Source organism: Accipiter gentilis, chromosome 7, assembly GCF_929443795.1.
Source record: "Accipiter gentilis chromosome 7, bAccGen1.1, whole genome shotgun sequence".
NCBI lineage: Eukaryota > Metazoa > Chordata > Aves > Accipitriformes > Accipitridae > Astur > Astur gentilis.
In genome coordinates this window covers 41,328,301-41,397,951 of record NC_064886.1, presented here as the reverse complement: position 1 = coordinate 41,397,951, position 69,651 = coordinate 41,328,301, and the positions used below count along the sequence as shown (strand labels likewise).

At 49.2% G+C, this 69,651-nt stretch overlaps 4 protein-coding genes across 5 annotated transcripts; 3 read left to right on the top strand and 1 right to left on the bottom strand.

Annotated features, from left to right (window-relative positions):
* The first annotated feature begins 6,324 nt into the window (after positions 1-6,324).
* FOXF1 (forkhead box F1) lies at positions 6,325-9,794 on the top strand. Its single transcript, XM_049805624.1, has 2 exons — positions 6,325-7,405; positions 9,136-9,794. The coding sequence occupies exons 1-2, from the start codon at positions 6,334-6,336 to the stop codon at positions 9,294-9,296; spliced, it is 1,233 nt and encodes a 410-aa protein (XP_049661581.1). The 5' UTR covers positions 6,325-6,333; the 3' UTR covers positions 9,297-9,794.
* Positions 9,795-20,865: 11,071 nt separating this feature from the next.
* Positions 20,866-36,719, bottom strand: MTHFSD (methenyltetrahydrofolate synthetase domain containing). Of its 2 annotated transcripts, none has more exons than XM_049806317.1 (8): positions 36,657-36,719; positions 36,359-36,462; positions 34,869-34,982; positions 34,008-34,121; positions 31,810-31,900; positions 30,791-30,903; positions 30,450-30,575; positions 20,866-22,189 (listed from the first exon to the last, which is right to left on the bottom strand). In XM_049806317.1, the coding sequence occupies exons 1-8, from the start codon at positions 36,682-36,684 to the stop codon at positions 21,674-21,676; spliced, it is 1,206 nt and encodes a 401-aa protein (XP_049662274.1). In that variant the 5' UTR covers positions 36,685-36,719; the 3' UTR covers positions 20,866-21,673. The 2 variants fall into 2 exon arrangements, with proteins under 2 accessions (XP_049662274.1, XP_049662273.1); XM_049806316.1 differs by lacking the exon at positions 34,869-34,982 and adding an exon at positions 34,709-34,822.
* Positions 36,720-43,054: 6,335 nt separating this feature from the next.
* FOXC2 (forkhead box C2) lies at positions 43,055-44,965 on the top strand. The gene has a single exon (XM_049806631.1). It carries the CDS (start codon positions 43,393-43,395, stop codon positions 44,881-44,883), a length of 1,491 nt encoding a protein of 496 aa, XP_049662588.1. The 5' UTR covers positions 43,055-43,392; the 3' UTR covers positions 44,884-44,965.
* A 6,640-nt stretch (positions 44,966-51,605) lies between these two features.
* FOXL1 (forkhead box L1) lies at positions 51,606-52,724 on the top strand. Its single transcript, XM_049806632.1, has one exon. It carries the CDS (start codon positions 51,752-51,754, stop codon positions 52,709-52,711), a length of 960 nt encoding a protein of 319 aa, XP_049662589.1. The 5' UTR covers positions 51,606-51,751; the 3' UTR covers positions 52,712-52,724.
* Positions 52,725-69,651: the final 16,927 nt, after the last annotated feature.

The following is a 69,651-nucleotide window of genomic DNA, read 5'->3' as shown; positions in this document are numbered from 1 at the left end:
TACCTTCCCCCCACCCTGCCCCGGGGCAGGTACTTGAGCAGGTCTGTACCTCCCGGCAGGTCCCCGTCACTGCCCGGAGATGATGCCGGCCTTTCCCCGCTCTCCCGGGGAATCCTCGCACTCAGCATCCTTCCCCGGCACCTACTGCTCTTGCCGCATCCCTCCCCACGGGAGACCGCCGCGTCCTGCGTGGATGGCTTTGCCACCCACCGCAGCTCCCTCTCCCCTGCTTGGCAAGTGATAAGGCAGAAGGGGTGGTGGCTGCTGGGGACCCCGATGCTGAGGACCCCGGGGACACATGCTGGCACCCCCTCTTCCCCCGGGACAGGGTGATGCTCCTGCCTCGGTGATCCCGTGCTGCAAAAGATCCTTTCTCCTCCGCCACCCCGAGGAGCCCACCCGGACCCGCAGCACCGGGGCTCTGCACTGTCGAGGACACCGGGGGGGTCTCCCCACTCCCTAAATCTCCCCGTCCCCGGGGTTTTCCTCTTAGGGAACCCGCTGCCCGCACCCCCAGCCCAGGGGACCGGGGTACCCCGGGACTGAGCACCGAGGGGCAGCACAGGGAGGACGGATCCTTCCCAAAACCCCACCGGGTTTATTTTCTGCACGTCCCTCTATATTGAAGTGTAGAAGAAGTCGCCAACTTGGTTCTTGTTCAGCCCGACAATATCCCGTCCCCGCGGTTTTTAGTACCCGTGTAAGAAAATAACTCTTTTCTCCTTGATTTGGGCTATTCCGTTTTAACTTCTCTCCCTTCTCCGTGCAGACGGATTTTATGTGATAACCCAAAACGGGGAGCCGGTGCTCCTCGCCTGCCCGACGCTAAAAAATTCCCCCTCCGGTGGGATTTCCACGGGCTTTTGGTTTAAAGTTGGGAAGAAAACAACGAAAAAAAAAGTTCAGTAAGTCTGAAAATAAGGCTGAGCCCCTCTCCCTCCCCGTTCGGCGGGGATTAGCCGGCTCGGCTCGGCCCGGCCGGGCTTTTCCCTCCGGGAGATGTCGGGGGGCTGGAGGCGATTCCCGACCCCCAAAAAACTCAGCGGATCGAAATGTTTCTCCCGTACCGCTGCTCCCATTTTATCGCTAACCCCCCCGGAGTTTGGGGCTAGAAAAACTGGAAATGGCTACTTGTTTTGTCTGCCAAGGAGCTGGGGGGGGGGGGGGGAGGGGCATCCCTCCTAAGGGTCCCAGTTGGTTTGGGGGCATCCCCAGAATCGGGCCCCCATCACGAAAGGAGCCACCCCCCCCCAGGGAAGAAAACGTGTCCGAGAAAGCACGGATGGCCCAGCAGTGCCAGCCTGGATTTACACCTGGATTTACGCCTGGATTTACACCTGGATTTATAATTCGGGCCGCATTTAAGGGCGAATTTATTTGCTGAGGGATGCCCGGGAGCATCACTCGCCAGGTCCCAGCTCTGCTCCGGCTCAGCCCCGCTGGTTTCTTTCGGTACCCAGGTCCTCGGGTCTGAATCCCAGCCAGTCAAAAAGCATCCCTCCGGGAAAAATATTCTAGCTATCCCTCCCTGAGCAGGGATATAAATACCCGGAGATATTTTGAAGATCTCTGTGGGAAGCGATTGTGTCTAAGTGGTAGCGCTCGGAGCTTATTATCGCTGGAAGCGATTTGTATTGCAGGGACTGGGTCCTGCCAGAAAACTCCTAAAAAATCCTGCGCTGAAGACGCCTGTAAATTCCTGTGCTGCAATATTTCATCGAAGGACGTCATGGAAAATGTGGGCTGGGGGGGGAGGGGGGAGTCTCGGGACGGGCAGAGGGGGGAAAAGGGAGGCAAAGGGGGGGAAAAGTGTAAGATTTTCCTTTTTTTTTTTCCCCTGTTCTGACCAAAGCCTGAACTTCTGCCCGAGACACGGCGGCTGACAGCCAGCCCGCACCTCCCGGCAGCCGCGTTAGGCGCTTCGGCAGCTCTGCTTCGCACCGGCTCCCAATTTCTCCTTGGTTTTGGTTGGGGGTTTTTTTCCCCCAAAATCTCCTCCAGGTCCCGCTTGGTCCTGGAGGCTGGGCTGTGCCCGCTCGGAGCCCCGGGGATGCGGCAGAGGGGGGCTCTGGGAAAGGGCCCACCGAGCACACGCACACGCGTGGGGCAGAGTGTGATGGACTCGCAAAAATGGTTGGGGGGTGCGTGTGTCCCCCTAAATACCACCTCTCCCTCGATCCGTTCACCAACCCCCCCCTCCCAGCGCCCCTCTCCCCAGCCTTGAGCCCCTCGCTTCAACGCACCCCCTCGGCCTTAAATAAACATTTAGGGATCAATTCGCCGCGGATTTGGGGCTAGCGGCCACGGGGATGGCCGCGACTAAAAAAAAAATAAAATAAAATAATAAAAAAAAAAAAAACCAGCCGGGGGAAAAGGAGCAGGAGGGGTCCTGCGGGTGGTGTTAATGCAAAGCAGGGGCAGCAGGGAGGGGGACATACATGAGGCGGTCACTCCCCTCACCCTGGGTGGTCTGGGCTCGCAGGAACACCCCGGCCCCTCTCGGAGCAGCACCCAGCCCTCCTATAACAATACCACCTATATACATTTCCATACTCGGATTACACCCGGCCTGGTTGCAAAGTTGACTTCACTTAAGCAATTAGCTAGTAAAAATACCTTCGGCGCAGGAAAAGGAAGAAAGCTCGGATTTGTCTATTTTTACACAAAACACACTGCCGAGTTTCGGGGAGGGGGAGGGAAGGGGAGAGGGTTTGGGAAGGAGCCGCTTGGGAAGCGCAGCGGGGCCGGGGGTGGTGGCGGGGAATATGCGGGGCCGGGGTTAGCAGGGCTAATTGCTCTAGATGATCTTCTTCTTTTTCTTCTTCTTCTTTTTTTTTTTTTTTTTTTTTCCCTTCCCTGCATCTCTCCCCCGCCGGGGGGGAGGGAGCGGACCTGATTAAACCACCCCAAACCCACCAGCAAACAACCACCAAAGCCAGTCCCGTTCATCCGCGGGGGCCAACCCCCATCTTCAACCCCAAAACTTTCCGGTCCTCTCCCTTCCAAAACCCCATCCCAAGGCCCATCTTGAACCTGAAAGAGCTTCTGGGACCTGCGCGGAGGTTTTATAAGCAATCAAGTGAGACCACCAATCCCTCTCCCGGCGTGTTTCTCTCCCCTCCATCCCTCCAAGGCCGGCACGGACCCGCACACCATCATCCCCCTCGTACATCAGACACCACACGGTCCAGCTTTTCCTCCCCAAAATTCTCTTTACCCCCCCGCCAAAAACCTCTCTTTTCCCCAATTCACGGGCTCGGTTTAAAACCTTTCTGCTATTCCCACGGCGAGGCCTATAAAACCCGGAGCGATATATTTCCATTTTTCACGTTTGCTGGTTATAATAAATACATCGGAAACCAAATCTTCACACTCCGAAAAGATACTGAGAGAGTGAGAAAGGGCTTTCGTGCAGGGACTGTTATTCTTTGAAGGGGAATGGTCTGATTTTGGGAGAGTTTTTGTGCTCGGAGATATTTTATTTCCTAGTGGAAACGCTGCCCGTGGCGACGGTTATGAGCGTGGGTTTTACACCAGCTCTTTTGTGTTGTGTTTCGAGCTCCATCCCCGGGGATTTTGGGGACAGGTCGGGGAGATTCAGTCGCAGAGCGATGTAAAGCAAAGAAAAACACCCTCTTAGCGGCCGGGGGGACGACACATTCTATGCGGAGCTCAGGGTCAGCGATGAGCTCCCCCCCGCCAAAAATAAAAATAAATCCAGCGACAAGCGGAAGGTTTATTCTGCATCAGCCACCCCGGGGGCTGGAAACACCCGGGGAAGGGGAACATTTCCCCGATTTTTTGGGGGGGTGTTTTTTCCCCCTCCCTGAGCAGCAGCTCTGCTCCCCTCCCGGCGGCGGGGAGGGAGCAGCGGCCGCCGGCTCCCCGGGCAGGGGGAGCAGCCCGTTCTCCTCCTCCTCCTCCTCAAGGGAAAAACTCCAGAAATAACTGCACCCCCCCCCCCCCCCCCCCCCTTTCCATCCCTCTCCCCGGGTATCTGCCCCCGGCTTGGGGCTCTCTCCTGCTTGTCCCCGACCCCAAAGCTCCCCCCCTTGCCCAGGGAACAGGAGGGCCGGTGTTTTCTGCAAGAGGATTTATTTTGCGGAGAGGGGGGCAGACGATGGGAAGGGGAAGGAGAGAGGGGGTGAAAAAAAAAAAAAAAAGAAAAGAAAAAAAAGAAAGCCCCTGATGTGAAATCCCTCTTGGTTGTATCACAGATGTGACAGGCGCCCCGGAGGCTGCTCACAACTGCTCGCGAATAAGGCGGAGAGAGTTTGGGAACGCGATCCAGATCTACCTTTCCTTTAAAAAGGTATTAAGTTATCATTTAAAACTGTAAAAGCGAATGTGGAAGACGGGGGCTTGGGAGGGGGGGCTTTCTCTCTGCAGAGGGTGCAGCGGGATGGACCCGCAGCACTGCGGTGCGGCCTGCAACAGGCCGGGGGGGGGGGGGGGGGGGGGTTTCTTTTTTTTTCTTCTTTTTTTTTTTTTTCCTTCCTTTCTCTCTTCCTTTCCCCAATCTTGAAAGAGAACACGCTGCAGCAGCCAGCACATCTGCTCCGCTCCCAGCCAGCAGCCCTAAAAGCCCTGGGTCCTGCAGCCCTGCCACCCCCCACTTACCCTTCCCCCCCCCCCCCCCCAGGAGCGCAGATTTCCACGCGCGGTTCGCAAGAAGGTGACAAAGGTTTCAAGCGACTTACCCTGAGTGACAGGTCTCCTGATGGGACGATGCTCAAAAGGGTGGGGGTTTTTTGGGGGGTGGTGGTGGGACAAATGGGGGTCTCTTCCCCCCTGCCTTCCTATTCTCCTTCCCCCCCCCCCCCCCCCATTGTGTGTGCCCGTGGCATCCGCCGGAGCTGAGCATCAGGCTCCTGGCATTCAACTGCATAGATTTATACCCCCCACCCCCCAAAAAAAATTTAAAAAATATTAACCCCCAAAACCAACCCACCCTCATCCCTAAAGCAGCCTCGGAGCAGGCGAGGGGTCCGAAGCCTGTTCCCATCCCCGGACCGGCGGCGGAGGCAGAAAAGGGCATTTCGAGAGGCAGCAGGAGTTTTCGCCGATTTCTTTTTATTAAAGCACCCCCGAGCCCGTGTTTACATTGCTCAGTATAAACATCCTGCCCGGGCCCGCCGAGCTTAAAAGAGCGCACGAAGAGGGGGTTTCAAGTGGGTGAAACTCCGCGCTGCGCGGAGACAGCGCTGGGGCAGCTCCTCCGCCACCCGCGGAACCTACCGTGCCCCCTTCCCCTTCCCCGACCCGCGTGGGGGCCCTTCTCACCCTTCCCTGTGATTTTCAGCAGGGGGAAGAAGGGGTGGAATGGGAGGGAAGGAGGGGGGGGAGGCTCGGGGGAAGGGTGGCGGAGCCCCACGCAGCGCCGCGATCACGCGTGGCACACGCGCATATACACCCCCACCCCCACCCCCCCGAGGCGGGCAGGGACGGATTAATGGCGCAGCCCCCCCCCCCACCCCCCCTCCGGGGGTCGAGCAGGGCTCTTTAAAAAGCTGCCCCCACCAGCTGGGAGAGGACCGGGGAAGGGGGGCCGGGCCGGGGAAGGGGGCCGCCCGGGAGGGCGTGGGGGAACGGGTCGGGGCGGGGAATCTCCTCTCCGTCCTTAACGTCTTGTCAAGGAGCGGCAGAACGTTGTTGCAAAGAGATAAAGTAAAAGGCGAGCGGCCGGATCGGGCTGTGGGAGGGCTGGGGGGGGGGGGAGAGCACGGCAGACTCGCCAGGCACCGCGATGGGAAGCAACTCCCCGCAGCACCCACCCAGTTAGAGCCGGGAACTGGGAGGGGGGGGATCGGTAGCGGTCCCGGGCAGCGGGGCAGGCGGAGGCCGCCGGTTTTTCTTCTCTCTTTCTCCCTTGCAGCAGCAGCAACCGAGCTCAGATCCCTTCCACACGCCTCCCCCCCCCACCCCCCATCCCTCCTCCCTGCGGTGTGTTCCCCCCCCCCCTTCCTCCTCCTCCTCCTCCTCTCTCCCCGACCCTCCGCCTCTCGCTCGCCTTCTGCAAGCCGGGCTCGGATTTAGGGATAAAGTGGGAGGAGGAGGAGGAGGGAAAGGAAGGCGGAGAGGAAGAGGGGGGGGTGAAAGTTGGGGGGGGGGGTGTCGTCGTCGCTTCCATTTGTTTATCCCCCGAGGGGTGAAGTCTCCCGGTGGAAAGCAAGCCCGCCGGGGGGCCGGGAGGAGACCGGGGGGGGGGGGGGGTGGGTGGGTGGGTGGGTGGGTGAGCGGCGGCGAGCCCCCAGCAGCGTGGCCTTTTGGGGGGGCCCGTGGGGGAGGGTGGCGGAGGAGGGCCGGGGCTGGCCGCCGCGGACCTGGCCGTAGATGACTGCAGAAGCGCAGCGGGCTCTGTCCTCTCAGCCCCCTCCTCCTCCTCCTCCGGTGCAGAGCGATTACGGCCCCATGTCCTCCGTGGTGGCCGAGAAACAGCCGCAAAGCTCGGCCATGGACGCCGCCTCCGCGGCGCCCGGCGGGGCGACCGGCAGCGGGGCGGGCAGCGGGGGAACCCCCGCGGGCAGCGGCGGTCCCAAGGCGAAGAAGAGCAACGCGGGGATCCGGCGGCCGGAGAAACCGCCTTATTCCTACATCGCCCTCATCGTCATGGCCATCCAGAGCTCGCCCTCCAAGCGGCTGACCCTCAGCGAGATCTACCAGTTTTTGCAGAGCCGCTTTCCTTTTTTCCGAGGCTCCTACCAAGGCTGGAAAAACTCGGTGCGCCACAACCTCTCGCTCAACGAGTGTTTCATCAAGCTGCCCAAAGGGCTGGGACGCCCGGGGAAAGGCCACTACTGGACCATCGACCCGGCCAGCGAGTTCATGTTCGAGGAGGGCTCGTTTCGCCGCCGCCCCCGCGGTTTTAGGAGGAAATGCCAAGCGCTGAAACCCATGTACAGCATGATGAACGGGCTGGGTTTCAACCACCTCCCCGAAAGCTACGGCTTCCAGGGCTCGGCCGGCGGGCTCTCCTGCCCCCCCAACAGCCTTTCCCTCGAAGGGGGCTTGGGGATGATGAACGGGCATTTATCCGGGAACGTGGAGGGAATGGGCCTGGCCGGACACTCCGTGCCCCACCTGCCTTCCAACGGTGGGCACTCCTACATGGGCAGCTGTACCGGGTCCTCGGCGGGGGATTACCCGCACCACGAAAGCTCCGTGCCCGCCTCCCCGTTGCTCGCCGGCGGCGGCGTGATGGAGCCCCACTCGGTTTATTCCAGCTCGGCCTCGGCGTGGGCTCCCTCCGCCTCGGCGGCTTTGAACACCGGCTCGTCCTACATCAAGCAGCAGCCCCTCTCGCCTTGCAACCCCACTGGCAACCCGCTCTCCTCCGGCCTTTCCACGCATTCCCTCGACCAACCCTACCTGCACCAGAACACCCACAACGCCGCCGAGCTGCAAGGTAAGGAGAGCGGACACGCGTGGCAGAGGACCCGCACCGCCGCCGCACGGGGGGGAGGGGGGGGGCGCGGATATTCCTTACCCACGCGTGGAAGCCGAGCCGCTCCGTGGGCAGCGATAATGCACTCTCCCGGGAGGAGGCCGCCGTCCGTGTGTGTGTGCGTGTCCGTGTCCCCCCCACCCGTGCTCCTCGTCTTTCTTCCCCCGGGGGCAAGCGGGCAGCCGTCGGGGCTTGGGAACGGCCGGGCCAGGGCTCCGCTCCCCCCCGGGGGGGGGGGGGGGGGTTGCTTTGCCACCGGGACACCCCCCCCCCCCCCGGGCCTAGGGCAGGCGGGGAGCTGCGGGAAGATGAAGCCGGAGCTGGACCCGAGGTGGTAGTGGGGGGGTCTTTTTCACCTCCATCGGGACCTGAAGGGCTCCGGAGGGGGAAAAAAAAAAAAAAAAGGGATTTTTTTCCCCCCGGGGGGGTGTCCGTCACCCACCCGGCCCCGGTCCCCGCCATCGGTTCCTCGCGGCGTTGTTTTTTCCAGGCCCATCGCCTCCCTCCATCCTCCACCCGTATGGAAGTCGGTGGCCCGGACTCCCCCCCACCCCGACCCCGGGATGGAGCTCCCGGGGGTAGATTAGCTCTGGGTCCTTCATGGGGAGGGGGGAGAGATGGTGTTTTAGCCGGGTAGAGGCCTCGGGAGGGCCGGGACCGGTGTTGGGCTTCGACCTGCGGCCCAAATTCACCTCGGGGAGGGGGGGGGGGCTCGGGGGAGCCCTGGGAGCCGCAGCCGGGTGAAGGGGCAGGTTTTGGGGGTGCCTGCCCATCACCCCGGGCCTTCGGCAGAACCTGGGGGGTGAAAGGGAGCGTTAGCGGGTCAAAAGCACGAAGCGAAACCTGGGGGAATAATAATAATAATAATAAAAAAAGGATCAGCTGGGCCGGTATGGAGCGGCCGAGCCCGGGCACAGCACCGAGCCGGACCGGGTCGGTCCCAGCTCCGGTTCCGGGTGAGAACAGCTAAATCCTCTGGAAAACGGAGGAAAAAAATCCATCCCGAGGAACCAACCGGGCCCGTCCCGCGGCCTTAACCGAAATGCTCCGTATTCCCACCCAAATTAAGGGCCTGGGAGCTGCGGGGAGCGGGGTTCCCCGGGCGGGCGCTTCTCCCCAGCGCACCCCAAATTTACGGGAGGGGGTTTTATGTCCCGAGGTGGTGGCAAAAAGGGCAGGAGCAGCCCCGGTTTCGGAGGCTTTTCGGCCTCTCCGCTCGGTTTCTGCCGCCGGCTCCGGTGGGCGAACGTGTTTTTTCCCCCGCTCCGCACCCCGCGGATATTCCGCGCGGGCGGAGGCGATGGGAAAAGCAGCCCGGCACCTTCAGGAGGGCAAAACGGGGGGAAAAAAACCCCAAAACCGAAAAACCAAACCAAACCTAAACCCAAACCAAATCCCCTCTCCTCGAAGGGTCCTTGGGCCACGGGGGTTTCCTCCACCGCACCTGTCCGCGCCCGCGGAGTGCCCCTGTATTTGCGTGCATGCAAAAATATCCCCAATTCCACGCTGAGCCCCGGGGGCTGCGGAGGGTTTGGGGTTTGGTTTGGGTTTGGGGTTTGTTTTTTGGTTTTGGGTTTTTTTTTACCCCAGACGGCGGCTTTCTCCCCTCCGCGCTCAACCGCCTCTACTAAATATAATTGCGATGGCTGACAATCTTCCCCCCCGTCCCCGTCCCCGTCCCCGTCCCGCAGGCATCCCGCGGTATCACTCCCAGTCTCCGAGCATGTGCGACAGAAAGGAATTCGTCTTCTCTTTCAACGCCATGGCCTCCTCCTCCATGCATTCGGCGGGCAGCGGCTCCTATTACCACCAACAAGTGACATACCAGGACATCAAACCGTGCGTTATGTGATACGGGGCGGAAAAAAACACCTCCTGGGGCCGGCAAAGCCTGACCCGGGCATCGAGAAATTCCCCCAGCCCGTCCCAGGACCCTCTCGGTGGAAAGAGGAATGGGGGGGGATCTCTGCAAACTGGTTTTATTCCGGAGTTATAGACGGGAATCCCGGGGCTGAGCCTGTGCCCCGCAGCTGAGCATCGGCCGGACCCGGTTTCCATCCCGGGTTTTTAATGACAGACGGTCTCTGCCTTCTTCTTCTGCTTCTTCGCTTGGGGTTGGGTTGAGAAGAAAGGAAAACCAGCCCTCCCCCCCCCCCCCCACCATTCCCACCCCTCTCCGAAAAGCCCGACGGCGGGTTTGGGTTAAGGGTTTGACAACTGAAGGTTTTGATGCTTCTTTAAAAAAAATATATATATAACCCCCAAACCAAATTCAATTACTAATTCAGTTTTGGAATTGGCATTGAGCGATACTATTATCCTGGTTGGGGGGCGCAGAGCCGGTTCGGGTTGGAGGGGAGCTGGAAAAAAACCCGATCCCCCCCAAAAAACCGGCGTATCCTGCGCCCGCGGCTCCTCCGCGCTGCTCCGCGGGAGGAGCGGGCTCGCCGCCGGGGTCTCCCCGCCCCAACCCCGTCGGTCTCGTCTCACTTCCACTTCTTCCGAGAAATACCTTTTTTTCTTTTTTTTTTTCCCCCTTCTTTTTTTTTATTTATTTTTTTTTTTTTTTTTTTTTTTTTGCCGGCAGACACCCAGCGGGAAAAAAACCTCTCAGAGGGATTTTTTTTTGTTTTAGCTATTAATTTTTTTTTTCCTGCATAAAGACTGCAGGATCAGACCCTGTGCTGAGAGAATAAGGCACTTTGAAAAGAGACAGCCATGCTCATTCTGTTATTTATTCTACATTTTTTTGTTGTTGCTAATAATCGAGACACGAGTAGTCTCAGTTGATCAGTATTAAATCGGTGAATCTCTGTTGGCAATATTTGCCATATAGATTTTTTTTTTTAGTTAACCTTTGTAAATTTTAAACCGATCATGGTCTCTGTGTAAAGACAATCCTCCATATGTTTTTATAGAAATATATATATAATGAAGGATTATTGCCCTCCCTCCCCCTCTATATTTTTTTTCCGCCCTGACTTTGTACAGTTCGGTGACACCTATTTTAATTCTTTCTGCACTGTATAAAATTGTAATTATGTGGGTTGTGGTTTTTTTTTTTCAGCCTGCCCTTTTGTGTACGTTTTGTCCCTAAAGAAAAAAAAAAAAAAATCGAACCGAAATAAAACATGTATGTTATTTGTACATGGGCTTCATGATTGTATGAGCAGCAAATAAACGAGCATGCGGTGTTAACAGGCGTAATTATATCTGAGGAGTCTGTGGCCTCCGCGGGGCTCCGCAGAGCGCTCCGCACTGCGCGGAGGGGCCGCTGCAAACCTTCGTGCGTTTAAGGCAAAAATTCCCCATCTCGGTACAGACTCGAAAGGGCCTTTTTGGGGTTTGGCTGCGGCTTCCGAGGGGTCCTGTGTCCTGGGCTGGTTATTCCTTTCTTTTAAATAAGAAATATTTAAAATGAGGCTAACGAAGCGAGGAGGGAAGAAAACTGGAGGCCATTATATTATTATTATTATTATTATTATTATTTCATTTTTTCCCCCAAGGAGAAAGCGAAAGGTGGTGTTTGACAGCTCTTTGCCTCTTACTCAGAGACAAGGCAAGTCGCTGCAGGGATGGAGCCTGCCGCAACTTTTCTCTTTTCCTCCACCCGGGAGGGAACACGGGCATTTTTTTGGGCAGCCCAAGATGCACATCCCCGTGGATCTGCGCCGCGCTCAACCCTGGCTCCGCGGAACCTCCGCTGGTAATGGCCACGGCCACATGGAGGAGAGCTCCGTGTGAAAAAAAAAATTAATAAAAAAAAAAAAAAAATAAAAAATAATAAAAATCAAGCAGATGAACTCCTGCACCATCACCATCCAGTGCTGGGCAGCAATAAAGCCGCAGCGAGGGGAGAGCAGGCGGTGGGAACACAAGCCCGGCTCATCTGAAAAATAGGTCTTTTCCTGCAAAGGTTGGGTTTAGTTGTCTAATTGAGGATGCTACCATATCCAGGAAATTTTGCTTTAATCCATAGGCCAACACGGCTATATCAACACTGATGCTATGAATATACACACACACATAAAAAATAGACACACACAAATTAATTTGATTACTTGGCTGTGTATTTCTGTCTTTATGTAGGGAAGTTAGGTTACTGCATGCTAATTAGCCCAGCTGTGTGTAATCAGCTTAGTTAAAAGCAAAGTTAGTGGTAACAACAACAACAAAAAATCTGATTATTCTTTTAATTAAGGCAGGTGGGAAAGGCCTTATCAGATTTGGTGGAGGCCTTTATCAGAGAGGGGTGCTCGTTGTTGTTTTTTGAGGTTTGTTGGGGGGGTGTGGGTCTTGGGGGGGTTTCTTTGGGTTTTTGTTTTTTTTTTTTTTTTTTGAGAGTAGGTCTGTTTAAGCTAGCGGTAATCAACCTGCAGTATTTATTGGCGTTTCCCTGATTTTATGCCTTTATGGGTTGATCCTTCCCTCCATCGCCTGCGCTGCCGCCCATCCCTGGTGGAGGTGAGCTGCGTTGTTACCGTCCTTTTTATATCTGAGCTGCAGACTGAGGTTTTTGCTCCTGAAGCACATATCTGCTCTAGGTGTGGCTGAGATAAAGGTCCGGGGTTAGGAGTTCAGTCTCTGCCAAGTGGTTCTTCCTTCCTTGAAATCTCACTGTCACTCCTAAGGTTCATTTTCCTCCTTCAGATGAATTTTGGACTCACTCGTTCGCCTGCAGCACCGATACCTTCACAGCTTGGCCTCCGCCGGGCTGGAAAGGGCAGGCAGGCACCTTGCGAGCCTCAGGTCCAGCTTGAAGGGGTTTGATATCTGGTCCCCAACAAAGGTTTACGTGATTCATTTTTCTCCCTCCCGTCGGTTTCCAAACCTGGAAAAACAGAACCACCGCATACCGTGGACGCCACATATTCCTCAAGCCAGTGAGCACAGTCTAAACAGACAGCTCTCCATCTCAGACACCTACATTCGGGAAGAGAGGATGAAACCCCACAAGCTCCTGCCCCTGGCCCTTCTTCTGCACAAGACAAACTTGATTTTTTTCCCCCCTGCATATATTGTCCCAGGGGATGGCAACCCCCCCCCCCTCCCCCAGCCGCTATCACAAGCGGTCCCTTTGTACAAGCTCCGCTCGTACGTTTGTAGGATCGGTCGGGCTCTGGTGGGAGGCGAGGAGAAATAAGCTTGCTCAGAAAGGCTGTTGGAGCCCTGTAAGAGGAGATGAGACATAGGCTTGCTCAGAAATGCGGTATTTGCTCACGTAATGGCCCAGATCTGACCGTGGTCAGCTGCTGTGGCTCAGTTCGGTATCAGTGATCTGCTCTCCGCTCCCCGTCACCCACTTCCCAACCTGTAGGTGATACAACAACACGATTTAATTTGGGGTTTTTTTTGGCTTTTCTACTCCAGGAAAGAGTTTCTCATTGCGGATGCCCTGTGAAGGGCCCGGGAGTTTTCTACAGGGCTGAAATTTTTTGGAGGGTGAGGAGAAACAGGGCCTGGCATCTCCGGTGGGATTTGGCACAAGCTGTGTCCCTGGCTCAGGGACTCTGGGGGTCCCCAGGCGCGCTGCCCCCCAGGCTCGTAGCAAGAATTTGGGTGGCGAGGCAGCCTCGACAATTCCCTCTGGTCCTCCCTGGGTGCTCCCTCCCATCCCTGCGGACCCCCCCCTGCCCAAGCTGGAGCTCCCCATCACTTCTGGCTGTCACCTGCCCTGGGACTTGTGTCCCCAGGGATGCTTATGGGGGGGGGACACTAGGGGATGGGGGGTACAGCTTGAGGGAGCGTGGGTTCACGCAGGGATCCCAAAGCACCGTGGAGACCCTGCCAAAGGAGATATGGGGTTGAATCCTTGCTGGGGGCGGGCACATATTTTTTTGGGGGAGGGGGCGTTGAGACGATCTGCTGTCATTTTTACGGGGAGGGGGACAGCATCTGGGCAGGGATGCCGTCGAGGGGCTTTTTTTGGAGAAGGGGGGGATGGAGGGATCCCCGCAGGGGGCCGGGCTGGGGGGGGGGGACGACACCGGGGGGGGGCGCGGTTCCCTTGGCGACAGCGCCACCTGGTGTCGTATCGGACCGGCGCGATTTTCCCCAAATTAGGCTTCAAACCCCGGGCGGTTCTGACCTTTTCGCCACGGGCTGGCTGTTAAAGATTTGCTGCTTCCTTTTATTTTTTATTTTTTTTAGTTATTTATTTTTTCCCCTTCCGGCATCCGGAGCTCCAAAAGTGAATGTGTCCTTTATCGCATCTTCAGATTTAGTATCGTGATATTGGCGATGGAATGCGCCAGGCGAAACTAGTTTATGGGATGCTTCTGGATTAGGCTGGTTCCGCAGCTGGGTGGGAGAGATGGGGATACCTGGCATGGGATCGCTCATGAATACTCAGCATGGGATGCTCTCGGATGCAGCTGGTTACCCAGATTAGCAGAAAAAGCGGGTACCTTGGAGATTTAACTGGTGGGAACAGACACCTTGAATCTTAAATGGATATTTGGAAGGCCAGGTTCTGAGTTTGGTACCAACTTCTTAGCAGGTAAAGGCTCAGATCCGTCAGAGTAATTGGGTGCCTGATTTCTCCCTGAAAACCAAGAAGTATGGGACTTCTGTACCTTAGGGGATCCGAGCCACAGTTCTTGGCACTCTTGAAAAGGGGACTTTGATTTCTGTGTCACTGAAATGCTTTGGGAAGACCACACCTGAACATTTGTTCCCTTTCCGTGCATATTACAAGCACAACTGCTGCCTGACACCCATCTCTGCAGGAAAAGACAGTGCTGGGTTCTTCTCTGGGCTTTGCATTTGCATATGCCTGCCAAGAAATCTTTGCCACTGGGAGACATCCTCAGGAACAAAATACCTGATGCAGGTGAGTGTGCATCTGGCTACAGGAGACCCCCCCCCGATGAGCAGGAGGTGCCCTGAGTGCTAGCAGCAGCTTTGCAATTGTGAGCTGATGTTATTCATAAAAACAATTAACAGAACAGCCCAACAAGTGAGAAAAGGCATGCAGGTCAGTTGTTTTTTAAAAAATGACATTCACTGCCAGTATTGATCTTGCCCAGTAAGAAACTAAAATCATGATATTGTTAAGGAAAGATAACAGAAGGAATAAACTTTATTGTTATTGGGCTTCTGGCTTGGAGAGCTGTCTGTTTGCACAGGCTTTTTGAGACCAATTCCCATCATCACAGGTTGCTCTGAGCCATCAAACTTCTGATAAATGTTTTAACTTCAGTCTTAAAATGAGCTAAATTTTTGCAAGGGAGATGCAGATCCTTCAGAAAATTTCACTGAGGTGAATCGCTGTGTCGTAAACATGAATTTCCTCTTCTCGGACACTTCTCATAGGTCCTCTGAGAGATCCCAAGAAGCCCACAGGCCACTGGTACAAACATCAGAGAGCAAATGACAATTCTAGAGGTCAAACCATCTCTGCTTAATCACGGAAAGAGATGCAGGGATGCTGGCAGTGCCACTTTACTTCAGTGGTTCTTACACTGGTGTAAATACATGAGTCTGAACATAGCCATTTCTTTATTTAAAGCAGCAGGAGTTGAAAAATCCAGAATGGTACAGAAAGTGCAGTTCTGTGGCTCGGCTCAGCTTCAGGCTAATTACTGAAAAAATAAGCAAACACACCTGAGAAAGCAAGATGGCAGGGCCTGGAAAGCTTTGCAGTGACTTACAGTACCAAGAGTTCACTTGGAGCAGAACTTGTTACAGCAATTGTGTTTCTCTCTGGTGGTAAAGAAAAGCTGCTGCAGACCAGCTACCCGAGCAACTGCCTCCTTCAGAGAGATGGAAACGCCACGCTTCGGAGTCTGAGCAGTGCAGGTGCCTGGAAACACTCTGAAAACACGATATCCCTCTGCAAAAATGTAAGTATTACTCTTGTCTGAACAAGTATTCACTCAAAAACACCAAGGAGTGGCAGCAATGAATACATTAATGCCTAGAAATGGAGAAGCTTTTGCAGCATTTCATGAATATTGCTCTTCTTTCCCTGCCATTTTTTTTCTCCCATCTAAGAGCCCTGTGTGTTTGCCTTACTTCTTAAAGAAAGAAAATCACCCTGGTTTAGCTCCACATCTTCTTGCATGGGATGGGTGGACTGTAACACACCTATGTGACTTGCTAGACCTCTGGAGGAGGCACGTTTTGGGAAAGGCATCTCAGTTTCTCTCTCACGTCTTGTCCCACAGGGTGAGAGCGCTGCGGCTTATGTCCCTGGACTGGAAGGAGGCTTGTGTTGGGTGCTTTGGCCAGAAGGCTCGTCTTGAGCCGGAGGACCCGCAGGATGGCACGCTTCCCAGCCACAGCTGGGCTGGCTGGCGGCTCTGCCAGGTGTGCGGAGGCAGAGCGACCACGATGCTGCAGCTCTCCATTGGGAAGCAACAAGATGCCCGTCTGGCACACCAGGTAGCTGTCACGTAGAAAAGGCCGAAGGCTGCCACGCTATTGGTTTTGGGGGATTTTTTTTTTGAGAGCTTTTGATGAGTTTCTAGTCTGTTCTCTCCAGTTGTTTTCCAAAGTGGTAGGCATCACTGCTTGGATCTAGTCTATCAGGAGCCATCTCTGCCGTCCTCATTTTCCCATCTGTAAAACGTGGATATTACTGGGGCCACTGTAAAGATTGACTAGATAGGTCCGTATCCTGAACTCATTTCTCCCAGTGACTTCAGTGGGATGCCCAGCCCAGAACAATGGCAGGATACACGACCCTAAACATTTCTGCAGTGCTTTGAAAGATGAAAAGCAGTGACTTTTATACCTATGTCAGTGTAGGGGCAGGGAAATGTTTCATGATGTTTATAGCAGACATCACGGACATTACACATGAAAACATGGGAAATGGTGCACTTTTCTTGTACGGAGATAATCTTTAATAGATGGCAATGAGGAAATAAAAGCATTCGTACGCAACAGCCTACCTCACAGAGGGGTACATTTGCCCGAGTAACGTGGCCACAGCCACAGATGTTTCCTCCAGCGCCAGAACTGCTGCATGGGGCTGTTCCTTCTGAGGAACCGGAATGAGAGAAATCCCAGCACACGCTTTTCCTCCCCCTCCTCACTCCTTGCCGCCGTTGTGGAGAAAAACACAGCCCCAGTGCTAGATTTTTCAATGGAAACATTCCCCTAAAAACCATTTGTTTCTCCCTCTGGAGCAGTAGAAGATGATGACATGAAAAAAAAAAAAAAAAAAGACATGACTTGAAGACGGTATTTAACCATCCCTTTTCTGAGATATTTTACTGGTCTCCAAAGATAATGAGCTAAAGCCGCTGTCCTTAAAGACTGCTTTCTGGGAGGGGACCAGGGCCTGATGTGCATGGAGACGCTGGAGGGCTGGATGGGGATCTGGCTGTGGGACCCAGGGAAGGGCTTCACTCTCTTCCCACCCTGACAGGGAGATTTTTTTTTTCCCTTTTTCTCTCCATGGAAACAAACAATCTCTGACTCTTGTCACTGGGACAAGACTACACAGCAACGTGGCTTGTTTACTCGCTGTTGTCTTCGGTGGATTGAAGCTGTGTGGCCTTGTCCTTGTTCCAGGAAATGCATGGACATAGCTGTCTGAAGGAAAACCCTAATGATTGTATAGTTTTCAGTGCTGAGTGGCAGTTAGCCACCTCGCTTTTATTGTTAACAGATTACAGTGTTGCCTCACTGCTCTGTGCCACACACCACGCTGTGACTAATATCATTCAACAAAAGAAAAGCCCCTCCAAAGTGACCATGTTCTCGAGCTCTAATGGATCTGGTAGAGGCTTCATTCATCCGATACTGTTTTCTTTCCGCATCTCTCCCACAAGCAAGGATAGGAAGAGGGGCAGAAGCACCCCAGGAAGCTCACGCCCGTGATGTGACACCTAGGGTGGTCGCTGCTGGATCCCACACCCTCGCAGCTGCCATGAGAGTGGAGCTGGGTTTGCTCACCCCGACCAGCCTCCGGAGCTGTTCAGCATCTTTCCCCACTGAACCCTCAAGAAGAGGGGCGTGCAATAACAACATCCTAACTTGTTTGTGCCATGAAAGGAGCTGGAAAGAATGCACTGAACCACATGACAAGCGAGGACATCAGGCTGCACAGAGAATAGAAAGACCTCATTTTTAATTACTTCTGAACAAAGTTGGCTCAGTAAAGTATTTCCCATTGTACTGCTGAACTTTTCTTCTCATCACACAGCAGTGAAACGCAGGCTCCTCTGCTGCTGCAAGTGAACTAAAATCAAGTCTGTGTTAGGGATCACTTCATTCCCTATTAAAAGCAGACTACCCATCTATCACCAGCATTTCAGACTTTTCTGTAGCATCCAGGCACTTCTTTGTCACTGTAGATCTTTTTATCATGAGAGTCCTAAGAAGCAAGGAAGTCCCCTTGCCCTTATAGAAAGAGACTGGGGGTTAAGTGCCTCAGGATACCTTCCCCCCAATTGTTCCAGGCATGAGTGGTCACAGAAAGGCCATTGCAGAGAACTGGCTTGAAGCACTGAGGCCTCTGAAGTCCTAGACTGGTGCTCCAGTCACAGCAAGAAAGAGAGGATGCAAGCGTCGGTATCCACCTGAGATGAGACACAAACTCTTATCTACCTAGACGTAGCCAAGTTCAACTGATGTACTAACAGCAGGGCCACAACTTCAACAGGTACAAAATGAATTATTGAGTAAAGGTTCTCATCTTTAAAGCCTGTTAATTCAGACTGCAAGTTCTTCAGGGCATGGACTTTACAGTTTGATTGTCAGTAAAATATCTTGCATAGTCTTGGTCTGGGCCAAAGTAAAATGTAAGCAGGCTTCAGTTCCTCGAGTTTCATTATGAGATCAGAGTCTGAGGATTCACTAAAATATATTGCATTTCAGAGTTCTGTGGACTTAGGGAAAAGTCAGAAGTGACTCATGTATAACCGATGTCTTCCTGAGCATGCAGAGAGCCTGAAACAATAGATCTGAGAGATGCAGATTGCCCCATTCACTTTTTCTTCAAAATCTGCTGTTTCCTCAAGTAGGAACTTGGTCAGCCCACAAGGAAAAAATCCACATCATACAGCTAAAGACACCAGAAGGCCATGTAGGCCTTGGGCAGTCTTGCATTATTTAATTAAATAGCAATTTAGCATCTTGCACTGAAACGTCTTTCAGCTAAAGATGAGCAACTTCCCAAGCAGCAGTAAGGGCCCCATCCTCGTCACTGCTTCCCTTGCTGTCCAAGGCAGAAATTGCATTGACTGCAGAGTGCACAGGCTCAAACTCCTGCTATGTGGGTATGTGATGCATTTCAAAAAGTATGAGCTATACCCTCCTCCTCACAGGTAAGCTTATAGAACAGCTTTGCTGCAAGTCATGCTGCTTTTCTGCAGAATGTAAATACCCCAGTTCTTGTTTTCCCCGTGAGAATCCTATAGCAACCCAAAGGTGATTTCTGAGGTCTACTGGTTTTGCCTCCACGTAACCGCTTAGCACTAAACCTCGGGAGAAGCTCTGAACCCTGTTGAGCCTTCTGCAGCTTCAGGCTCTATTTTCAACAGCTGCCAGTACTAATTCCTTCCCTTCAGGTTGTTGCTCCTGAAGCAGAGATGACAGAAATGAACTCGTACCTGCACTTTAGTTGCTACTGATTCGCTGAAGCTACCGGTGCAGATGGGTTTGCAAGAGGCTGCCAAACTCTGACCCAGAGTAGCTGCTATTTTGAATTAAAAACATTCTTTAATGACTTTCAGATGGCAAGGCCCAAAAGACCTTGCTGTGTATTAATAACCTGGATCGAAAATGACTACTGAAGTTGGAAATACAACTATCGTAGCATCAACATCATTATTCCAGTCCATTCAAAACGCTAATGAATGGCACATTAGCTTAAGCTCATAACAATTCTCTTTCTTCTCGGGCCCTAACTACAGTTACATACCTCCGTCTAGTTAGTATCTTCTCTGTAGTGTGGTTTGGACAGTTAATTGCCTATTGGGGAAAGTAACAAGATATTAGATAGTACTGTGAAATGTGGCCTCACAATACATGACCAAAAAAAAGCGATAGGCTGGAAAAGAACTGCAGAGATCTGTGCACCTGGATACAGGCCTAGCACAGCTCACCCTGGGGGTTACAGGCAGAACCTCAACTGCAAACAGAAAACCATCTCGACATGTTTGTCCAAACAAAACCAGCCACTGACTGCACGCAGTGTTGAGAGCAAAGCAAGCAAACCTAACACATTTACCTATCACGTAACATGTAAACATACCTGCACTGAAACTTCAGATGTTAAGAAAGAAAATAGAGGATGAAATTCCCACAAATTTGACCAGAAAAGGCTGGTTCAATCTGTAATGCAAGAGGGGAAGTTTGAGATGCTGGAAGTTTTCATTGGCAGAATAACTGCTTTTTAACTGCTTAAGGTCACCTGGGCATCTTCACCAAAGCAAGCAGTATTGCAAGAGTCAAAAAGAACATCAAAAGATCATGTTACTTAATTTGCCATCATTTGGAAGGGGAAGGCAGTGATGTATAATTTTTTTTTTGTTGTTTTTCTTTCCTCTGCTTTCTAAGCTCATGATGTAATGAGTATGTTTAGGTAGTAACATAACCCCTGACTCTTACCCTTGAAGTGCACAACCACTGAAACAAGATGCAGAGGACTCTGCAGTGCTTATGTTTTAATTCAGACTAAGTGATATTGAAAATAACGTTGAGCTGGAGAAAGAGAAAGCATTTTAGAGCACAGCACTCTTTCTTTTTCTTTTTTTTTTTCTTCCAGAAACCTTTCCTTTGTTGACCGTACAAGAAGTTGAAGCAATGCTTTCCTTGAGCCCCTCTGTACAGAGTATATGATAACGATGAGAACTTTTTATTTAATACTGTATGAAATGTCTGACCCCTGAGGCATAATAACGTGCTTAAAATATACTTAACAGTACCCTCTGGCTAAAAAAAGTTTCCAACTCATACTTAAAAAAATATCCATTTAGATGCTTACTTTGACTATGTGCCCAGCATCAATGGCAAAAGTGCTTCTGTTTAGAAAGGATGGTTCAGCCAAAATTCAACTTGTTTTTCAGGAATAGGAAACCGAAGGAAAAAAAAAGTAATAAAAACCATACCAAATAAATCATCATTCTCCTTTACACCGTAAGTGAATGTTCACATGTATGCACATCTTACTGTTCAAGCTAGTACTTGATCGCACTTTCACAATGAAAAGCTGCCAGTGCTGCTGTCTAACCCTCATGACTGTCTGATGTTGTGGGTGCAGGAAGACCACACTGGTGGTGACAAAGGCACAGCAGGAACAGGCTTTGCTGCTATCTCCAGCAACTTTTTAAACAACTCCATACCAGGCTAGTCACCCACAAGTTTCAACCGTGGTCTGTCTGCTTTTCATTTCCACTACAATGATTAGTATTGATGTAATTTCACAGAGGCAACGGAATCACACCAAATTATAAGAGACAAGACAGTCAGGAAAAGCATCTATTTTATAATTATCTGCATCCATGAAAAAAGTACCTGACGCATTTTGGGGAAAAATAGAGGAGAAAACTCTTCTTCACTTTCCTCTGCCAGACTGAAATAAGACATAAAAGGTTTACAAAGGGCTGAATTAACAAAACAGAACTGAGAAAGGGGCTACCATCTCTTCCACCTGATGTTAATAGCTATTACTAGAACTCAGTGGCTGAGCCAGTGTTTCCACTGCTGTTCTTCACAAGAGCACAAAAAGGGCAATCTCTCTCCCCAGCCATTTTTATGAAAAATATGCTGGAAACTCCCAAGAGGCAAACCCCATTTTTTTAGTAAACAGAATTGTAACCCTTAAGATGGGTTTTCTGCAGCTGGCTTTTAAGCTCACAAGTACAAATTTGCAGGTACAACCTTTAGATGATGGAAGAGAATCACCTCTGTATATGTGGCTGCACACAGCTACCCAGGGCAGGTTTTTGATCCAGGCCTAACAAATGTACACACTGCACAGCAAACCAACCCACGGCCAGCGAAAAACAAATACAGAGTGTGGGTACTTTGGGGGTAACTGTTTAGAGAAATGGCCCATCATCTGTCTCGATAAATAGACTTTGCACGTACAACTGCAGGAATGAGGCAGGCAAGTCAGCTGTGAGATGTATGCCTCATTTGTTTGAAAAGTTGGCTTTGCACTTTGTTGTTTAGCCTGCAGAAATTAGAGGATATACTAATATCCTTGAAAACTTAGGTTGGTTTCTCACAAAACAATGAAAACAAGCCTATTTTTTTCCCTTCTATTCATATTCATTTGTGACTATTGATTTCTACTTGCCCTTTGTTTCTCTGATTCTTGGCCAGCTCAACTCGCAAAGTATTACCCCCGAGGCTCAAGCCTTTCAAAGAGGATACAGCACTCTCTGCGGTTGCTTTATCCTTGTAATCGAGAAAAGCCCTGTGCTGTGCTCCTTGCCAATTCAGTCGTAAAGGAGTTGCATGGAATTCCCTTAAAGCACTTTTCAGCTCGCTCACTCTTACACTGGGAGGTATGTTCCCCACATACACAGTAGTAATCATGCCAGATTCCTCTAATCTGGGACTTAAAGAATCACTTTCCACATAATGTTGTCCTATTTGAGCTGAGCCCATAGCAGCCTGTGGTCTTGTATTTTCAGCCATCGCCTTCTCATTTAACACTGCTGGTGTGTTGGCACTTGCCAAGTCTGAATGTTCATCTAGGAGGGTAACATCCTTGCCAGTCTGCTTCTCTCTGTGTCGAAGACTCTTTAGGATGGGGATTTTTCCCAGCATCTCATAGCTGACCTAAAAAGGAGGAAGACAGATACAATTATGAGATTTCTTGCCTTCCAGAAAAAGACGACAACCATCAGGACCCATTTGTGCCATAAAAAGAGAGGAACCTTATTATATTGCTACCATGCAGAGTGCCAGAGCATTCAAAATGTTACTAATTGCTGGCCTGATTCTGAATTTGCTCCCTAAATACACGCTGCAGGACAAAAATAAACATTAGTTACTCTTCAGGCAAGTGCACAATGTAGATCCAGCAGGAAAATCAAAACCAAACTCAAAACTACTTGATTTTGACGTTTATTTATCAGAGTGCTTTCAGATTTGCATTCTCATTGTTATCCCTCAATATTTGCTTTGACCGAGGGCCTCCGCTCCTGCTCTGGCAGAATCCTACATGCCTACAATTCATCAGACCATCAGGCACTTTCATTCTGCAGACCTCCTTGCACTCTGTTCCCCCAAAACAGGATATCCCGTAGGCTGGGTCATACAATGGGGAGGGACGATGGTGTTAAGCTTGCAGCTGGGGAGCGTGCCTTGTAGCGGGGCTCCTCTGAGTGTGGGCCCAGCTGGAGGCACGTTCTCTGGTTATGGCACATCACCACAGCCTCCCTCTTGTCATCTGACCTCACACACCACCCGCAGCTACTCATCAGATCCCACATCAGTCTGCTGGCTTGGATCACAGAACGGAAGAGCGCCCGGACACTAGACTTCAAAACTGTGACCCCTCTATCCCTTCCATCCATCCCCAGTTCACAAGCAGCTTTTCTGGAAGGGCTCTTCCTCTCAACAGCTGAACCCTATCCATCTCAGGCATGAGATGCCCCAGGCTGCACTCAGTGACTGGCAGGAAACACAGTGGTTCCCTAGCTCATGTGGTCTAGCTCTTGGCTTGCAGACTGCAGCTGGAAGGAGGAATAATTCGTACTTGGCTGCTGGACAAGCAGAACATCCATCAACACAAGATCCAATTCTTAAATTTAGGGAGCAAAACAGAGCCTAGGGAAGCAATGCCTGAGCTAGCAGAGACCCAAGCTAGTAGCCCACACAGTGTGGGCAAGCCACTCTAGCAGGGTACTGCACCCAAGCTTATGAGCCACTACTTCTCAGCAGGCTGTGCTGGACTAGCACCAGCATATCCTGCCTAGAATATGCCTGCAGATCTCCCAGCTCAGATCTCTCTTACCTCAGAGGCCCTGAATTCCTGGTTCTACTATTACAGAGTGAGTTTGGATCTGGCTGCAGCACATAAAGTCTAAAATTTACAGATCTCCTGGGAGAGTAGTCCAGCTCTGAAGTGACTCAAGTAAAATCAAAGACAGGCTGGGGGCAATGGTAGGTTTAGGTAACAGGTAAGCCAGTCAACATTAGTCTCTTAAACGTTCCCAGGGCTCCTCTTCTGAGGAGCAAACAAGCAAGTTTTATTTCAGACTGAAGCTAAATAGGAAATGTAATTTACATAAAGCCTGTCCTAGCTCTATCTTGTTCATACAATATCAAACAGCAGAATAGGACTAACCAGCATGGGCAGAGGCCACCTCCATTGTGCAATACTGCAGACCCAGAGTCAAGGTGTTTGGGATCAGGCCCTTTAAACAAGCAAACTTTATGACTGAGAACAATTTCCAAACAAATCTGGCCTGATCTGGCAGCCAGTACAGAGAGGCAAGGACTTCCGCTGGGGCTCTGGGAGCCTCCATGCTCCGAAAGGTACATGCCATTTTCAGATTATGAAGAGTTATTGCTCTGTGGATTCTTGGACTGATTTGTTTTTCTCAGCCAAGAATTCAGACTGCTGTGTTTGACAGCAAACTCCCCTTCCCTGGGCGATACAACATCAAACCAATGGCTGAAGCCATCTTATTTTGTTTTTACTGGCCAACAATTAGGAACATTTGTTGTCCTCTGTCAAATTTCTACGTGAAATGTAAGCTCTATGCTAATTAAACCAAACAGGAGAAACATTTTTCTATTCTCACAGAACTAATCACTCCTGGACCCAAAGCACAACCTCAACCTCTTACCAAGTGCACGTATAGTTCCTTTCACCCTGATAGTAAACCCAGTTCCCAAGGCACGGACTGGGTGTTTAGTTAGAAAGATCAATGCTACCAAGGGCAAACCCTCACCACTTTGTAGATTAAGGGAGTCAAAGAGATGGGCACCGAGAGGATGATCTCTGGAACTCCCAGCCTTTCAAGGACAAACCAAGGAGAGGATTTCGATAATCCAGGGGCCAGCATACTCTCTAAGAGGCTTCAACTGGCCAGGCTTCAACACGGCCTCTCCTCTCACTGGAGTGATCAGTAGTTTTTGGCATCTGACTGAAGCTCTTGGAGCTACTGTTTCAGGCTCCCTGCAAACTCAGGAAGACGTAGTTACAACAGCATACACGTCTTCGTAAGGGCTATGAACTGCTGTCTTCTCTAAAAGCTGAAGCTCTGATCAAACACCACCACCATGAAGTGAATCTATCATTACCTTAAATTCAGCCCTCTGCAGATGTAACAGTAAGTAGCCTTTACAGTACCAAAGCAACAAAGGCAGTTGATTTGGCACTTGGATGTTTTTGTAATAGAAAACATTCTGTAAAAAACCTACATTAGACAAGTTCTGACACTGTTAACTGACACCCTTCTGCCACAAGAGAGACAGAGAATTTACCTCAAGGGCTGTTTTCCCTGGAGTCTAGCAGAATCTTTCAGCTGGGCCAAACCTTCCAAATCCTTCCTTATTTTTCCCCACTTTTATGTCAAGGAAAGGCAGAAACTCGGTTTGGGATTTCAGAGTTTCAGTTCAACAAACCAAGTCAGTACCTTTTTTGGGGTGCAGGGGGTGAGAGCCAAAAGGGCAAAGAGGGCAGTGGGTGGCAGAGGAGAGGAAAAAGCTTGCTCTTCTCTGTTGCAAAATAGCAAACAAAAGAACTCTGTGGTAGTACAATGTGTTGCTAATTACGATCATGCAAAAAGTTTCTTTTGTCTTGTGAGCTGTGGAGGATTGCAATGATTTATTTCCATGTGGAGAGAGGCCAAAGATATTCCTCCTCTCTTTCAAACAAGCTGCACGTTTCTTGGTCCTGTGCCGGCTGGTCCCTCCTTCCTAGCCTTGCCTACTGCTTTAGGCTGAGCCAGGATGCAAGGGACTTGGGTACTACCCCAAGTCTGGTTGATCCAGTTATGCAGACCTGGGCAAACCCAGTGGTGGAAGCTCCTTCCCTTGCTCCCCCCATCCCTATAAAGTCAAGGCCAAACCATTTATTGATGTTTGTAAACTTTGTATTGAGTGTTGGGATTTAGCTAAATGATTGGCTTTGGCAGCAAAGCCAGCTGAAGAAGTTTCCTATTATCCCTTGACCACCAATTCCCAGGCCAGTTCCATACTTCAGCCCTCTGGGATTGGCCAACAGAAGTGCTTGTGGGTCTGCGCTATAAACTCAGTAACTGAAGTGATTCAGGTTAAAAATAACTCCACCAAAGGCAATTAATCATTTAACAATCCTGCCTACTCCCTTGCCATAGCTGGGAGAGCCTTGGGGAAAGAGGACAGCGGGGTAGATGAATTCTTCTGGCTCACAATTACCAGGCTATGGGAAAGGAGCTGAGAAGGGAAACGTGGCCCCTTTCTGACAGAAACCTGAAGAAAACAGAGTCTTGGATGCTGAGTGCCAATACAAATCTCCTAGCACTTAACCCTGAGCATCCACTCTTACGACACCTGGTCTGGTCCCAAAACAACGTAGTGGCAGATGGACTTCTGCAACGTCTCTGCTGGAACATCAGGGCTCTCTTCAACCTCTGTTATTCCAGAACAGTGAATGTAGCCACTTTCAATATTTTGCTGGGGAAAATGAAAGATGTGTTTGTCCTCTGACAGAATGAGTAATGCTGACCCCTGATACAGTGCAGGCCAAGCCAAACACCACTTTGATTTCCCTGGCAGCAGAGGCGGTGCAGTTCTGATGCACGGTCGATGAGGGAAAGGCAGCTATAGATTGGCGAGCATGCTAGGTCTGCCATTTAATTCTGCTTCACACAGCTACCCATCTGCACACACCAACTGATAAAAAGAACACATGGCTCAGGTTGGAGACAGATGCTGCTGCTGCTGCTGCCGCCCTGCCCTGCCACGGAAGGGTGCAAACAAGACCAAACAGTCTTTAGTACAGCAGATCCACCAGCCCTTCCAAGTATTGAGGCTGGTAGGCAGAAGGTGTTTGAAATATTAATCTTTGGTCACCCTGAGGGGTCTCTGACCCAAGACAGTTCATAAAGGCCTCCAGGAGAGAGCCCACTTCTCATGTTGACTCCTTTATCAGTTGCTTGTTTCAAGGAGCACTGAGCTCACAGGGGTTTAAAGCACAGACAAAGCCAAGACAGCTAGGATGGGCCAGCACAGTCGAACATTTTATCATTCATTTGCACAAAATGTCCAAATATGTGCACGCAATCCGAGGGCATATTTCTGGGAGCTGGCAGCCCGTGAAGTCTGCTAGTGTCCCTCAGGAGAACCTTATGCAACCCACATTTGGAATCCATCAGCAAAAACTGATTCCATGGACTCTGCAGCAAGGGTCAGATTTGCAAAGGTGTTGAGACGTTTAACCACGCGTGGAAGCATGTCCTGCTTGCGCTATCCCTCCAAAAACCAAACCAAAACAAAATCTTGGCTAAACTAACAGCAATTTTCTTCTGATGGCAATGCTGTGTCCCTGCTAAAGGTTTTGCCAGCTTGAATGTGTGAACTTTTTGAGCTGTAAAACAACATCACTTTACTTTCCAAATATTCTATCACAGACCAAATCAAAAGATGTTTGTTGTCAGATAGTTTCCATCTCTGCCACTGCGTACTGAACTCTTTCAACATTAGACTCGGGGATTTCCCCCCAGTTCATTTCATCTTGGGAAAAATCTTCTACTTCTATAAAATTCTCAGCAAAAGAATAATTCAAAAACCAGAAGGAAATGCTTGCTAGAATATAGCGATTTTTCCACCAACTACTCTCATTTCCCTCTTCATGACCCCAGATATTTTAATTGGTCTGTATAGTTTCAATTTAAAATAAGCACAGCACAAATAACTTCATAATTGTAACAAATATAATAGACAGTGTCACAGATAAAGATCACAGCTACCCATACAAAATACTAAATGAGAAAGTAAGTCACTTCATGAATTTAGAGTTCCCAGAAACAATGGGTTAGATTTTCAAGACAGATGAAGCCAAATAACTCTCCACTGGCATCCAAATAAAGTTTTCCAGAGTGTTCAGCTCTTAGCAGCTCTTGCTGTCCTCCAAGAGCACGTACTGATTTCTCAAAACCCTGAACTCAGTTGCAGAAAAAAAAACCTTACCCATATACACACTCCAGTACTGCCTTTGTATTTAGAAGTGTTTCTAGAGTGCCTGGCACTGACATTGATAATGCTTCTTTGGCATTAATAATATTGTAGCTCTTATGCTTCCTTGGAACTCTTTAAGTCAGCATTTCTGTGACAAAAATCACACCAAGTAATTCACATCTTCCTGTTTGGAAAAACATACTACCTCGACAGCAAGAAATAGCTCAGCTGGAAATTCTGCACCAAGAACAACTGAAAGAAGGCAACTGAGGGCAAGTTGTGCCAATTACCCCAAGAAGTGAATCATTTACAGAAGAACACCTATTTAGCCCGTCCCCATATCTGACACACTACTTCCTTCCTGCATAGTACATACCAAACAAAAACACTCCAGGAAAATGCACTACCTCCTCCAGCACAGAAATCTAGCCTGGAGACACGCATTTTGTTTGCCGTATAAGCACCTTCTTACTTCTTTTGAGCTGAAAACAGAGTGTATGTATTAATGGCTATTTATCCTAACAGCTTCAGGAAAGCACATCCTTTATAACAATGCTCAGCTGTAATCCCATGTTTGCAAACACCTTTAATTAAAGCTCTTAAATCATTGTCTTGGCTTGATCCAGCCATGTTCCTGAAGGATGAACTTTTTTGCAATGTATTTCACACATCACACATCTTAACAATAAAGTTAAGCTACTTTCTGTTGACAAATCACCATATTTAGAAGCAGGTTATTTATTTACTCACTACCTCTTGGTTCATTTAGTTTTGCTCTGAGGAGCAGGAATGCAGCAGTAAAGCCAGGATTTGAAGGAGAAAAGTATGTAGAGAAAAGGATGTAGAAGCAGCCAGGAAAAGTCAAAGGACAAACACTTAAATAGCCCCTATCAAATCCTGCATTTTTAACACCCTGTCGGTTAACTAGACCTCCCACCTCCAAGACCCTCCATGCAAGAGTTGAACATACAGTTACCACCACAAGCACAAACAAACCATGTACAAGTTGCTCAGCTCCCTGTGAAAGAATAATGCTAATTTCTTTCTTCTTCATATAGACACGACACTTTGTTCCCATCCCAAAACAACAGAAATGTAATGATTATCCCTGCTCTGGCTAGTATCCTCCAATATTCTTATCTAATCAACACAGGCTCTGAAGAGCTGCCAAAAGCAGCTTTAGGTGTTAAATCAACATTCAAATATTCAAGTAAAGGGTCAATCACGTAATGTGCTCCATTCTCAGTGAAAACTGTAGAAAGTTCTAAGCGCGCTGTATTTTTCAGACAGCACCACCAATGTAGAGATTACTATAAAAAAAAAGTTTCACTGTCTCATGCAAACTGGCTAAAGTCAGTGTGGCGCAAGCTTTAGACACAACTCTGCTAAGCATCTCTCCTTAAGCTTTAGAAACAAGCACAAAGAAGTTGTGGCAGATACTTCATTAGTTTATAAGGCATATATTATAGCGCTGATCTTGATTCTTTTTCTCTAAAAAGCAAAGAAATGCAAAGGTAACATCAAATTTGATACATCGCTTGGGACTGACTGACTTTTTTCATGAGTGGTAAAAGTTTCACAAAAATTCAATGGCCCCTGCAAGAGACCATGTTCCCCAGACCTTTGAAAAATGTTGCTGCTAAAGGGAATCAGACAGAAAAAAAAAAAGAAAAAAGAAAAAAAAAAAGATTTAGCAAGGCCACTTACTGAGACTGAAGTCTGACAGCAAGACAGGCAGACTGATCAAAAGTATGTTGGCAAGATGGATGGAGCACAAGGAGCAGGCCTTCAAAACAATTACATTCAGTAATATCCTAGAAAAATTATGATTCAAAAATAATTCAATGGAAAAAATGCACTAGTACAGACAGGGCTTTTATTTATTTATTTATAACCTCAAATCTTCAACCACAGGCAGGGTAAAATACTCTCCCACCATAGGAATAAAAATAGTGCTGGCTAGAATTGTTTGTTGTAGATATATTACCTTAACAAATTTAACTCTTTTTGCTGTTTGGCAAGTGCTTAACAAACAACTCTTGATTTCCCTAGAACTATTCACTAATAATTCCTCAGCGGTTTCTGCAAGACATGGGTTTACTATTCCTCATTTCAGTGTCCCTACTGTTACCCAATCACGTAGGATTGCGTCTGCTCCCTAACTGGATGATCTTAGGAATGAAAATCTAATGACAAAGCTTTCCCAGCATGAACTTCCAGTAAAACAATTCACTAAATGCTTTTCTGAAACTATTTGTGAAGCTGCTAAAGTTTCTGACAATCCTGGGCTGGGGTGAGCCAAACTCATGAAACAATATTTATCTATAAATAATGATTCATGATTTAAAGCAGTATAAAGTCACTATTCCTGTACCTGAAAACAAGCTCCAGCCACAAATTCATCTGTCCTTTGAAAGTTAATTCACTACGTAAACAGCAACGTACCAGCCACTACGTCACACTTCCCTTTCGCAACTGGAGCAGCACCTATTCCACCCATTCCACATGGTCTAATGCTGTAAAGTTCTCTGTGGTACTGTCCCCAGAAAACGAACAGAGCCAGTCTCAATGAGCACTGAGGAATAAAACACATAAGATGAAGAAGCCCCTCAGCTTACACAGGCTATTATACTGCCAATGACTACAAGAAACGTCTATCTTAAAAATCCACAAACATTGTTTCCAGTGGCTCTCACTGGGTAATCCATTTGATATGGCAACCTCAGTTTCAGTAATATATTCCTCCTCCTCACCATTACCACTTAAAAACTGCTGAATGTAGATGCTGCTGTTTTGTTTCATCTACAAACACATTTGCTCCTTTTCCAAGTATCTCTAATACAGTGAATGTGTTTATATGTAAAAATGGGGGACTTATCAACAGAAAGTCAGTACCAGTAAGCCACCGTTAGCAGAAGTAACTTGCCTTATGCCATATTATTCCCTGAGGTTTCGGTCGTTTGCAGTTAGTCTTGATAGTTCTTGTTGGAGTGAGTATATAATCCACAGTTAAATCATGATCATCAAGAAGCTCTTCTGCTATGTCAACCACCTACCAGAAACAAGATATTCAGTAAATAGTAGTTAAAGAAATTCACTAAAAGCATACACTATTCCTGATGTCTCGCAACATATGAAAATCTGTCCGTGACAGAGGAAACAAAGTAAAGATGCCACACCAACATCATTCCAAGTCTTTTCTTCAGACACACCATTCAGTATCACACAGTTCTGACTCGTCACTTGAGAGTGGATATTTTAACTTACCTGACAGTCATGCACAATAGTAACTACAGGTGTATCCTCCTGCACTGCACCCATTGACACCATCATTGCATATTCCATGTCTGCATAACCTTCCCCTTTTCCAATTCTCCAGCCTAAAATATATAAAAGTAAACAGTGATAGTGAACACAGGAACAGCAGCGTGGAAAGGTTGGTAACTGTCAAAGCATGCAACTAAACTAAGCAGTCTGCAACAGATAAACCAAGCGCAGAGTTGTAACTCAGGAAAAATTCAGATCGGCACCTCTCACAGAATGCAACTTTCCTCCTAATCAGCACTGAAATTGAAATAAAACATTAGTTTCAATGAACTCCTAAAGGATCCCAAGAGAGTAATAAACTGCTCTGAATAAACCAAATTTAGTCCAATTTAGTTAACATAGAAGCCTATTTACCCATTGCAATTAGAACCCTCTATTCATGTCAAACATAGGTTAACTCTGTGTGTGTAAAGAGGAGTCTGGGTCACATACAAAAAGCATGTTATTTTTAGGCAATGGATAAAATCTGTGGAAAATTTTTCACCACCAGCAGGTCTTCAAAATACTAGAAAACGCAAAATCTGATCCCTAAATAGGTACTGAATCAGCAGCTGTAACACATGTACTTTCACACACCCTGTGAGAGCAGAGCAGATCCTCTGAACAGGGAGCCCTCTTTGATTCTTTAACAAAAAAAAAAAAAAAAAAAAAAAAAAAAAAAAAAAAAAATTGCTTGCCTGAATAGTTCTACTGAAGGCCAAAACACTGGCCCGCACACTCTAAACCACACTGCTGTCTGCCCACTAGGTCCTGGCAGCATTGTTGTACAGCAGGCATTGATTCTTCCTGGTTGACTGGGATCAGAGACTTGTCACACAGAAGAGACAGAACTCAAGACTGTAATTCAGTTCCAAAGATATGTTTGGGTCTGTCAAAAGGAACACGTAGTGTAGCCTACTGACATCGTGAATCATGACTTAGGACCCTCCTCCTGAAAAGCTTACAAGGCTTTATCTTACCTTTTTCAGAGACAGCCACTGATCCTACAACAACCAAGTCCACCCGTGCTTTCCCATCAAGACCTACAGGCACACTGTATTCTTTTATACCCTGCAAGAAAAACATAATTTTAGGTTCCCAGAGTGTACAGTCTTCCAACGAGTGAGGCAGAAATCCAGAATATTTTGATAAATCCAAGTAACTCCCCACATTTCAAAGTGTTTCTTCCAAGTATAGCCAAGCTGTACATGTCTGGAAAGTTATCCTCTAGGGAATCCTAGAATAGATTCCCTACTACAGTGACAAGAATTTTGGCACACTTCAAGGAGAGCCAAGGGAGGTGGGCACTTTTTTAAGCAAGGTTACTTATTTAGGATCAAGAACTTGTATTTTGAAACCCTTTATTGGGCATCTATTTCTAAAAATGAGGGCAAATGACACTTCCTACCCTACTGCTACTAACTTAAAAGTCATAATATGCCTGTGAGGAATAGCAGAGCACTACAAATTCTTAAATTAATTCTCACATACAAATCACAAAGTTAATTTAGACACAGACAGCTACAGCATAAAGATGTTAAGCTGCTTGCCTGAAGTCACACAAAATGCTTGCTTTACTGAAGCACCACCAGGTACATGAGTTGGATCACTCTCCATTTCACACTGCATCCACCACACAGCCCGTTTCTCCACACCTGTATCTTTAAAAGCACCTTCCAAAGCTGCCCATATGTTCCCCGAGACTACGTTCCTCAACACTTTGCTGTGTGATCATCACTCAGGATGTGCCCCTGCTAAGCTAAGCTACCTTTGCCAAAACCTTCTAAGATGCTAATCAACAGAAAAGCCCGCTGTTGCTGACAAGTGGAAAGAAAAACCTTACACAGCCCTGTCATCCTTTTTTTCTTCCCCTCTCTCTCTGCTCATCCCCACCCACCCCTCTTCAGGGTCCTCTCTGAAGAGCATATCCTAACAAAATTCTGTCTAGAGCTGCAGAAATTAAAAGTGGTGCTTACTTGGGCTTTCAAACATCAGAGTTTTAGAACTTTTAGAAGTATATCTCGTGATTCATTCACTCTTAATATAAGTGCACAGCGTAACATAAATCCTCCTCACACCAATGCAACTTGGTGCCAAATTAATCCCTACAATAAAAAGCCAAACATTTTCTATGTAGAGCAAAAAACCCCAAAAGATCAGTAATTTGTGGCTGACTATCAGTAATAATGCTCATTATCCACTTCACAGCAGTGTGGTAGGAATTGTTTGCACAGTGCTTTGTAAATATAAACAGCTAACAGCATTTATTCATTAGCACGCCTGGTTGGGGGAAAAGCCAGACACATGGTGGTAAGATCACAGATCAGATATGAGGCCTGAAGCAAGTCAAGAGAAAGGTCTCTTTCAAAAGTGCTCTTCAACCCTGAAAAGCTTAATTAGTTAATGACTTTAATTGAACTTCCAACAAAGAAAGTCGCTACTAATTACCATCCATTTACAACCCTCAGCTGTATACAGGATTACTGTAGAACTATATTGCCTTTAGCAGGAGATAAAGAACGAAATAAAACCTATATCGCTGGCCTATTCATTTTATACAAGTTACGTTTTCATATCCAATAAAGACTCGTGCAAAATAACGCAGATTTCTCTGCCAAATTACTTCGGCGGTACAGTATGATATTTTAACACCAGAGGGCAGCAACATACCACACTTCAAAAGAAAACGTATTTTTATACCTCGGTTGATGCAAGCGACAAAACTAACGTTTCTTTAGTCTTAGGATTTTAAAATAACTGATCTTTCTTATTTTGTAATACCTAATATTCTATTGATGAGATTATGGAAAAACTGTAAACACTAAACTCTTCCTCATAGGGTTTGCCAGCTCAAAATTGCAGAAGAGTATAGGAGTACTATTTACTAGAAACCTAAAGATCTAACTCACCTATGAAAGTTGCTCATAATGTTCCAAAAAACACTCACAAAGTAGCGATACCATTCTGTTAATAAAATAGAGCGAAAAGACTAAATTTGCTCACGATTTAAGTACAAACAAAAGAATTATTAATGGTGGATGCGTACACAAAACCAGGAATAACATACTAGCAGAACAGTATATCAGGTAGCATCTGGTTTTCCAATTTCTAGTTGGACTAGCATAACACAACACCCTTCCACAAGTTAATTCAGACCTCCCCCATTTTTCATTCCTACTTGAGACGTAGCACATATTCGCAGGATCTCCTTAGTTGCACCTGAAGGTGGAACAATCTTATTGAACAGCCCAGTTCTCAGACGTGGTGTGGGAACCAACAAAGTCTTCCTTGCCTGCGTAACAAAAGAAGTTCTCACATTAAAAGGAGGTGGGCTCATTTCACACTAAAGAAATATTTTTACTGTCCCATAGGTCTCCACGTCGTCAATCATCTTATTTGCTATAGAGCAGTGAGCATCGTTGACTGCGTAGCACTTGTTGATGAATCCCCTCCAGTACAGCAAAATTCCAGACAAGGTTTTAAGAAACAGATGGCAAGACATACCTACTGGTCTAACGCATATGCCCACAAATAAGCTACTCATCAAATAAGCTAGCGAACACACATGGGCCTGAGGTAGGTCTGTCCCTGCGATAAACATAAGGCAATTTGGGGCAAGGCTACCTTACGTGTTTCGGGGAATAAGAACAGAATGACAGCGAAACAGCTGTTGCTCTGCAGAAACATTAATATCCCCAAACCCTACCTGCACCTTTGCCATTTGCCAAAAAGGCAAAGGCATCCTTACATGAGCTACCTCACGTGGCTTAGGGCTGGTAAAGCTCCCACCAGAGAAACGGCAGGCGTTGACCATGAGATGCTGCCAAGCGCTGCACTGCTGTCCCACTCTCCTCCTCAGGGGTGCAAAGGTGCCGTTACCTGCAGTGCAGCTAGCCGAACACCTTCTAGAGGTTTGTCAGGATCCACTTTAATCTCACATGCTCTGTTGAACACATCCAGTTCTCTGATAGAGCAGCAAGCCTGGTGAGACCCCTGTGTGAAGAAAGGAATCAAGAGAGAAGGGAATACGTTCACTTACTTCCAGTGTTAGAAAGCGAGCGTTCTTCTGGGGAGCATCGGGATTTATTTTTACAGTTTTGGCAGCTTTGAACTCCTGTAAACCCAGAAGCTTTGTCGCAGCATGGGAGGCACCCTGTTTTCACAAGATATCAGCACATCATCAAGGAGTTCACAGCAGAGATGGGCAATTTACAATCTTTCATCCTATAGAGAGGCTGATTTTCCCAGATTTTAAATATGAGGGACATACTGCTAATTTTGCAATGTTCTCTATGGGAAACTTTCACTTACTAACAGATACTGAGCGCTTGACTAATCTCTCGCAGGCCTCAGAAAAAGAGGGGATCCAAGTACTCTCACTTTGAGTTAGGTGTGAATGAGGGTGAAGCCTGGCAAAGCTGGAAACTAATTTCCCTTTTCAGCCAATGAATACAAACAGATTCCTTTAAACACAAGCCACAGTCAGAGATTCTTTTAGATGAAGGCTTTCTGGACAAGGTTCTCTCTTCACAGAGCCTACACTGAGCTCAGAAGATTCCCAGATTCCCTTCCCAACTGAGTAAGATGCTCAAGCTTAGCAAAGCACACACTCCCCTTGTAATTTCAGCTCTGATATTCCCTTTCTTAAGGGTGCGATAAAGCTTCAGGCTTCCTCCACCTGCTTCGGCACCTATTTTACCTCAGCACCAAACTAAGGTAGAATGTTTCTGCCAGTCCCTTGAGCAAAAGCAGAGCCAATCTCCTACTGCTGCTCATGGGCTAAAACACCCAACACCCCCCCCCCCAATGCTATTTCTGACATAATTTCTTCAGCACGTGGCAGATACGTGGCTGCACATCTTGAGCTTGGATTAAAACAGGCAGGCGGTAAAGCGGTGGCCTGAATAACTGAATACTCAAAAGTCTTCTTGTTTCTTCCTCCCACCCATCAAACTAGGGACACAATGAAGCCAGAGCAGGAGGAAGGGGTCTCCCACCACTGTCCAGCAACACACTGCCAGCAATAACTTGGCCACCGTTCGCATTTCAGCAGCACACTGCGTGTTCCTAGTCTAAGCCCTACAAGATGAGTGACCTCAACTTTCCATCCCAATGGACCCGCTGAAGGCCCCGGGGAGTGAAATCCAGTTCCAAATGCCTCAGTTTCCCCACCCGTGAATATATTTAATCTCATTCACGAGGTGTTTTCGTACCCACTGATTCAAACGCCGCAACACACCTGCCACACCTCGTCAGGTACAGAGACCTGCGATTCTTTACTCGTGATGAATGACAGAAGCGTGCTGTTTGCACGGGGGCCTTTTTCAGAGCTCCACCACCTTCTACCCTCGCTCACCAACCCCACAGCCCGCAGGAACCTGCGGTTCACAGCTGCCTCTCTGAAAGCTGCAGCGACGGGCGGGGAGCGGGCGGGGGGGGGGGGGTGGTTCTCCAGAGCCCGCGGATGGGGTCCCGAGGCCGGGGGAAGAAGAAAGAAGCGGCCCAGTCCCTCAAGGCGGATCGCCGTACCTTGAAGTTGGGGATGCGGCGGTGCACCGGCCGCGGGAAATCGGCCAGGCCACTGGCCTCCAGGTAGTCCCACACCTTCTCCCGCACGTCCCCCTTGGAGGCACCTAGAGGAGGACAGAGCCGAGAGAACGGGCGGGCGCCTCACGGGGGAGCACCGCGACCGCCGGGCCGAGCCCCTCCATTTCCCGCCCATTCCCTTCTCCCCCTCGCCTCAGACCAACGGTCGCGCTCGCGCTCCCCCTCCCCGCGCCCCTGACGTGACGTAACCTGCCGCCCCTCCCTCCCCGCCCCGCCGCACCCGCGCGCAGCCGCACGCCCCCCTCCATGGCGGCGCAACCGGCGGCGGCCAGAGGAGGAGCCTCCGCCTTAAGCCCCGCCCCCTCCCGCACGTCTCTACGGCGGCGCGGAGCGCTCAAAAGGTCCCGGAAGCGAAACGATGGGGATGGCGGCCGGGGGATGGCGGCTGGGGGATGGCGGCTGTGGGGTTGGCCAAGGGCCGGTCTTGGGTCGCCTTCGGCTGGACGAGGGGAGTCCCCGGGGAGGGGGAAGGCCGTGATCCCGCCGGAACCCCCTCCAGCAGTGTAAAGGCCGTGAGGGAACCCAGGGCCGTTTCCTCAGGGGGTCGGGCCTGGTGTGAGGGGCCTGGTGGTTTGGGTGCTGAGGAAAAACATTGCGTCACACAAAGTTGTGAGGATTTCAGCTGCCTTCTCGGAGGGTTTCTGTTGGTAGGCAGGTACCGGGCTGTAAAATGGTGCCCTGCAGCACAGGCCTGCCAGGCGCCTTCCCACCTGGGCTCGGGGCGAGGCACCGGAGGGGTCGCACACACCAAAATCTGCAACAGCATCACCCTTCTTTCTGAAGTTGAACGTAGAAAAGGACATGCTGTGCCACGTCGTTAATGTGAGACTACCTCCCCCTCCCCCCCGACGTTATAGAAATAACCGTGGCCTTTCGACCACGTGTTACAGCTGGGGGGGGAAATCCCACCCTGCTTTTCATAAAATAAACTCCCAAATCAATTATTTTCCCATTAAAATTGGCTGGTTGTGAATAAAGCAATATTCAGCCTTTCCGTGGGCTTCCGAGTCTGCCAGCTTTGAGAAAGTACGCTCCTCGCTTGCATTTAATAGGGTAGTAATTGATTTGTTTGCATGATTTATTATTTATAGAATTAATGTATTTGACAATTACCCCAAGAAGAAGGAGGACGTTGAGAATCCCGACATTCCTGAGCGGAGCGGGATGGAAGGGTCATGGGAACAATGAAACGGAGGTTTATTTTAAAGTGTGTCGGGGAAGCGGGGGAAATGGCTTTTGAATTTGGTTTCTAATCTGCTTGGCTTGGATGCTACCGATACACATCCACCATCAGAGCTGACTGTTGCTCTGCCAACCAAAAAGCGGAACAAATTTGGATGCTCTTCTCTGAATAGTTACAGATGTAGCTGGGCAGATGCAAACGCCTTTTCTCTCTGCGGCTGCTGTTGATCGCTGAACTGTTTTCTTCACAGTGCGAATCAAAGGCCAGGACTCTGCTGGGTTCAGGAGTCTTTCCCCCTCCAACTATGTGTGTTTTTCGAACTCGGTTTAATATCAACGCATTGGGCTAAATGCTGCGGAGCAGCTGCGGTGAGCCTGAAGCTTCACCTTTCCACCGAAGTCCCTCGTAAGCATTCAAAGAAAGTGCTTAGAGCCCTGGTTCTGCAATGGGGTGTATTTAGGAAGAGCCTTTTCACTACCTCAGAGTGCTGCTGGAGCCAGTGGGAATCCGTCCAGGCATAATAGACCACCCATGTGGAGCTGGGCCTAAATGTTTGAAGCTCATTCCTCCACTTCCTACTCACGGAAAACTCCCAGCGACTTTGATATCTCTGCGGGGAGTTCAGGATCGGGCCTTTGGTGAGCAATTTACAACCTCTCTGTAATTCAGCATTGCGATTTGCACTCCCGGGCTGCGAGTGCTGACGCTGTCCGTCTGTCCGCTGTCACCCCAAATCGCCACGCTGCGGCTTGTGGGACTTGTTTCCACTCCAACACACTCTCTTCCTCCTCTCCTTTGAGGAAGGGAAAGCAAGTGAGGTAGCAATGGTGCTGTTAATTAATGTATTAACAAGCAAGGGAGGCTGAGATCCTACCAGACCACCTACATCTTCCTCCAACCTCCATGCAAGATGCTCAGTAAAAGCTGTTCCTTACGTGGTTTTGGCTTCCAAAAAAGAGGGCCTGAGCTGGCTTTCTAGAAATAGGGGTACTTTGCCTTAAGCAAGCAAGGAGTTTGCTAATAGGTGATGTCTTTTCTGCTGGTTCAGTTCTCTGCTTTGATTCTACAGGTCTGAAATAGGCTCCAAATCACTTTTCCAGGGTCTCTTCTATCACACGTACTGCAGCCTTTAGCATCAGCTCTAGCAGCTTGATGCGGCTCGTACGGATGCCACTGGAAAGCCTCTCTTTTCAGCGGGAAGCAGACATCCTTATAAATGGAGTTGGTCTACTGGAGGTGCCTGAATCACTTCTAACATCCATTTTACCAAATTGCATAAAATACTCTAGTGAAAGAGGTCCAAAAAAGGACCCTGGGCTTTCATACAAAAGACAAAATGCAGCTCTTGCTTGAAGCACACACAGTTTGTGAAAACACCTAGAAAAAGGGAGTGCCAGATTAATACAAAGCCTGTGAACAATGCAGGAAGAAACTCCTTGTGCTGCAGGAATCATTTCTCTGAAGGGCAGGCTGAACACACAAGGGCAGCCACGGAAAACAGACAAACTGGACCCAAAGAGGAGCACTGAACTAGCGATCTCACTCCGCTTGGTTTTCAATATTGAAAATTAAAAGTAGGCTACAAATTTTAAAGGCAGCAGTTTTTAATAAGGTTTTCATTCACACAGCGTATTAGCTGGGTACTAGGAACTAGTCTTTCAGACCACTGTGAAATGGATTTCCTTGTGTGAATAAGCAGCGCATGACTGAATTTTTGTGCTTACGAAATAGCCTGGCAAAGGAGGCACATTAGGGCAGGTGGGGCCGGCCCCGGCTAACCTGTTTGAGCCCGGCAACATCGCTCGCTGCTGGAAAATAGGTGTGGGGTTTGTGTCACCCCCTGTAGCCAGCGGTGGGTGCTCTCTCCTGGATCGGTCACCAGTACAGATGCAAAACTGGTGAACGAGCGGAAAGCTGTGTGCACCGGTGGGTCTTAGTTGGACTGATGCCACTGTGCATTGCCAAGATGTAGCTTTTCCATTCCTTTCTTTCCTTCTTTCTTTCTTTCTCTTTCTCTCTTTTTCTCTTTTTCTGTTTCCCTCTTTCTTTGTCTTTCCCTCTTTCCTTGTCTTTCCCTCTTTCTCTTCTTTCTTCCTTTCTCTCTCTTTCCTCCTCTCCCCCTCTTTCCTTCCCTCCTTCCTTCTTTCTCCCTTTCTCTCTCTTTGTTTCTCTCTTTCTCCCACTCTCACACTTCCTTTCTCTCTTGTCCCCATTCTCCATTCTCTTTCTCACACTTCTCCCACTTTCTTTTTTGCCTGCTCCCCCACTCGCCTTCTCTTTCTTTGATCCCCTATCCCATTCCGGCCCCCCTCACCCCCCATTTTCCCCCCTCTCCTCCTTTCTCCCCACGTCTCCTTCTCTGTCCCCTCTCCCACCGCCCCCCCCGGCAGTACTCCCGCACAACCGGGAGACCCCGGGGGCGGGCAGCCGGTGCCGGTGCGGTGCCGGTACGGCGCTGCAGACCCCTCGGTGTCCCCTGGGGGGCAGCACACGCCGTGTAAAACCCCCCCGGGGCGGGCAGGTGAACATGCCGAGCACCGGCCGCCCCGGGAACCGATCGCGCCGGGAACCGGCAGCGCCGAGCACCCGCCCGCCCCCGGGGGGACACACACCGGCGTGGGGAGAGCCCCCCGAGGAGGGAAAGGGGTCGGGTTAGTTGCTTTCGGGTGGTCGCCGAAGGGAAATAAAAGCTGCGGAGGGAAAACCGCCGCCTCCCCCCCGCGGGCGGCTCTTGGGGTGATTCGGGAAAACGCCGCTCCCGGGGTTCCCGCAGAGGAACGGAGAGGAAAACCCGCCGTGCCCGGGAGGAGAGAGCCTTCCCCCCCCCCTGCTTTTTGCTCTCTTGCTTGAAAGGAGTCCTCTCTTTGTGCTCCCCCCGTTTGGAAGCTGGTTATTTTTCCTAATGATGATTTTTTTTTTTTTTTTTGCGCTTTTTTCTTCCTTCAATTTGAAGTTTGGGCTTTTCCCAGCCCGTTGTTTTAAGTCTCTGTTAAGTTCCCAGCTGCAGCAAGCAAAGACCTATTGCTGCTTCTTGGTTTTTCTGTAGAAATTCATCTCGGTAAAGTTTTCAGCCGAGGAGAGGTAAGATCCAACCAAGGTTATTTCTCGAGAGCGTACCAGGCTTCTAGGAAGGGACAGCTCTAGGACGCCGCGGGGGTGGCTTTGCTCAAGCTTTTGCATTCAAAAATTCCTGCCTTGTAAAGAGTTACGTTCTTTTAAGAAACCCTGTGTGCTTGTGTACGCTAAGCAAACGCCCTAGTTTTTATGAGAAATACGATTTCTTTGAAAGCCGGAGAGAAAAACGCGAAGTCGTTTTTAAATTATTCCAGGGGGGGGGGGAAAAAGAATAAAATGTTTTCTCGATGGCCGTACATTTACATGAAAAATATCAGCAAACTTTGCAGAATTTACTATTTGTTTTCATTAAAAAAAAAATCCCTCGGACGTTTGTTCGGTTGATGAAACCCTCCCAGGACATTTACGTTTATTACCATCAAAATTAAATAACAATTTCGAAGCGTCCGGCGAAACATCCCAATCAATTTTTCCATCGCAGATCATTTTTAACCATTCCTCCTTGTAGAGGAGCTGCCTCTTATTTTTTATTTTTTATTTTTTATTTTTTTTTCCCGGGCTATCTCATAAAATCGTTTCCTTTCTTATTAAGAAAATCTCCGGTAATTAACAGCACCGCCGAGTTCCCACGGCCGGAGCCGGCCGCGGTCTCGTCCCCACCGCCCCGGCTGGGAGCGGGGAAGGGACACTTCGTACCAGCAAAAATCACAATCTGACTTTGGGGAAAAAAATAAAATAAAATAAAATAAAAAAAATCTTTGTTTAAAGCCTCACGAAGCCACACAAATTACCAGGAGGGAAAGGCAGAATTACAGTGTAAGAAACCAAAAGATCACCGCTTAGAAATCAGAGCAGGAGCAAGGGGGGAGGCAGCGGGAAGGAGCCCTGCCGAAGTGACAGCTAATTAATTTCAACCTTATCTCGGTCTCTTCGGGATCGAATCGATTTGGCAGTGACTATTTTTTTTGTTGGGGTTTTTGGTTTTTTTTTTTTTGTTGTTGTTTTGGTTTTTTTTGGTGGGTTTTTTTCGGAGCGGGAAGGGGGGAATTCGCCGTTTCCCACCTTCATTTCTTCGCTGGGCAGATCCGCGCTTTTCCCGGGTGGGACAGGGCAGCTCGCAGCAGTTTTCCCAATACCTGAGTTTACACTTGGTCACCATGCGTCCCTAATTGTCCCGCTCTGATTGTCTCTAATGAAATCATTAGAGAAAAGGCAGAGGGGCGGATTTCACAGGCACAAGAAAATCCGCCTCAATAGCCGGAACGGAAAAAAAAAAAAAAAAAAAAAAAAAAAAAAGCCACTTAAGTGCGTCCACTGTTTTCTTTAAAAAATGAAATGAAATGAAATGAAATAAAATACAATACCCTCAAACTTCCCCAAAGCGGCAGAGGAACCTCTGAGCCCCCAGCTGCCACCCGCCACCGGGCGATGCAACGTGGGGAGGGGACCCGGTGGCCTTTCCCGGCGCCAGGCGACGGACCGCCGGGCTATTTCACTTCAATTAAATATATTGAAATAAAGAGGGAAAAAAAGAGAAAGAACCTGCCCGGCACAGGGTCACCGTTATGTCGGCATAACGGGGCGATGCGGGGATAAGCGGGGTGTCGCGACTCCCGCCGTCCTTGAGATCAACCTGGCTCAAAAAAAAAAAAAATAATAAGACAAAAAAATTAATAAAAAAAGGTTAAAAACTTGGCTTTTTGATGCAGCGCAGAGGGACGGTACCGCGGGCGAGCAGAGCCCCCGGGCGCCGGCTCCTTTTGGGGCCAAACCGTTAAAATTATAGAAAGAAAGCGGGGGGGGGGGGGGGAAGAGGAATATATAGAATTATTTTTTTTTTTTATGCTTGTATGTATGATTTCAGAGTAAGGCGGGCGGGCGCGCGCGGGCGCGCCCCCGCGCTCCACCATCCCCCCTCCCCCCGATTCCACCCGCATCCCCCGCCGCCTCCCTCCCATTGGCTGCCTGGGCGGGGGGGCGAGCTCCGCCATTGGCGAAGGGTGGTGGCGGAGGGGGCGGAGCCAGCGGGAAGTCAAAAACCGGCCCGGCGGCGCGGGGTGAGTTTTGAAGCTCCGCGGAGGCGGCCGAGGAGCTGGGCGGCTCCGCGCAAATCCCCCCCCTCCCTCCTCCCAAATACCCCGCGCATCTTTCGCCAGGGGCCCCGAGGGCTCCGGAAGATTTCTGGGCCGTTGTTGTGACAAGAACTGGGTTTCCGCAAGGCTGCGCTTTTTTTTTTTTTTTACCCTTTTTTTTTTTTCTCTTTCTTTAATAATTCCCTTTTCCTGCGAGAACAGGGCTTTTTTTTTTTTTTTTTTTTTTTTTCCCCGCCCCGCCCCCCCTCCCTTCTCCCAAACCTTCCCCCCCCCCCTTCCCCTCCCCCGGGCTCCCCGCCTCAGCGGTAGGTGTGTATGCAAGAATCACGGTAATAAAGAGGGAGGGAGAGGCCGCCGGAGACCACCCAGCCCCCGAAGGATGCTGCTGCGGTGCCGCTGCTAGAGGACACTCTGGGATTTAGCTCGTCTCCGAGACTCTCTCTCTCGCCTCCCGCTCTCTCCCTCTCTCCCCTCTTCCTTCTCCGCAGAGGGGGTGCCGGCCGGGGGGGGGGGGGGGCGAGGCCCGTCCACCCTCTTCCTCCCTCCTCCTCCTCCTCCTCCTCCTCTTCGCCTCCTGCCCGGCCGCGGGAAGCCCCCCGTTCTCCATGATGCAGGCTCGCTACTCCGTCTCGGACCCCAACGCTTTGGGAGTGGTGCCGTATTTAAGCGAGCAGAACTACTACCGGACGGCGGGGACGTACGGCGGCATGGGCAACCCCATGAGCGTTTATTCGGGCCACGCCGAGCAATACGCGGCGGGCATGGGTCGCTCCTACGGCCCCTACCACCCCCACCAACCCGCCGCCCCCAAGGACCTGGTGAAACCCCCTTACAGCTACATCGCCCTCATCACCATGGCCATCCAGAACGCCCCCGACAAGAAGATCACGCTCAATGGGATTTACCAGTTCATCATGGACCGCTTCCCCTTCTACCGAGAGAACAAGCAGGGCTGGCAGAACAGCATCCGCCACAACCTCTCCCTCAACGAGTGCTTCGTCAAGGTGCCCCGCGACGACAAAAAACCCGGCAAGGGCAGCTACTGGACCCTCGACCCCGACTCCTACAACATGTTCGAGAACGGCAGCTTCCTCCGCCGCCGCCGCCGCTTCAAGAAGAAGGACGTCTCCAAAGAGAAGGAGGAGGCCCGCGAACGGCTGCTGAAGGAGCAGCCCAAACCCCCCGGTTTACCCGGCGCCGAACTCCCTAAGGAAGCTTCCTCCTCCTCTTCCTCCTCCTCCTCCGCCTCGGCGCCGGCTTCCGAGAAGAAGGTGGTCATCAAAAGCGAGACGGCATCCCCCGACCTGCCCGTCATCACCAAAGTGGAAACGCTGAGCCCGGCCAGCGGCGGGGCTTTGCGGGACAGTCCCCGCAGCGCGGCTTCGCCCCCCGCCGCCTCTTCCCCCGAAGCCCCCCTCCCGGAGCATCACCCCGCCGGGAACGGGTTACCGGGCTTCAGCGTGGAAAGCATCATGACCCTACGGACATCCCCCGCGGGGGATCTCAGCCCGGTGAGTGCTTCCTCGGGCAGGACGGGAGCTTCTATGCCTTTGGGCTACCCGGGTGGGCAAGCCACGGGCTACGGCGCGGCGTGTAGCCAGGCCCTGGACACTAGTGGGAGCTACCACTGCAGCGTGCGGGCTATGAGCCTTTACAGCGGCGAGAGGTCGGGCCACATGTGCGTCCCCCCCTCGGCTCTGGAGGAGGGCTTGAGCGAGCATCCCACCGGTGCCCCGTCGCCCCTCGGTACCCTGAGCTTGCCCCCGGGGCAGGAGGGTGCCCTGGGGACCGGGCATCCCCACGGTGGTGGTGGAGGAGGAGGAGGAGGAGGAGCGGGGGGGGGGCAAGCCACCGCTTCTTGGTACCTCAATCACGGGGCTGAGTTGAGCCACCTGCCCGGGCACGCTTTTGGTACTCAGCAGCAGACTTTTCCCAACGTTCGGGAAATGTTCACTTCGCACCGGCTGGGGATGGAGAGCGCCTCGCTCAGCGACCACCAGGTGAGCAGCAACTCCGCCTGTCAGATCCCCTACAGATCCGCGCCCTCCCTATACCGCCACGCCGCCCCTTACTCCTACGACTGCACTAAGTACTGAGTAGCTGCCACCCCCCTCCTCACTGCCGCCCACCCCCCGCCCAGGGCCATCTGCCAAAAAAAAAAAACAAAAAAACACCCAAACCAAAAAACCCCCAACCAACACCCCAAAAATTAAAAAAAAAAAAAATTATTAATAATATTATTATTAAAAAAGAATCGGGAGAAATAAAACCGCACCAAACGCTTCGGACGCAGGAAAAAAAAAAAAAAAAATCAATCTGACAGCTTCCCCCGTGGACCTGGGAGCCACAGAGTTTGTAGATTCCTGTTTCGGGCCTCCTCTAAATTCCAGGCAAGTAAATTCTACTTGAAAAGGGGGATCTCTCCTAACAAAACCAAAAAAAATTTTTTTTAAAAAAGGAATAATTCTATATATATATATGTCTATCTAAAAGTGGCAAATTTTATATGCTAAAGTATAGGGGGTCTCAGAAAAATAAGTTATGGACCAATATCACAACATCCATTTATACGTTTTAAAAGAAAAAAGTATATAAATATATATATATAAATATATGTCCTGGGTATTTTTTAAGTTCTCTGTTGTGCTGTAAAAAATGTGTGGATTTCTAATCAGGCTGATTTTCAGAGCCATTAATATAATATTTAAAGTTGAGTTCACTGGATTATTTTTGTCTCGCCCAACGATTCCTAACTTCCAAATTAATGACAAGTGATTTCTTGTTCTTCTTCTTCCTCTGTGTACAATTATGCAATAGAGTTTCTTTCGTTTTAGAGCTGTTCTTTTCGCAAGACGAGGAAATAATTTATTTTTTGCTGGTGGATTTTTTTTTGAAAGGAAAAAAAAAAGACAAAGTATCTGATACTTTTTTTATTATTATTTACGACGTGTGATGTTTTGTATAATAGATTTCAACTTGACCATTCCTAAGGACTATTTGCTTTAACCTGCTTCAAAGTTCGTTTGTCTTATGTGGTCCTAATTGTTGTACTTACCTTAAAATAAATCCATGCTGTTTTTTTCTGCTCCAAGTCTGGCGCTTGTCTGTGTATATACGTGTTTTTTGCAGATTTTTCTCCCTTCACCTTTCCTTCGTGCGGAAAACCAGTCGTTTTTAAAACAAAGTCGTTTTCCTGGAGCCTAAAGGTTTCTTATTACGGTTATTTCTTTGATAAAAGGTTTAGTTCACGTGGAGAGCTGGAAATTACACAACTGCGGGGAGGGGGGGGACGACGACGAATAAGGCACCGCGGGGGCGGCCGGGTCTGAGCACCGGCTCTCTCCCTCTATCCCAAATCCTTGGCCAGCTTGAAATTTAGAGAAATTTCCCAGGCCTCCGATGGGGAGAACGGGATTAAAAAAAAAAAAAAAAAAAAAGGGTGGGGGGGGGCCGCAAGGAGAAGGATTTCTGCTGCCCTTGCGCAGGCCCTGCGCGGTGCTCCGCGGATCTCGGCGCCCGGAGCTGGCTCTTCCCACCACAGAAAAAAACTCAGAATCTTCCTTTTTTTTTTTTTTTTTCTTTCCCAAAGGAAGCCCGCAAGGGCACGAGTGGGTGCGGGTGATAAGAGATAAAACCCGGACTCACCGCGGAGTCTAAAAACAAGGCGGAAAGTTCACTTCGGAATAATTTTACGGGTTTAAAATCCTCTGCCGTATTTAAGTTTTGGCTGATTTTAACCTTCTCTCTCTACCTAAGCTCCTGTTTGCAATGCCGGGCACTGACAGACGTTGTGCCTTTTCCCCAAAACAACCTTAACCTCTTAAAGCACCTTTAACCAAGCCCAGAAGTGCGGGTGAATAGCGATGCTAAAGGCATGGAAATGCCGGTAAAGCCTGAAGCAGAATTTAGGAGGGCTCTTTGGGACTTGTCAAGCCCAGCTTGCTGGAGCCCGGCTCCTTTCCCAGCTCCCCAGATGTTGCAGAGGTTCAGCCGTCCAACATTTCCTGGCTGTGCCCCCCGTTTCACCTCCCGCAGCCCCCCAATACCCTTCGTAGCCCTGGCTGGGTTCCTGAGCGGTTATACCCGTGGTAGGCTGTTCAAATCGATGATTTAAATTGGTTTTGATGGGGTAAAATTCGCATGCGCTAGAAAGCTGGCAAAAAGCACCGAAACTCTCAATTTAAATGAGAAAAAACGTCCGAGCCTCACTTGATCTGTATTTTAAGGAACATTCTTGTAAAACTCTTGCCATTTTTCCTGGCTCTGAGGGTGGTTTTTCTTTTTTTCCTTTTTTTTTTTTTTTTAATGCAACAAAACCCAAAGTGCTCTTTTAAAGAGAGCAAATAAATAGGGTAAAGGGTAAAAAAAATTTAATAGGGTAAAAAGGTAAAAAAAAAATATAGGGTGAAAGGGTAAAAAGAAAATAAATAGGGTAAAAGAAAATCAAAGCAGGGAAGAATTTTTCCCCTGTCCAGACCCCTTTCCCCGCGGGTTTTCTCCCCGCGTGGAGCCCAGCGGTGGGGAGCACCGGGTGGGTGCCTGCCCTCCCTCCCGGAGGTGGTTGGAGTCAGGTGCTTGCTGTGGGTTTTCCCACATGCGGTCGAGAAATCCCTGCTGATGCTCCCACAACTTCCCACGCTGGCTAAGGGCGCTGGGCAGGCGGGGACCCTTCCCCTCGGCTGTGGGCAGGGGTGCGGGGCTGGGGTTTCCCCCCCTGGTGCTCTGCAACCTTCTGCCACCCCCCCCACCCCTGCTGCTGCTGGACAGTCACTGGGGGGGCCACAGCTTGAGCTGTGCTTTGGGGGTCCCCTCTCTTCCCCCCAACCCCTTGTTGGTGGGTTTTTTCCCACCCTGTCCCGGTGGGATGCTCCCCTGTGGGGTCTGTGCGGCTCCCAGCCTTTCTCCCCCTCCCCACCCTGCTGCACTCCAGCTTCGAAGATGATTTCAGGATTTCAGGAGCTTGGCAGAAAAAGAAAAGCCACCTATCAGGTGCTGAGAGCAGTGTGGGTCTGGGACCTTGCAGGATCAGGCCTTCCCACTGGCCAGGAACAACACTGGGAGCAGGGTGGGCATCCAGCCCCCCTCCCAGGGGCAGGGGCTGGGGGCTGAGACCGTTGTCCCTTTGCCGTGCCCCGTCCTGGCGTGGGGGTCGGACCCCCTCTGCCCTTCTCCGCCAAGCCCCAGTGTCGTGTGTGTTCCACCCCAGGCCTTCCCGCAGGGAGCTTTTTTTTCCAGTGGGCTGATTTCACAGGTGAGGTGAGAGCAAAGTGGGGGTGCAGGAATCTTTTTGGGGCTGTATTTAAAAGCTGAGATAGGGAGGTGGATAACGCGATAGGCCTCTGTCGCGACAGGTAACTTCAGCCCAGCTGGGGCAGAGGGGGAGGAAGGGAGGAAGGACGAAGGCCCAGGGTAGGAGCTGCAGACAGCCGCAGGCCCTCACATCTGAAAGACCCTCATAATCCCCCCTGCAGCAGATCAGAAGGGCCAAGCTCAACCCCAGTGGGGGCTGGCTGAAGCTGCTGCATGGTCCGTTGTACCGGACTGGGGCCCAGCACGGTTCCGGGCAGCAGAGGAGGATGGTGGATGGGTTTTTTTTTTGTTTTGTTTGGGTTTTTATTTATTTATTTATTTACTTCTTGCTGCGCTGCCATTAACCTACGGGTTTGCAAATCTGTCTGAAAGCCCAGACACCTCTGGGTTTCGGCAGGGCAAGGGACAGTGGTTTTCCAGCTTGTCCCTGCTGGGAAGGTCCCCGAGTGGGGTGTCCCTGCAGCCCGGCCAAGGGAGCATTTCCCTGGTGCTGCAGGACCCGGATAAAACACGATCCCTTTAGGAAGCCCCCCTAAGGGCTTGGCACAACCCAGGCATGGAGCTGTCTGGTTCCCCCCAAAGCCGTCCCACCTCCCCTAGAGCTCACCATGGGAAGGCGCCGGACAGGTTTTTGGGTAAGGCCGTTAGCTCTTCTATTGCTTTGGAGGGAACTTTGCAGAAAGTCCATACCAGGATCGGAAAGGCCGGGAGAGAAAGAAATATACCCCCAATCCTGGGTCAATATCAAGTGACCTCGCAACTGTACAGCGCCGTGCATGGTGAGGGACTGAAGGGTGGGCAGCTCCCGCTGGGCCCCGCCGGGAGGTCGTGTCTATGGGAGCCCAGGCCGGGCACTGATTTACACCCCTGCTCCCCCCTGCGCAGGGCTGCGGCAAGAGCGGGGAGCACTGATTTACACCCCTGCTCCCCCCGGGCCGGGATGCAGCAAGGAGTGGGGAGCACTGATTTACACCCCTGCTCCCCCCAGGCCGGGATGCAGCAAGGAGTGGGGAGCACTGATTTACACCCCTGCTTCCCCCCTTCCCCCCCCCCCCCCCGGCTCCTCTCTGCTGCTTTAAAAGGGACTTGTCAGCTGGAGAGGAGGGGAAACACGTCCAGGAGCGCCTCCATCGCCGGCTCCGCGGTTTGTTGTTGGGTTTTTTTTCTTTTTTTTTTTTTTTTTTTTTCCCTTTCAGAAAAAGAACGACGATAACAACACCAACAAACCCCCATCTCCTCCTCTCCGCTCGCTTCCCCGGCCTCCCCCCCACCCTCTCCCCGCCCCGGCAGCCGTCGGGGCCGCTCCGAGGGCTGCTCCCGGGTGGATAACGGAGCGAGCTCCAGCCTTGCCACCGGCAGGAGAGGGACGAGAAGCAGGACGTAAACTGGGAAGAAGGAGCAGAGAGAAAAGCCGCATCCCCGCCTCCGAGGATTTCCTACCGCCAAGAGGGGAAAACAAGGAGGAAGGAAGAATTTTACTGGGGGAGGGAGCTCAGGCAGTGAGCGGGAACCCCTGTGCCTGTCTCCTGCTGTACACGCGAGTATTTATTGTTTTAATAATCCGTGCTTGGAGTGTCCCAAGGAGCTTGAGACTATCCGAGGTGGGGAGAGAAGGGGGCTGGGGCGGGGTGGGGGGAGACCCTCGGCCTCAGCAAGGCTGCCCTGAGGATGAGTCGGGGGAGTTAGTGCAGCCGGGCTCTGCTCCATCCCTCCCCGGCGAGGATGCTATCGGGGTCGGGAGGGGTGGGGGTTGCCCGGGAGTGCTGATCCTCAGTGGCAAGACGAGGGGAACCCCTCTCTCCTCTAACCCTGCTTCTGCATTCCTTTTTTTTTAATTTTTATTTATTTGGGGATTTATCGCATTTAAGGCACGCCGGCTGGGTCCTGCAGCTCCCGGGGGCCCGGCGGGTGTGAGCACCGCGGGGGAGGGATGCGGTATTACCGGCAAGGGCGGTGTTAGAGGGGTGGGTTTCCCCTCCCACGCGTGGGACCAGCCAGTGAGCGGGGAGAGCCCCCCATCCCCGCCCGAGAAGCCACCTCCCTCTGCATCCCGGCTGTATTTCCCAGGCTCGCATGGAGGCTTGCAGCCTTTAGGACTTTTTTACCCCGGGGGGTGAAACCCCTTCGCCCGATGGTTTGCTGGGGGGAAGGACAGGACGGGAGCAGAAGTGGGAGAAAAACCCCAGGGGTTGCAGGGAGGTCCGGGGTGGGGGGGCATCGCCACCCCGGAGCCCGGCTTTTACCTCTTTCCCTGCCAGATAAAAGTCCCAGCACGGTCGTGGGAGCTGCACTGATGGGATATTTCTCTCTGAAGGAGGAAGAGATCCTTCTCAGGCCTCCTCTTCCCTCCCCCGGAGAAATGATGCTCCACGGAACAGGGTCTCCCCGGGGTCTAACGCAGGTCTGAGCCGCGGGGAGCTGTGGAAAGAGCAGACACCTCCAACTGCATCGGAATCCCTCGGGGCCTCAGATTAAAGCTGTTACATCAGTAAATTAAAAAAAAAAAAATATAAAAAAATCCAACAACAGAAAACACAGCCCCAAACCTGGACGTTTATACAGAAAAAGAGCATCACAAATTCCTAATGTAAGCACCGGCCAGCTGTGTGCACTTGTAAAGTTGTTATAATCCCCCTCCTTGTTATAAACAGGAAAGTACATAATATAAAGCAACAGGCCCGCATTCACAAATACTGACCCTCCTCCCCGAGCCTGCCAAATTCCCCTTTTCTGAAACTCGCTGCAACCCCCGAGCGTCTCCCCCGGCGCAGCCCAGCCCGCCCGGGGCTCAGCCCGGGGCTCGCCCCCAGCCTGCTCCCGAGAACGGGACCCGGGGGTGGCCGGGGGGCGGGGGGGAAACAGGGACAGGGAGAGGTGCAGGGTCCGGCCGGGGAGCCCCACCACACCTGACCCCCCCCCTTCCTCCAGGCAGTCCCTTTTTCTTCCTTCCCGTCGCAGCGCTGCCTTCTCTCATCCATCCCTTTTTCTTCCTTTCTTAATTTTTTTTGTTTTTTTTTTTTTTTTTTTTTTTCTGTTGTTTAATGCCCCAGTTTTCCTGCGGGGATCCTAGCCCGCTCCTCCCCGAGCTCCAGCAGTGTACATCCTGCTCTGCTGTGTGTGCTTACAGCGTCAAAGGGTGGACGTGATATTTCAAACATCAGATCAGTGCGTTTATATATTGGGTGCCCGGAAATTTTTCCAAATAAACACAGCTTGATTCGACTTGGGTGGGCAGACTTATCAACAGACTAATTCTATAAACAAATGAAGGAATAACCCGGAGACCATTGGCTGGTACCAGCAAGACACGTGGAGAGAGCTTGGAGTTTTGTAGCAATGAAATTTTAATTAATGTGGGTGGGCTGAGAACACAAACGACTGTTTATCAGAGACAATTTATTTTCCAGTGCTAAGTCAACATATAATAGCAAACTTACAACAATTATTTAACTTTTTTTTTTTTTTCCCTCCTTTTTTTTTTTTTTTTTTAAGAGCTATGAAGCGGGGACAGAGGCAGAGCGAGCTCCTTCAGGCAGGGCTGGGATCCGAGCTCGCACAAATAGCTGCCCGGTGGATTCGTCCCAGGTTCCTACCCTTCCCCGTCCCTTCGCTCGGCTCCGAAGGGGAAGACCCGGAGCTAAAAGCCCCTCGGCGATGAGCCACATCTACGGCAACCACCTCTCCCCCATGGGCAACCCCTCCATGGTTTATCTCCCGGCCGCCCTGGGCTTCTCCCCCAGCTCGACCGTCTCCCACCAGGACCCCCCGCAGAAACCCCCTTACAGCTACATCGCCCTCATCGCTATGGCCATCAAAGAAGCTCCGGAGCAGAAGGTGACCCTCAGCGGTATCTACCAATTTATCATGGACCGTTTCCCTTTCTATCACGACAACAAGCAAGGTTGGCAAAACAGCATCCGTCACAACCTCTCCCTCAACGACTGCTTCGTCAAAGTGCCCCGGGAAAAGGGACGACCCGGCAAAGGTAGCTACTGGACCTTGGATCCCCGCTGCCTGGACATGTTCGAGAACGGCAACTACCGCCGGAGGAAGAGAAAACCCAAAACCCCGGGGCCACCGGAGGCGAAAAGCGGGGCGGTCCCCGCGGGTGGCGAGCAACGGGGACCGCTCCTTCGCCCCGACGAGCCCAAGAGGATCAAAGGGAGGGGGGCTGGCGACACGGGCGACCAAGGGCTCCCCAGGGCGGCTGGGGGACAAGCCGTTCCCCCCGGGGCTTCGCCCCGCTCCCCCGCTCCCCCGGCCCCCGCCGCGTCCCGGCCACCCCCCGGCGCCGCCGCCGCCGCCGCCGCCGCCGCCGCCCCCCCGGGGCCGCACAAGAGCGATCCACGGGGCCGCAGCTTCAGCATCGAAAGCATCCTCGCCCAGGGCTTGAGGCAGCCTCCCCCCGCGGGGGGAAGCCCCAAAACGGCCCGGGAGAGCCCAGTCGGTTGCCTCGGCGGTTCTTTGGTCGCCAACGGTGGGTTCGGGCCGGCCCTCGATGCTTCTTCCCTCGTGTTCGACTCCCGGGTGCACGGGAGGCTTTACCACATCGGCATCCCTTTCCTCTCCTGCTTCCCTTTTCACTTCTCCGAGGCGGTATTTAATTTTCAGTAATTGCCCCTTCATTATTCCCACCCCCCCCACCCAGGCCAGGTCGCTGCTCCGGGGGCGAGATGGGAGGGAGAGACCGGACTCAGACCTCACCAAGCGGGTAAAGACCCCCCAAAAAACCCCAAACCCCACCAAAAAAAGCGATGGTAAAGGTGACTCAGGATTTCAGGGCATTTTCAAGGCACGTCTAGCTGCGGAGCTCTCTTTAGCCATTGCCTCCCACCCCCCCCCCCCCCCCCCCCGCCAGATCGACTTTTAAAGGTAAACTGGTTTTCTTTTCCCGTGGGTGGTGGAGGTAGAGAGGCAGGCAGTGGGGGGGGTCCCACGCTGGCCTCCAAGCCCCGTCGGATTCGCTCTGCACCTTTAGTCTTTGCATCCCTCAGGTTTCTCAGACCTGGTTTCTGCTGAGCCCTTTGGGTCTCCGGTTTTCTTCTTTTTTTTTCTTTTTTTTTTCTTCCTTTGGAAAACCAAACCCATCCCTTCCATCCCTGGGGGAGGAGGCTGAGTTTTGTTTTGCTATGAATACCCACAGATGCCTGCACATAATAATTCTTGATATCTCCCTACCGGCCCAGTCCACCGAGCGGGTAAAAATCAGGTAACCGGAGCTGAAATAAGGGCAGACCGAACAACCCAGGCTTATTCCACACGATCCTGCTCGCTTTGACTCAGCACTGTATATAACGCATGGCGTTAACACAAGCTGGTTCCCTGCCTAGCACTTGTGCTTCTTGAGTATCGCGATAGCGTTTCTGTCTCACTGATGTGGCCAGAGAAGGGGGGGGGAACGGATGAGCAAACACGTTGTAAACGTGGAGATGCAGCTGCTTTCCATGTCTTGCTGGGCTCGGTTGCTTCTGACCAAAAAAGACTGAAGCAGGGTTGTGGAGGCTGGTCTTGGAGTTTTGAAGTAGCTGTGTTAACAACCCAGACAACTACCAGGAAAAAAAAAAAAAAAAAAAAAAGACATCAGCTGTGTTTCTAAAGTTTTCTTTTTTCTTAAAGAAGGAAGAATCCAGACACATTACAAGCAATCAGGATTTTTTTTTTTTTTTTTTTTTTTTTTTTTGCCATAAATAGAGGCTTTTTGTCTATTAGTGGATAAATGCCCTTTTGGAAAAAAATTATAAATCTATATTCTCAATTTTCTTTATGAAACCAAACCTATATCCAATAAAAATATTTTGTTCAGGACTGTGGCTGATGTGTTGTAAAACACCTCTTGGCTCATGCGGCTGGAAGGCCGAGGAACGGGGCCTGCTGCTGGACGCAGCAGCCAGCTCTGGTGCAAATATTCCTGTGGTGGCATGATGTGCTCCTCTGCCAGGAGGAGGGAAAAGGTGGGAGAGGCTAAAAACAGGATCCTGGGAAATTACCCATTCCTTGCAACCAAGATAACGTTTCCCCAAATGATTCTGTTTCTTCTTCCTTCCCCTCCCTCCATCCCACCCCATCAATTAGCACCGGGACTATCGGAAATCTGGGTTTCTCTGGTGAGTTGTGATTCAGCTTTTGCAGAGGAAGACCAGCATCAAACTGCTTTGACACCTGGACCAGGGGCTCAGGGGGGCTCATTTCAACACAAAGCGAAGAGCTCTCATGTGGGGAAGTACAGAAAAATCTCCAAAAGATGGGAACTGATGTTGAGTTTCCCAAAAGAAGGATGCTCTTAGGTTGATCCCTGGATCAGCAGATGCTGTCTCACTGTGAAGAAAAGAGAATAAAAAAGGAGATGGGGGCTTTTTATATAGATTTGCAAGATAGACTTTATTTAAATAAAATTTTTATCTGCTTCCTATTTCTGACAATTGTTGTTTGACTATCTATCGAGTCCATTCTTTAAAGCTATGGCACCGAATTAAAAACCAGAACACTTGTAAAAGTGAAGGTGTCACTGCCCAGTCAAAGCCACATGTGTCCCCACCATCATTTACAAGGCTGGGCAAGGGCTAAGAGGGTTAATGCTCTCTGTGTGAAATCCCGTGTCCCCACAGTGCTGCTCCTGTGTGTAATCAGAGACAGGTATTATCACCACTTAAATAAGTGGCCACCTTGCCAGGAGGTTTCTGTTCAAGGCTCGGGGCTGACATCGCCAGTCTTTTCGCAGTCCGCGTGGTAACATCGCTCTTGGGAAGCTGCAGGGGTAGGGAAAAGATCCGCCTTAGTTCTTGACTGGCAGAGACCTCAAATCGTCTCTCCCCATCCCAGCTGCTTGCATGTGCGAGGACTTGGGCACGTGGGTGAAATAGGAGGTTAACACTGCCTCCAAGGACTCGCGAGGCTGGGTCTCCATCAAGTTCTAGAGCCCGTTCCTGCAGGTGGGGATCCTGCATCCCTGGTCTCCCTGCAGTCTGGCCCACGGAAGGGTTTTACCCCCAGAAAGTGGGTATTTATGCTCTCGGTCAAAAGGCGGTTTATTCCTAGAAAAACCTTTTTGGTTCTTTAAAAACCCTGCCCTGAAGGAGCTGTGGGTGTTCCCGTCAGGCACAGGGAGAGCTGTGTGGGGCATGGACCGGTGCTGAGCATCCTCCCCATCCCTGGGTGTCTACACATGTCCGGGACGTGCCGGCAAGGAGCCGCTGTCAGCGAGGGTGAGCCCTTGCTTCTGCATGCATGGAACATGAGGACAGCCCCTCCCCCCGCCCCCCCCCCCCCCCCCCCCAAATCCACTAAATCCCCCCCAAGCAGTTTTAACCTGTGTCTTCAGGCTCCTCTGCTTCCCTTTCTCCTAACTTGGCACGCCAGCTGTGACCCCCCAGTTTTGGCACCTCTCAGCTCCTGTTCCAGCTCCCAAAGTACCTTTTTGGCCCTGAAAACTGGGCTTTTATTCCTTTTCTGCTCATACAGGTGTACACCTTCCACTTTTCTGTACAAGGGCAGTTTTTAGTGGCAGGTCCTGGTCAAAAAAAATCAACTGAAGGAGTAAGTCTCACTGTTAGATTGCAGTTTGATATGTACAGGATGTATATTTTTATCACAGGCATGTTTTTGGGAGATTCAACTTCTTCTATGCAATGGGGATTTATTTTTTGTGCAGCTTTGCTCATGGTGACATTTGATTTTGTTTCTGTTTTGTTGTAGTGGAGTGGGACCAAATACAGCTGCAGTATTTAAAAGCCAGACTGGGCTTGATTTTGGTTTCACTTGAGAGAGTAAAATTAGTAAATTTAACATGCTCTGCACAAAAGTGACACTAACTTGAATGAACTCAGAACCAAGTGAATAGTTATGAGTGGCAATTTGGAATTAATTGGGATCAGGCCATCGATGTAACTCGCAGGGGATGAATACCAAGAAAAAGGGTCTTCCTGCCAACACACAGAATGACTAACCGCACACGGCTTTTGCACGTCATCTGTTTATATATAGAGGAGAAGAAGTAACGGTACGATAAAACCAACAGCACTTCAGTGCGGAGAAATAAGCGTACATGTCAATACACCAGTACCTGCCGTTTGGACGTAACTGAGCATCCTTTAATCCTCTATACATCATGCGAATTTTGGTGCTGTGCAGTACTAAAGAGACGACGTGTCATACAAATATAAAGGACTTGACAAGCTGCAAATACTCGATGTCAATGGTTTCACACCTGTTTCACAATCCAAAAAAGCAGCTGCCAAACACAAAACTGCCACCCAGTATTTAACTCATCCCTGGAATCTTCCCCCTCCTGGCTTTCCCAACCTCTCGGGGTTGGCTATAAACACAAGTCTGAAATACTGTGAAGAAATGTAGAAAATAGCCTACGATGCAGTATAAACAGCATACTTCTTGTGTGGGCGTTATATATGCCTTTCCGTTCCACTGGAGAGGAATGACCTCTCCCAACTGAGCAAGGTTTCATGTCTCCGAGGTCTGCAGCCAATTTTAACTCGTAGGAGCAGAGAAGAGCGCACAGTGGAAGAGGCTCACAGCGGAGTCGTGCGGTTCACGGAGCAGCTTCGCTCCACACACAGGTTTCCTATGAGGGGAACAGAAAATTTGGCATCTTAAAATAATTCAGGAATTTAATTTCTCATAAATGGGGCTTCCAGTCTTTAAATACGCTCAGTGTGTGTTCTCTTAAAGTTGGTCCCATAGCATCTATAAAAAATAATCAAGTATTTACGCATGAGCAGAAGCCACTTTCAGGACTTGTCACTTGATGTGCATGGCTGTCCGTGCCTGATCTCAAGGTGACATAACTCTAAGGGACTTTGTAACTGCTTCTACTTCCCCCCCCACCCCCCCCCCCACCCCCCAATAGTTAATTCTCTTTCCATCCTTCACCAAGGAAGACACATGATGGAGAGAGATGGTTTTCACACCAAAACCCACTGGCCTCTGGCTAATTGCCCCTAAGCCTGTTGTGAACAGCAGCCGATTCCTCAACCGAGAGGGAAAGAAGGATCTGCTTCGTTACTTGATTCATAGCCCTGCACACCCAGAAAACAGATCTCCTGGGAGAGAGCATTTTGGATATTAAACAGATCACATGTTTGATTTTAAGTGAAAGACCAAGAAGACAAGATCACAGAATTAGAGAAGTTACAGATGGAAAAGGTCTATGAGGTTATGCAATCCATCAGTCTGGACATTGCATAATTGCTCCCCACAGTATATTTTTAGTGCTTTATCCAGACAAATCATTAAGTGCTTTAAAATGGGCCAGATTCCTCAAACGCAATGCGTGCTAAGTCACAGCTGATTTCACTGAGCCTCATAGCTGGCAGTATCTAATAAAGACACCAGAAGAAAGTTCTGTGTGGTCAAAGAGGACAGAATGGACTCTTCCAAAAATAAATACGGGTCTGATTCGGTATTCCTCATAGGAATCTTTCCTAAATTGGCTGAATTAGATCTCTTAAATCTCATTTTCGGATTACACTGAATAATACATTATTACTTATTCAGATGTTCACTTAGTCCAAAGTAAAACATTGTTAATGTTCATGTGAACGCAATTTGCTTTAAGCCAGCTTCAAAGCCGGTTCAGTAAAGCGTAAAGAATGTTTATTTAAAATATAGTTGCTAAATTTAGCATGAGCTTGGTTAGCCTAAATCTTAGCGACATTTTTAGAGAGCACATTGCGAATCAGGAATGCATGGAGAAATAAATAAACTTTCCCACATTTTTGGAAATCGAGTAAGAATTTGCAAGTTATTTCTTGCATGGGTAATTTCTGTGGATTGAAAAGTGTTATGAATAATGCAAATTTCCCACTGAACAGACGGTTGAAAACACAATGCTAATAATTTTCATTGCAATTTCATTTCAAATAATGCTCCCTCAAGGAGGAAACAATAGCTGTCAGCTATTGTTACAGAAATTACGCAGAGCATCAACATGTTTCAATATTTACTCAAGCCCTTTGCAAAGCACCAGAAAGCGCAACGGAGCTGCGGTTGGCTACAAGCCACATTCAAACCCCTGCAAAGGAAATCTTACTTTTGAATTAGGTCCTGTGCCTCTTCCTAGTAATTATGGTACTGGATTTTACACCCACCTCTCGCACATTGGTTGCCAAAGTTGTCTGGCCGAATCCTCAGCTGGGTTAAAAGCCAGCCTGCCTGCGGGTTGAGCATTTAGACAGAAGACATATGACTTTAAGCTTTTGCTTTGCTTTCTTCCAGCACCACCTTCCTCAGTTTATGCAAGTAAAAGAGGCACATCTGGGCCATCTTTACGTTAAGTGACCTTGCCTTAGAGAAACAAGCAGAGATGAGCAGACTTGTGATGGTAAGCAGTTAAATTCTCTTTCATTGGGTCACTCTAGCAGTTAAATTCTCTTTTATTGGGTCACTATCAGAGGGCTGGAGCCTGGAAATTATGCTCAGCTTTCATCATCTCCCTCCGTCCTTTCCATCCTTTGGCTGGTGCAAGTGTAATGCCTGTTTCTGCTCCTACGGTGGGAGGATTACAGCTCTACTGCTCATGGGGCTACAAGACAAAAGGGACGTGGCCAAGTGTCCCCCAGTGTCACCAAAGATACCCGTAGACTTTGGTAGGATTGGGATCAGCTCCTCACCAGGCAGACAGGTGAAATAAGGGGTCATGGAAGAAAATGCTGATTTTTTTTTCTTTTTTTCTCCAAAGACAGGGCTCCACTGCTTCCACTGGTTTTAGGCAGCTTCAAGCATCTACATCCTGATCCAAAGCACCGTGACTCAGCTTTATGTGCAAGTGCCAAGTCCCACCTGTAGACCCATCCTCCCCAGTCTCCTTGGATCTCCCTCGGCTCTTCAGATGAAGGTTTGCAAATACACTGGCCCGACACACTAATTCCTGAATCTGCAGTGAGGTGGACTCCTTAATTCTTCACTACCTATCTTCAACTGCTTACTAAGTCGCTGTTTTCATTAGAAAAGCAATATGTAATAATAGTTGTTAAAATAATTGTATTTCTGTTTTTACATCTGTAAAGATTAAGTTAAACAGTATGAAGCCCATTAAACTATTTCATGTCATGCTGCCATAAATTTCCTCCATTCCCATTGCTACTATTATTCCAGAGTAAACTCTGAGATCAAGCTGCTGCCACAGAGAGTTATTTATAGGAGCTCATTCATCAATAAAAACTTCAAAAGAAATCTGTTACTCTTCTATTGGGAAGCCAAAGAAAACTAACATAAAGACAACCCTGTTAAGAAACAAAGCTAAGGAGACCACAAGACATTCAGTTGAGGAAAATCCTGATTTCTAACAAATACTGTGCAAGAAGGGGAGGAGGGGGAAAAAAAAAAAAAGATTGTTGGCAACATGAACCTTTTTAAGTTATTTCATTCTCATTGGATGGTTAAAATAAACTGTTAAACAGTTGTATTTGTACTGGCTCAGCCCCCTCATTAGGCTTCATGTGACGGATTTGTGATCTTGCAGTGCGTAAGGAGCTCTTCATCTCTTGCAAAAACTGGCGTTGTCTTTCCACTTGTCTCAGCTGCTCGTACAGCCATCCATCAGCACAGCAGAAACCGAAGGAGCGAGATGCTGAGTAGGCAACTGATAGCATCCACCCCCCTAAAGGCAGATATATAGAGCAGCAAAAGGTTATATTTCATCATCCTTATTCTCTCTTGTTTCTTATTGTACCTTCCTCTGTACGCTTGAGTTGTGCAGCATTGGCTTTGATGGTCATGACAGTTAGTCTTGAGAAACTGAAATATATGAGGGCTTTAGTGCTGTGTTTTCCTGTACCAGTACCCACTGCCTGTACCAGCACCGGTCCTCACAGAACTGATCAGGTCTCTTTTCTAGCAGGACTGTTTGAAGCCACGTCAGATCTCAACACATTTCATTTGTATCATAGAAATTAACTGTATTTTGGAAAACAATCTCTCTCCTTTTTGTCCCTGTCTCACTAAGAGCTCTACATGGGCAAGATCTTCCCAGAGGTCTTTGCGGGAACAGGGACTCAGTGATCAGCCTTATCCTGGTAACAGCATCCTCAAACAGTGGGGTTTTGAGCCCAGCAGACGGACTCACTTGTTCCCATCACAAGGATCTGAGTCCTGAAGGCAATGTGGACCTCAAGCTCCCAGTATGCATAGCAAAAAAAATAATCATACTCACATCCCCAAACATCAAAGCGCGGAGGTGAGGATACTATTTCCAAGAGATGTCTTTACATCTTTGCCATTACTCATGCAAACGTGGGCAGGGGTTTTTGCATGGGACTCATCTCAGTCAACACTACTCATCTAACAAGTCAATACCTGGTCTAAGCTGGCCATCAAAATTATCTCTAGAATCTGCCGGGACATGGAGCACCTTCAGAGGGCTGAACTTCCAACCACCTGAGGGACAAGCTTTAGGGTTTTTTTGAGAAAAAAACCTTTAGGTCTTTTTCTGAGAAACCCATTATATACGGAGTAGCTGGGTAAGGGCTGTGCTTTAGAGAATTTGTGTGTGTGTGTGTGTGAAATCCACCTGCAGAAGACTGCAACTTCCAGACTAGCTGTCGGCTTGGTTGGCAAATGCAACTTCTGCCTAAACGGTGTTCCTCTCTAAACTCACCCCAAAGGCTCCTTTTATTTCCCTTACAAGTAGTTCTTGGTGGCGTTGTGCTGCAGTGGAGGGAAGACATCACTGGTTTGCTTCCACTGAGAATTTAGAGCAGGGACTCCCAAATCAACCACTAGTGATATGACTTAAAAGTAGCCCACTAGCTGCTTCCCCAAACAGAGGTACTAGATAAAGAAATTTGCAAAGACTCATCAAATTATGGGCCAAATATATCTCTTTCCCCATGAGATCTGGAAGCATTACTCTCACTTTTGCCCATCTTTGCTTTGCTAAAAATTGAGGCTTATGTATCCTCTTTTGCACTGATATAATTACAGGCATTCAGAAAAGCATGAGATCCAAGTCAGTCACGTTGACTCAATTATGCCAATGAGAAAAGTTTTTATACAGCACTATAGCTTATATTTGGAATTGGTCTAAACACTATGGACACAATGATTATTAATAAACATGAAATGGCTCTGTATACAAACCAGATTTATTCCAATTTAACTGTACCTACTGTTAAATATAATTGCTTTGTTACGAAAAGGGCAAAGAGAAGCCCTTAATTGTTGCATCTGGTTTCAGATTAGACACTACATAAATTCTAAGTAACAATAACAGCTATTGTGACCCACTTCTTATGGAGTACTTTTCATTGATTTCTCCTAAAGTGCTTTGCAGGGAAGGTCAGTAGAAAGCCCCATTGTAAACATGGGGAAATCTCCTGATTATTTGTTTTGGATGGCTATAGAGGAAATTGCATATGCTTTCATGGCAAAAAATCCTCTATTATTATCCTCTGTCCTAAAAGGGGGGGAAAAAAGTCTGGTCACTCTGATCATACTCTAAATTATCCTGAAGTAAATTCCTGGCAAGCCAAATCAAGCCAGATGACTCTGGATTTAATGACAATAAATAGCAACAGACTAAGTTAAAGCTTAAAACAGGGCACCTAGCTGCTCTGCACTCCTTTGCAGTATGATGGGTCTCCTGAAACCTCTGATTGACCAGTTTTACTTTCTCAGCTTAATTCAGAGATATTTTACTTATGGCTTGAGTATCAATAGGAAACAGCAGGTTAGCTGTTAGCAAGACAAAACAGAAAAACCCTGTAGCTGTCGTTCATATAAAATTAAGAAAATAGTTGTGTTTTAGAGTGTGAAATGCAATCATGTAGCAAAGCATGCAAAAATACCTTTGTCTGATACGGCTTGTGGCTGAACAGAGACAGCCCAAGACCAGACTGAGATGTGATTCAGCCCTTTGAAGTCTCATGAACTAATTCTTTTTGTACCCATATATGATTTCTATTGCTGGGGAAAAAACCCCACCCAACAATCTAAAGCCCCCGACAGAGGGAAAGACATGCATTTTAATGAGAGATGTCTCTTAGAAAACTCAGAGATTGGATTTGCAGGGTGTGTGCAAACTGCAGAATCCTGGCTTTGGTGCAGAGCAAGCAACTATCTAGCTAAATGCATTGCTAGGAAAGGACCGGGAGCTGGAGCTGGAGGTGCTCTCCTGCTTCTCCAGGTATGGGGCTGGGCTCCAGGTTGTAGAAGCTCCTGCTGGTCTGACTTCCTTAGGGCCAAGGGCCAACAGGAGCAAGAGGGAGCATTTGGAGGGGGATTCTGTCTCTTCCTGTCCTAGGGATCAGGCAAGCTTCACTGAGTGCTTAATTTGCAACATGCAGGCTTTGCCTGGGCACGCATCTAAGAGGGCTTTGTTGGATGGGTCACTCAACCTTGCTCTATCAAATGCTTTTGTCAAGTCTTTAATCAAGACAGGACTAGTCATGCTCCAACCTGGTGGCTCAGCAAATATTGAAGATCTGTTGGCCTTCCCTTGAGTTTCCGAAGGTGTAGGCACGTTGTGAGAAAAGGTCCCGGAGAAACTGAAGGGTGGGAGGCTTTCATTCCCATTCCTGCTCCTTAGCAGGACCACCTGGTGTAGAGCATTTGTCCAAGGTTTCCAAGAACTCAGCAGCCTGGAGAAGTGGTCATTGCTCGCAGGTACTTGCAAACCAGTTGTGTTGCAGTTGGTCCAAGCCTCTTGGTACATCAGACTGGTGTGAATGGTGGATGTGTTGTCTGAGGTGTGACTTCTGGTTCCCTTCGACCCTGCTTTGCTTCCATCCCAGAGTGGCCCATTTAGCCTCCAACTTTCATACACAACATAAACAGATGCACTAGTGCATGTGGACAACGCGTGTGAGATACCCAACCCTGCCCCACTCCAGAAAGAAAAAATACATTTTCTCCCCACTCTGGTGTCCTTCAGGAATCAGTTCTGCACCAAAACTTGCTTGTATGTCTAACCATAATATGGAATAAGTGACTCCATGGTCTTTTCCAGTCACTCATTCAGATTTCTTCATGCTAGGACATTAGCATCAAGTCTCCAAATGAGGTATGCTGTCTCTGCTCTTACACTTGTATATTCTCGCTGCTTACTTTAAAAGCGATAACCTTTTCTTCCATTAATAAAATAAATCAATAGGGGAAAAATATCTTTCAAATGTTTAAGAAATGAATTTTCTCCTCGAGAGTGTTAAGCTACAGAGGAAACATGCAGAATCAACTTTGACACACATGACAAATATTGAAAGGGAGCTAAAGCTAAAAGGCAACTCCTTGAAGACTTTGGATCATTAAGAAAGTACACGAACGGGTTGAAATTCTTGAAAGAAAACCTATCCCAGACTTACTTGGTTGGATCGGTGCCAGGGCTGCGCATTTGCCTCCCAAACTCTACCACAGTAATGATGTCTAAGGGAAAAATCCATCTCCTCTTATTTCCTAAGGTTGGGAAGGATCTGTGAGCCGATGAACTGGAGGTTCCTGTGTGTTCGTTTGTGTGCACGCGTAGCGCTTAGAGCAGAATCTGTGAACCCAGAAATCCTGGCTCGCTTTGCCCCAGTGAAAGTAAGACCAGCTGCTCTGTTTTGGCCCAAAGGATGACCACTGGGGACCTGGGCTGGGTTGCACGGACCTTTCTCAGGCTCGGCTTCTCACTGGATTGCATTGCATCGGTTGGAAAGTGCTCGGATACAAAACCAAGGTCACGGCTGCACAGAGTCCCGTGCAAATCTCTGCAGTCCTGTGTATGTGACACAGAGTTGTGGACGCAGTGTTTTACATGGCGAGGATCCTAGCTTCAGGTGATATCCCCTGCTCTTAAGAGAGCGGCTTGCCCTGGCATCGAAGGTGAAGCCACCCCACCTTCTGTCAAGGGCAGCTACACCCTAGCCCCATCCTTAGCTAACGAGAGAATCCTTTGGGTCCTGTAAGCCGTGCGTCTCTCCTGGGTGGCAAGAGAAGAGCCTGGCTGCTCTCCATCAGCTCTCTCTGGCTTAGGCATGGCGGCAGGCGTAGGAGTTGAGCCCCAAGTGGACGTCGGCTCCAGAGGGTGACCTTACGGACCGTGGAAACCTCACATGTGAAATATTCGAGACCGCATGTCTTCCTGTGTCTCCGCACAGCTCTCACACAAAGGGTCCTGTGTCCCGGGCTGCACACAACCCCCCAACAATAATTAGGTGACTCAGCTTCCCCGGCACGGAGGTACGGAGCCGACCGAGCGGACCACACTCGGCTCTGCGAGGAGAGGGCGAAGGGGAGGTTATTCGGAGAAGTGGGTTTGAGGGTGGTTTGGTGTGGGCACTCCGTGGAGAGGTCGACGGGTCTCGCAGCGGAGGGAGGGAGGGAGGCGGAGGGCGGCGGAGCTGAGCTTTCCCATGGTGGTTGCAGAGATTGCGAGTCATCTCGCAAGATTGGGCTGCATCTGTCCTGGCATTCAGGCTTTAAAACTCATTTCCAGCTAGTTTACTAGAAATAGCCTGTACAGCCCTAGATGTGAAATATCCCAGGCTGGCAAGCTAACATCTTGTGCTAGCTGCAATCTGCAAGCTCTGAATTTCACAGCTGCGGTGAGACGGTATTTAAAATCTCAGAGACAGAAATGGCCCTCTGTAAAGCAGAAATTATAAGTTTTGGCCCCGTCTGTAACCTTTGGAGAGTTGCCCAGCTTCTGACAGTCTGTGATGATGTCTCTGTGGAGGAAATCCTACGCTGAAGAAAAGCATGTTGCTTTCTCCCAAAGTTCTATTCTTTCTTTCTTTCATTCGGCCACCATAAAGGACACTTTGTCATCTTGACAGATCCTAAATATTCCCTCCTAATTTTATGGGAGGCAGCTATGGGGACAAAAATTAAGGATTATTCAGGAGTCTTATTTATGGCTAAGGATATAAGGGATGTGAATGGAAATAACAATTAAACTCAAGAAAAAATTCACACTACAGGTCACTGCAATCCCAACTTTTCCCCTCATGAACTCAAGCCGAGGAGGTTTTCTTCCCCTTTGTGATTTAGGCTTTGCTAAACTTCTCTGAAAATAGTTCATATATCATAGAGAAGAATTTCCATGGGGAACATAAATACATCTGTGGAAAGAAGAGAAAATTTTTCCTTGTCTCTGGGAATGGATGAGAAAGAAAGACAGTTGACGCCAAATATTAATGATGAGTGGAGGAATCTGTCCAAAGAAATGATCTATTGAGAATACTAAAACTATCCTAAAGTCATAGACATATAAAAATCTAGTACGGAACAATGACTTTTCTGCTAATAGAGGCTTAGATTCAAGAAAATATTTAAGCACATACTTAAGTCGGTCCCTGTTCAGAACAGCCCTTAAATGAATTGTTGAAGCTAACTTCAGCTTTATTGATGTGTTTTTCAGCTCTGTGGATACCAGCTGGCATTAAACATGCCTACAGTTAAGTACATGTTTAAGAACTGTCTGGAGGGGAGATATTTCCTTCTAGTGGGGCCATGTAACACAGTTTTCAATTTCTTTGCTTCAGGAAGAGTTTGTATTAAATTCGTAGTTGAGGGGATAGTGTTGAGGACATTCAGAGCTTACAGATTTTGATCAGCAGAGAAGGAAGTCAGACCAATCCAAAGGAAATATAAACCACGTCGTTCAAATAGTGGGTGATTCATGCACTGAGATATATACATAGATCCGTTGCATATGTGGGTGTATATGGACACATACGTACCTGCATATGTGGTGTGCTTCATAGGCTTCTCACTTCTATCCAGAGGGTGACAGTCAAGGGTAATGATAGAGAGACATGAATAGCTGGTCTTTTCTGGTAAACACCTCTGCAAAACAGTGCTTCAGACTTGTGATCCCTTTGCAGACGGGAGCGACTGGAGCCTCCCAAGCAACTGAGTGGGGCAGGGAAACATTCCTGCCTTCTTTTGCTGGGTGGGAAAGCAGAGGCACAGTTGCATCAGCCATGCATGGGCATGTTCAGGCAGACCTGAACCATCGTTCTGCTGCCTGCATATAGCCACAGCTGGCCCGGTAGGTGCCACATACACTCTGCCCTGTGTCCCCAGTGGGCAGCTGCTACGTTGTCCTGTCGTCAACGTAACGTCGTTGCCGTAGGCATTTAATCCCTTCCCTTTGCAGCCCTCTTGCCAAGGTCTAGCGTTGATATTTCCTACCTCAGGAACCACGACTGGCTCCTAAGCACCTTCTGCCAAGTTTCACGCATGATCTCACGTGCTTGTGTGCCTTTGCCTCCATCCTCGTGATGGGGACGAAGCAGTCAGCTAGTGCAGGTGGTGTTCATACAAGACAACTTTAGATGTTAGCACTTCACTGCCTGATATTGCATGAGATCACGTTGATGATGATCTGGGGCTAGGTGTCAGCCACAGGGACATCACTTTTGCGTGCTGTAACGCGGCACACGAATTACAAAGCAAAACACACAAGCCTTCCTCAAGCAATTGCATTTGACATAGCTGGATGAACAGTTTAATTGAGTTATTAACACATCTCCACACTGACATCAAGAGCATTAAATGCTGTGTAAATAGATTGGGGCTCTGCCAACGGGCTGGAGGCGGGTGGGAATGTGTCTCCCGAGTCCGTCTGCGAGCCCCATGGCTTGCTGCTTTCTTTGCAGCCGGGGCATCCCTTGGATCCAAGAGGGAGGTGCTGGGAAGGTGGGAGGCAAAACCAGAGCTCCTTTCAGAGCTGTGTCAGGGTTAAGAAGAAGACAGGCATGGTAGGGTCCACATCACTTGTTCTGCAGAGCATCCTGGGAGCTGTATTGAGGTGTCCTAAAACACTATAAGGACCATGTTCCTACCATAGTCTTCTTTGGTTTCATCTCCAGGAGGTTAGATTGGCTTCATAATTATCACCAATACTGCCTGCTTCTGCATCCACTGGGGTTGTCACCTCTGCTGGGATTTCTCCTCCTTCTCTGCTCATGGTAGAAGCAAAGGGCTGTCTGTCTGGACAGGGGGTTTGGGTCATTTTCTGTCCACATGCACAGCATTGTCCTGAGGCAGTAGTTCCTCCACCGCCTTTGCCGTGAGCCAGCGTCAATATTTGGGTGAAGCGATGTTGTTGTCACTCTGCAAACCTGTGCCTCATGTCCCGAGGGAGCAAGAGGATTAGCAAGGCACTTCAAAGCATTGTGTAATTGCACTTTCACTCAACTCACACGGCTTTGTTTTCTTAATTTTTAAAAGAAATGTCAGGCCAGCCTCCAGGGACAGGCGAAAGGATCCCTCTCTTGGTGACAGGGGGTAAAACAGAGTCCGTACATCGTTGTCCTCAGCCCGGACTGGCTTGCAAAAGCAAGGACAAATAAATCAGCTTTGGATTCAGTCCCTTTGGTCTTTTGAACTTGCAGCAGTCAGCTCGCCCTGCTGCTCTGCACTTGTGTGTTGGTGCTCTTCTGTCTGGCTGACTCAACAGGGAAGAGCCAGGTCTCCTGCATCCCCCTTCCCCTTCAACCACCCCGCAGACGGATGCTCTGGTGGACTCAAGGCAGTTTCTTGCCTCCCTGATCTCATGTTTGGAGGTGATGCCTCTCTTCTTGCTCCCACTAAATTAGTTAAGGGTCTTCAGTCTTCTGAGGGATTGAAGCTTGGGACAGAGGACTCTTCCTGGACGTCCCACCAGCAGCTGAAGGATCGGTGCCCACCTCTCCTCCTCCCTGCCTTAACAAAAGAGGATGTTAAAGGTTATAAATGCTTTGCTTCCACTTGAGAAACCAGCGCACTAGAGAAGAAATCAGAGACAGGCAGTGAATTCCCCTGGCTGCTATCTCGTGGCATACCACCAGTGTCTGTCTTAGTAGATTTACTTTCTGGTATAGCTGTAACCTTGCTCTCCTCTGCAGACAGAGGCTTGTTCAGCGGCAGAACCTGCTGGTACGGTCGTAAACTCTTCATTCATACACACCTTGGTTTTCATGCCTAACACAACTCAGATCAGGGGATCCCGGATTCTGAACCCAGGTGCGGTTAGGATTCACATTTTTGCAAGCCCTAACATGGAAAACAAATCATCTGCCTTTGGAGCAAATTTTAGGCTTTTCTTCAAAAGGTGCAGATTGTGCTGAAAAGGGCAGTGGGGGATTTCACACAGTTCATAGCGAGGAAAAATGTGGATTGCCAAGTCAAATTCTCTCCAAGCACAATCAACCACTTCATGTGATCTTTTCCCTAAACAAGTCAACCCTATCTTAAGCTTTCCCTGTTTTTTTTTTCCCTCTTCATCACTGTGGAAAGGCTTTGACTGCTAGAAATCATCCTCTACCTGCCTTCCATTGACGATAGTTCATCGGCTGACTAGATACTGGCTCCGGGGATGTTCTCTTTCCCTTTATTTAATCAAACTTCCTCTGGCAAATGGATTTTGAGGAGAGAATGAGCTATTAACTTAGCATAAATGAAACTGGTGCGTCACAGAAGATAAATATTGGGAACTGGTTTATCTAGTTTGAAAGTCTGTTCTGATTTTCTTCTCCCCCCTGCTCCTGGTGAAGAGTGAACTGTCTTCTCTGACCATGCTCTGGGCTCTTCTCACCTTGGTTGGGACTTAGAAGTGCAGGAATTGAAAGAAAAAAAGCCCAAAGAAAAACAAAGGAATGTTTTGTTTTGGTGCGATGCCAGTTGGAGGTGCTGCGTGAAGCTGCCTCACTCATCCCTAGCCATATTGTTCCTAGTAAATCAACGTGGCTTCTGGTGAGTGTCAGGCGAACTCAAAGCTTGTCTGTCTTTAGAAATGCCACAAAACCTTCTCATCTGATAAAGGTTTCCCTTGCTAACTGGAATAAAATTCATAGGATCAAGTCAGTGACATCATCCTTTGCCATTTTTACTCATTAAGGTGTGGAAATTTTGGGTCTGTTGGTGCATTAAAGGCTATATATCTGCCTGGAACATCCCTCCCAGCTGTGGGTCCCAAACTAGGGGTCAGGACCCCAAGCGGGCTTGTGGCATTTAAAAGTGGGCTTGCAAGCCCAGGGGAAGCTTAGCCATCGAGGTGGGACCTGCTGCCAGAAGTGTGCTGAACAGTGTGCTCATCAGTGAAAGGATTTGAGAAGTTCAGTCACAGAACATATTTTTTTGTGGTTTCTATCTTCTCATATTTTCTCCTGCATTTCCCTTTCTCTCTTCCCGTATATTTATCCCTGTTTTCTTAGCCCCAGTGCTAATAAATTAGATTATCACTCGCTATAGACTCTTTCATCCTTCAGAGAGCTGCACTGGAAGCTGAAATGCAGTCCAAGTCAGAGGGTTGTGATCTTTTTCAAGACAAAGGGCAGGGGAAATAATTTGGTTCTCGTTCTTCAGAAGATTCTTGTTTTAAGAAGTCACAGGGTTCTAAGGTATTTTCCCAATTTCTCCCATTTACAGCGTTATATTTTCCCAGCTTCTCCCTTTTACATGGGAACAGCAGCAGATCAAGCATTACTCTGAGAGTCAGCAAAAGTTTTCTTAACATTTCAAATTCTGACCAAATTGGGGCGGGGGGGGGGGGGGGGGGGGGAAGCACTTTCCTCTTGTTTTTCTGGCCAGCTCCAGTTCACAGCATTTGGGAACGGCAAAGCAGATGACAGAAAAAACATCAC

Excerpts from the sequence above, each read along its gene's own strand:
- FOXF1 (XM_049805624.1), top strand. The coding sequence starts at position 6,334 with ATGACTGCAGAAGCGCAGCGGGCTCTGTCCTCTCAGCCCCCTCCTCCT. Across the intron at positions 7,406-9,135 it reads CAACGCCGCCGAGCTGCAAG|GCATCCCGCGGTATCACTCC; the intron begins GTAAGGAGAGCG and ends CCCGTCCCGCAG.
- MTHFSD (XM_049806317.1), bottom strand. The coding sequence starts at position 36,684 with ATGGAGGGGGGCGTGCGGCTGCGCGCGG. Across the intron at positions 34,983-36,358 it reads GCCGCATCCCCAACTTCAAG|GGTGCCTCCCATGCTGCGAC; the intron begins GTACGGCGATCC and ends TTGTGAAAACAG. Across the intron at positions 31,901-34,007 it reads GAATATGTGCTACGTCTCAA|GGTATAAAAGAATACAGTGT; the intron begins GTAGGAATGAAA and ends TTTTTCTTGCAG.
- FOXC2 (XM_049806631.1), top strand. The coding sequence starts at position 43,393 with ATGATGCAGGCTCGCTACTCCGTCTCGGACCCCAACGCTTTGGGAGTG.
- FOXL1 (XM_049806632.1), top strand. The coding sequence starts at position 51,752 with ATGAGCCACATCTACGGCAACCACCTCTCCCCCATGGGCAACCCCTCC.